This window comes from Amblyomma maculatum, unplaced genomic scaffold (assembly GCF_055883805.1).
Source record: "Amblyomma maculatum isolate TAMU_Amacu unplaced genomic scaffold, ASM5588380v1 scaffold_40, whole genome shotgun sequence".
NCBI classification, from domain to species: Eukaryota; Metazoa; Arthropoda; class Arachnida; order Ixodida; family Ixodidae; genus Amblyomma; species Amblyomma maculatum.
This window is the reverse complement of record NW_028146765.1, coordinates 258992-331080: the sequence shown is the minus strand read 5'-3', so window position 1 is coordinate 331080 and position 72089 is coordinate 258992. Positions and strand designations below refer to the sequence as shown.

Below are 72089 nucleotides of genomic sequence, written 5' to 3'. Positions count from 1 at the left end.
ATCTCCCGCTAGATGTGATCGCCGCCCAAGAATGTTTGCGCACCCATCTTCGATATATCCTTCATGAGAAGAAGCACTTCCTAAAACTTGTCCGCATAACTCAATGCAACTGTGGCATTGATCAAGCTGTACAGTTTCCGCCCCTCCCTACTATCATTGAGCCACAAAATCTACAAGCACTCACCTTTTGCCCACGGACATTAACGTCTCTAAAGGGGAATATGTATATTCCTGGCGTGAATGCGAACAGCCGCATGCCACAGGCAGCCCTTCTGCAAGCCGCTCTCGCCTTCTTAGCCAAGGAATACACACAGCACATCAACATATTTACCGATGGTTCAGCTAGTCAAGACACTTCTTCCCGTGGCATTTATGTACCCTGAGCAAGCCATGTCCTGTCTTACCGGCTGCAGCGGAAGACATCATCTACGACAACTAAGCTCCACGGCATTAAAGAAACTGTTCCTATATTCTGCGTCAGACCCCCGGCCGATGGGTTATCTTCCCAGATTCCAGACCATTTCTGCCAATCTTGTATAACCTGCGAAAGAAATCCAATCTTCCGCCTTTTTTTCCTTGACATCGGGTATCTGCATTATTTGGCTATTGCCGCAGGCCACTGCATAACATTTCAAAGCATACGAGCCCACTGTGGCATTAAAGCCAATGAAAAAGCCGATGAAGCGGTTAATAAAGGCCACCAAATCTGATGCATCTCAACTGGCTAAAATATTTGCTGCCAAAGCAAGGTATCGAGTTTGAAGATTGCCGACAAATCACGATCTATTTCTTTACTCGATTGACCCACATCTAAGATCAAGACTCCGTCCGAAATTTCCTCGATAGCTAAAACCTCTTTACCACCGATTTCGCTCGAACGGTGCATATAGAAATAGCTTGCGATACCGTTTTTGTCAAATATTGCAACAACTGGGGTTCGGTTGAAACTGTGCGACATATCCTGCTTCAGTGCCCTGCGTACGCTGACGAGCGTGTGAGATACAAACATAGAATAAAAAACCTCTCCCTAGTGTCTTTAACAATAGACATATTTTAGGTCCCTTAGCCTGCACTAGGCAACAGAGACTCGCAATGAACTTTTTATCTACGTATTTAAAAGAAATTGGACTTTTAGACAAACTTTAAGTTCACCTTGAATGTTACCCTCAGCATTTTTCATGCTATAAACTCTATGAGAGCACATTTCTCGGACTAATCATTTCATCATTTCATTTTATACCATTACTCCACGATGCACCTTACAACGAATTTAATGGCCACATTTTATCTTTCCCTTCAATTCTTTTAACTACCTCACGATTCTTTTTCAATTTTTTCCTCCGCAATACCCCTTCCTACACAGAGTAGCATGTCAGCGAAAATTACATGCCAGCTAAAATCTCTGTTCTTGATTAAATTGTTTCTCTCTCTGTCTCTCTCCCTCTCCAGCGCTCGAAATGATTTCGTAATAAGGTTGTTTTGTTCGTTTACGTGGAATGCTGTAGTTTGCAGTCCACAATGTAGGTTATTTCAGTGAACAGAAGGATATCAGGTTTGCAACGTGTCCGCTCGCCCTACTGCCATATGGAGTCTCAGGCACGGTTCTGCGGAGCCTTATTAGAGTGCAAGTACGTTATGCGTGAAAGAAAAAACGTATCACTTCAACTTGCTGATATATTTCGTGCTTCGGAAACAAAGCGCAATCAGGTGCAAACACCGCTCAGTACGCATGGGTACAGTTCACGTTACACGTAGCGTATTTGTGTGACTGCAGTAGCATATATTAATGTGTCCGCCTCCATTAGTACTACACACTTCCTTGGAAGGCGGTCTTGCCCTAAATTTAGCCTTGCATTAGAAAGAAGGCTGTCGTAGCCTTCCTAGACCCTCTACAAACTGGTGCACTTCTTTTCCGTTCCATTACAAACTTGATGACAGCAATGGAGATCGTTGCATGTGCGGTCTGACATTCGCAGACGGTAATATTTGCATGGCAGCGAACTTATATTTCATCCAACAGATTGAGATCAGGTTTCTCTCGGCGACGCAAAGGCCCTCATGGTTGCGATAAACGAGACTACATTTGCGCTTTCCTGCCCACTACATATTCAGACAATAATCAGTTTTATTCCACATTCTTTCCACTTGCGCGTGCGCGATGCATTGTAATATGCCAGTCTGATCAACGTTAAACATCACTGTAGTGGCAGAGGCCGCGTGCATAGGCAGACTGTGGTGGTTCTTCAATCTGACGGAGTTGTACGTTGTATGGTTGCATGCTCTGATCTGTAGAACAAAACCAGCGGCTTATAAATAATCAGGAAGACTTCGACTGGAGCACTCCTGAGCGTAACTGCATCCCTGCATCCTTTATCTACGACGTGGTTTTGCCCTGGATGTTGAAATCATTCGTTAAGGCATCTAATATAGGCATTGATACGGAACACTCGCCCGGCATCGCTATTCTTCCCAATTAAAGTGTATTGTTCATTGCTCAGTAAGCCAAAGAAGGAGAATTATAAAAAAAATGCAGTCGAACAAAGGTATAGCACCCGTTTATGCCGTGGTAAGAGCTCTCAAATGCAGCACAAGATTGGTAACGGATCTCCTGCAAAACGCGCGTGGCGCGTTTTTACAGTCGATTGCGATGTCGATTTCGTTTGAGATAGTCGGAAGAAGCCTGCAACTTGAAATAATGTATTTATTTCAAGCATATAATTGAATTTATCAATCTAAAAGCAGTGACACGCTTTGCCAAGAAACGGTAGCTGCATAGCTATTGTTAAAAAATAAAGCTCATAGCTGATTTTCTAGTACAGCAGTGAACGCGAATGATACAAGAAATTCGCTAAACATAAAGGTAATATAGCAGTAAATACTGAGGTGAACTCTACAATGTGTACCAGGCGCTTCACAAAACGTCTGCGAAGGGGTATGGGGGGTCGTTTACAAAAGATCGCGGTGTCGGTTTCGTTTGAGATATTGAGAAGTGTGGAGGTTGAAAAGACGTTTTTACATCATGCATATTTCATGGAAGTTGTATATCAGACATCAATACTACGTCTTCTTCCTAAACACCAGTTGCATCGCTTTGTTACACACATAAAGCGCATAGCTGATTTCCTAGGAGAGCAATGAACGTGAGCGAGCACGAAACGCGCTCGAATAGAGGTATTCCGTTCGTATGTGCCACGGAAAAATCTCCGAGGGGACCACGTTCCTCACAAAACGTCTCCACAATGCACACGGGTTGCCGTTTCATTGATCGCATTGTCGATTTTATATTCGACACTCGGAAGAAATTTGGAAGTTGGTGTAGCGCGCAATCAACAAATTACGCGCCTAATTTTTTTATTAGCATCAGCAAGCATTGGCCTTTAATTTCGAGCAATATGACACCTTCGAAGAACTCTTGTCTATTTTTTCGTTTCTTAGACTATTTGTAGTAATATACAATCAATTACACATTCTATATTTTCTCATTGGTACCATAGAGCGTTCGCTTTATATTCTGAGTATTTTCACACCATTGAGTTCGCTTTTACCCATTTTTTGATATCTCTAATTCGGAACTAATTATTACAGTGATTCACTCCGTCGTGATCGCCTATCACACACTGAGTTAAGTTCAGTCGTTCAGTCGTGTCCGACGCTTCGTCACATACTAACCAATAGCTAATCACTAGAACCACAACTTGCAAAACACGCAAACTGGGAGACCCTGCTGCACTCTGAGGACCCGGTTCGGCAGAGGATCGCCACAGACTGGGCTGCCGACGTCATGAACCATAGGAACATGAACGTTTAAGTGTAGTGGGGCCGTGCGGGGGCCCTGGGGCATGCATGCCCCAAACTCCTCGGTTTTTATAAAGTTATTACCACCCACCACACAGTACAGACAGCTACAACTACTACTGCTACTACGACGCCGACGGCCTCACAGCCGAACGAGCTATATAAGCTATAACTGAGAACAGTTGTGTGGAAGCGTGTTCCCTCATTTATTGTAGACGTCTTGCAGAGCACAGTGAGCGGCAGGCGCCTGCGGACACTGCAGCTCTCCCTTAAAATGCCTTGAACTTTTTATTGTACACTTGTAATGCACCTGTTATTTCTCCCATGCTCCAGCTCGTTCTATGCCGCTATATAGTCGCTCCCTCAATTAACATAAGTATTATTAATCAAGATGCTTCACGGGTTTCCTACCACTGAAATAATAATCCCTCTAGAGATTCCCTTTCTCCTTTTTATGATGTCATCCACCAGGTCTCAATCGTCCAGAGTGTTATGATGTTTCGAGGAACAACCCTACAGCCAGCAAGTTTTGAATTGAGCATGCTATAATATACTTCTGAATAGTTAGCGGTTGAGCCTTTGATTTAGGATGAAGGTCGTAATTAGGGCTCAGGAGGTCGGGCCTAAGGTCGGACGCTCTTTCACGAAGAAAAGTGTACCTGGCAGTGTTGCAGAAACAATAATTTTAGGCCCTTCTCACAAACACAGTTCTTGAGCTTCTGCTATGCTATAAATAGGGCAACTAAACTAAGGTTGCAATTGCAGCAATGATATTCATTCTGACCGTAACCTTAAACACACTTACTCCACAAGCATCGGCGGTGAATACCCGAATATACGTTGACATTTATGTATTGCGAATGTGCACTTATTCTTCGCGGATCACTCTCGAGGCTAAGGGCAATGCGCAAAAAGGTCAAATTAGCTGCGATTTCAAAACCGAAGGAACGCATTCTCTAAGAGGAAAACAAGCGGCAGCTACTACATCGTTCCTTTTTCGTTTCACACGAATTACCGTCGCGGGTTGTACAGCACAGTCGTATACATCAAGTACAGAATGCTGGTGCGGACGCTGGTGTGTTTTTTGTTCTTCTCTGGTAAGCTGTCTCATGCTGAGCTTTACATATAGGAATCTTTTAGTAGCGTTTGAGTGTTATGAGCCGTAATATTTAGCAGGACATCCTTCACACTTCTGTTCTGTTAATTTGACGTTATTGGCTATGGAAGCCAGTGGATACCATTGCTACTGGGCGAGTGATACCAATTTTATGCTTGACAATCAATTACATCTTGATTGAACATTGTGAGCACAGGTGCATTTATTTTAGACGCTCAACAACTCGGCTGCAAACGTTTTCGCTGAGACTCACGGCACCGCCGAAGCTCTCTTTCTGCCCAATGCTCCCGCTCAAGAATCCGCGGAACAAGGCAGTGATGTGAGACTATTCCTAAGCTTTATGCTCCTGACGGCGAGAGGCTTGCATTTCCTGACATAAATTTTGACAGCCCTTAAAATTGTCTACAGACTCTCTAAATGTTTTTGTAGAATATGTTGCAATCTTCTAGACCGATTGTCTTTGTCCTTAGACTGTCTATAGATTAAATATGTAAAATATTAATTGTAGACTCATCACAGAATAAAGTCTAAAACAAAGTAAATTCTTCGGCTCTATAGCGTGTTTATGAACAGTCTGATAGTCTATAGAGAATATAGTTTACATTGTGTATATACAGCGTACGTAACCTGTGTACAAATGTCAAATACTAGTTTACCTCCCCAAATCTAGAGATAGTATTAGACTTCATCGACCAAAGTGCATAGACAGTAAAGGAACTGTTTTAATATTCTGGCAATGGAATTGGCATAATTGTGATAAACACATTCTCTAATCTTGCTCTTGAACAACGTGTCCATGCCAACCCTGCCATCGCAACTGCGCAAATTGTAGGAAAACAGTCGACAATAAAAATAATGGTGAAAGTTCTATGCATGAGTAGAAAATTTCTTTAGATCAGTAAATTGTGTTACCTCCGAATATATCAACAAAATTGAAATGCCAGCACATTAGCAATTTTCTTTCTTCTTGAATATTATAACTCATTAAGTTATATATGCTCTGGAGAACAATAAAAAGGTGCTGAAATATAACAATCCGAATTGCAAGTCATATTTTCACGTCTCGATAGAACGCCAAGGAAGATCCAAAGATAGAACGGGTTTAATAATCAACCAGGACGAGTCTTGCGCTCAAACGTCCTTCTCTTCCAGTCTCGCGCTTGTGGGGCCAGTCATCATCTTTGCCGCTGTCTTCAAATGCGGCATATGCCCCCGTCCTCAGGAAGCATCGTCCCGATGAGCATTAAATGGAGTAGGAGGTCAAGGTTAGTCCGAGTTGTACGGCTTCACGCGTACAACGTGGATGACGTCGGCTTGCTGCTGGCGTCGCTTTGAGGTCGACACCTCGTCTGGTACCACCTCATAAGTGACGTCGGTTAAACGCCGCTGAACAACATAGGGCCCGAAATATCGCCGCAATAGTTTTTCATAGAGTCCACGGCGGCGAATAGGCGTCCAGACCCACACTTTGTCGCCAGGTTCGTACATGACATGGCGGCGTCTATGATTGTAGCGTCGTGCATCATGCTCTTGCTGATTTTTGATCCGCACGCGCGCTAGTTGGCGAGCTTCCTCTGCACGCTGAGAGATTTCCTCGGCGTCTTTATCGAGATCGTCGGTGTCGGCATTCGGGAGCAATATTGCATCCAGCATAGTTGCTACTGGTCGCCCGTGAAGGAGGCTGAATGGTGTCATACGAGTGGTGTCTTGGCGTGCCGTATTGTAGGCGAACGTGACGTAGGGAAGAATTTTGTCCCAATTCTTCTGGTTTACGTCAACGTACATGCAAAGCATGTCTGCGATGGTTTTATTGAGGCGTTCCGTCAACCCATTGGTTTGGGGGTGATAGGCTGTAGTTTTACGATGACTGGTACCACTGAGGCAGATAATGGTCTCCAAAAGTTCGGCCGTAAATGCAGTTCCTCGGTCAGTCTTAATGAGCGCCGGAGCGCCATGCCTCGGGACAATGCTCTCCACGAAGAACCGAACTGCTTCAGCGGCGGTACCCCTTGGCAGAGCCTTGGTCTCCGCGTAGCGGGTTAGATAATCGGTGACGACAATTGTCCATTTATTCCCGGCTGTGGACGTCGGAAATGGTCCTAGGAGGTCCATGCCGATTTGCTTAAAAGGTGTTGGCACTTGAAGAGGGTAGAATAGGCCAGCTGGTTTTACAGGGGGTGATTTATGGCGCTGGCAATCTATGCACGTACGTACATAGTGTTTCACTGTCGCCGGCAGTTTTGGCCAGTAGTATCTGCGCTGGACTCTAGCCAACGTGCGGGTGTAGCCTAGGTGACCGGCGGTTGGCTCGACGTGACACGCTTGCAAACCTTCACTGCGGAGAGCAGATGGGACGACGAGTAGATGACTGTTTCCCCCAGGGCGGAAGTTCTTCTTGTAAAGTACGTTGTTGCGAATAAAGAATCAAGGGATTACTCGGGTGAAAATCTTAGGCACAACGGTAGTTCGTTTTTCCAAGAAATCAATAAGAGGGAGCAATTCCTGGTCTTCTCGCTGCTGTTGGGAAAGCGTTGCGTCATCTATGACACCTAAAAACGCAGTGTCTTCATCGGTCATAGTGGAAGGTTCGACCGGCGCTCGCGAGAGGCAGACAGCATTCGTGTGCTTTTTTCCAGATTTGTAAATAACTGCCATGTCGAATTCTTTTAATCGAAGGCTCCAATGCGCGAGTCTCCTTGAAGGGTCCTTTAGATTTGTCAGCCAACAGAGCGAGTGATGGTCGCTAACGACATGAAAGGGACGAGCATACAAATAAGGGCGTGACCCACACCACTGCAAGGCATTCTTTTTCGGTTGCCGAGTAGTTCGCTTCTGCTTTAGACACGGTCCTGCTGGCGTAAGCAATTACTTTTTCCACACCACCCTGGCGCTGCACCAGCACAGCACCTAAGCCCACGTTGCTGGCATCCGTATGAAGTAGTGTAGGGGCGTCGTCATCAAACTGCGCCAGGACAGGTGGTTTCTGTAAACGCCTCCGCAGCTCATTAAAAGCTTGTTGCTGTTCTTCACCCCAGCGAAAGACAGCGTTGTCACGCGTCATCGAAGTTAATGGCTAGGCAATTCGTGAGAAACCAGCAATAAACCGGCGGTAATAGGCCCAAAGACCCAGGAAACGCCGCGATGTCTTTTTCTCCGTAGGTGTTGGGAACTTTGCGACTGCGGAGAGCTTTTCAGGATCAAGCCGGACACCTTCTTGGCTAACGACGTGGCCTAAGAACTGCAGGTCCTCGTAACCGAAGTGGCACTTCTCGGGTTTTAGTTTGAGGCCCGCAGATCGTATGGCCTGAAATACAGCGAGCAAACGGAGTAGATGCTCTTTAAATGTGGCCGAAAACACAATCACGTCGTCAAGATACACCAGGAATGTTTGCGTCTTAAGTCCCTAGAGCACAGTATCCATCAAATTCTGAAATGTTGCTGGTGCTGAGCAACGGAAGGACCTTAAACTCGTAGAATCCGTCGGGAGTGACGAATGCTGTCTTCTCCCGATCTTTTTCGTCTACTTCTATCTGCAAATATCCACTTTTAAAGTCCATTGATGAGAAGTAACGCGCATTTCGTAGGCGATCAAGGGAATCGTCGATGCGAGGAAGAGGGTACACGTCTTTTTTAGTCACTTGGTTGAGCTTGCGGTAATCTATGCAAAATCGTAAGCTGCCGTCTTTCTTTTTAACAAGTACCACGGGGGAAGCCCAAGGGTTCTGTGACGGCTGGATAACGTCGTCTCTAAGCATTTCGGCCACCTTGCGCTGAATGGTTTCACGTTCTTTCGGAACCACACGGTAAGGATTTTGTCGAATCGGGCGAATCGAGTCATCCGTGATGATTCGATGTTTTGTCAAAGGCGTTTGGCCGATCCGCGATTCGGAAGCAAAGCAGTCTCGAAATTGATCTATGAGATCCAAAAGACAGTCCCGTTGTGAAGAAGACAAATTTGGACTCACATCGACGATGGTTACGGGCGTCTTGCACATTGATCCTTCCTGTTGCAGTGAGAAGCAGTGCTGCGCATTTGGGAGGCTGTCGAAAAAGGCCACAGTAGTGCCTTTCGGAATTTTCTGACGCTCGTCGATAAACTTTGTCAGCAGCACTTCGGTCTGCCCATTAGTCAAGTTGACTAGCCCTCGAGCTATAGAAACACCTCGGCTTAGTACCAGGGCGACTGCCCTTTCGGCGATACTATCGCCGGTATGCACCATGTCGCGCTTCACTTCAACAAGAGAGCATGATCGCGGAGGTAATGTCACCGTCTCATTGGCGACGCATAAGGGCATCAGTGGTACTTCCGCATATTCAAGGTCTTCATGATTGTTGGTGAAGGCAACGACGCTATCACGAAGGCTGATTACAGCCCCATGAAGACCGCAGAAAGTGCATGCACAAGATGAGGTCTTGCAAAAGTCAGGGAGAGTAACGAAGCTGCCAACAAACACCACGTTTCCTATTCCCATCCGGGCAGTGCACATCCCTGTCGGTGCCAGTACCTGGCCCCCAGCACTTCTTATTACTGTTCCAGTCCATTCGGTTTTTACTTTGCGCAGCGTGTCAGCCAGTTTCTGGCTAATAATTGAAAAATCCGCCCCGGTATCCACCAGAGCATGTACCTCCAGCCCATCAATGGAAACTGCGAGGTCAGCGCTAACAACGTTATCTGGAAATAACGGCTTATCTGGGTTGCTGGTCTCTTTCGGTATTTGCGGCGGAAGTGCGGCAAGGTCGGCGGTGTCAGCTTCGTCGGCGGGGCTGCTCATCTGGTACGGCATTTTCGGCGGTAATGTAGGTGGCACTTTCGGCGGCAGTGCGGCAATGTCAATGCTAACGGTAGCGTCAGAAGCAGGGGTTGTCGGCAGTTGCGGCGGTGGTGAGGGTTTTGACACTTTTCAACTATGTGCAACCTCCCCTCGCGAGGTTGTGGCTGTTAGTTTCCCCGGTGGGGGCCAGGGGACCGCCGTCCGCCAACGTCAGCATCGCCACGACGCCTCGGCGCAGAATAACGCTGTGGCGATGGGGACGAGCGGCGGCGGAAGCCCGGGGATTCGGTTTCCCTGCTGACCGGAAGGCCGTCCTCGGTTTGGGCAGTGTCAGCGTCGAAGCGGCGGCGAGCAGAAGCAGACGAAAAGGCCTGCCCCTCTTCGCGGTAGCGGCAGTACCGATATACGTGGCAAGGTTGTCCGCAGTAGAAACAGAGTGGCCGGCTGTCATAACTCCGCCACCTGTCCATTCGGCGTGATTGAGAGCGCCTGGAATTCGCCCACTGAGGCCCTTGGAATAATCGCGTCTCCTGACGGCTTGGTGAGCTCGGTGGGGCGTGGTCTGGAGGCGGGCGACGTAGGACCGCGGCGTAGATCTCAGATCGTGGCTCGTGATGAGGTGTAGGAATGTTGGCCGTGTAGTTGACCGGTTGTGGAATGCGGTATGGTTCGGAAATGGCTGCCGCGTTGTCGACTGGATGAAACTCGTTGCACTGGGCAGACGGTGATATGGAGCACCCAAGTTCATTCCTTACAGCTTGCACGAGGGCCTCTGACAACTGAGCTTTCGTAACCGTAATTCGCTGCAGCTCCTCAAGGACAATTTCTCTAATTATGTCTCGAAGAGTGGTCTGATCTGTTGCAGTCAGCGCCGCCACAGTAGTCGGGGCACAGCTGACAGGTCGGTTGTACTGGCGGCACCTATCTTAAGAGCTCGCTCTATAGCCGTAGCGTCCTTAATGAACTCACTCACGGTTTTAGGTGGGTTGCTTACTAAGCCGGCAAACACCTGTTCTTTGACACCGTGCATGAGATGCCGTAACTTCTTTGGCTCACTCATATCAGGGTCGGCACTGCGAAAAAGGCGAGCCATGTCATCCGCAAACATAGCCACGCTCTCATCCGGCTTCTGGGCACGCACGTCAAGCAGGCGCAGCGCATTGTCTCGTCGATCAGTTCTCGCAAAGGTGTCTGCGAGCTGGCGGCGGAAGTAATTCCATGTGGATAAGCTGGCCTCGTGGTTTTCAAACCACGTTCTAGCATTATCCTGAAGGGCACAATAAACATTGCAAAGCCTGTGATCTGCGCTCCACTGAATAATCTTGGCCACTCGCTCAAACTGGTCAAGCCAGTTCTCAACATCTTCAAACGCTTCCCCGCGAAAGCACTCTGGCACCTTGGTGTTCTGAAGAGTCACCAGCGTAGGGTTGTGATGTGACATGGCTTGGGAGACCTGATGTATTTGAGCGTTTGAATAGTCGCTCGGCAGATAGTTGTATGATATTTTGCATGATATTTTGGGCATGATATTTTGTAGCTTTCTTGTCTCACTCATATCTAGGTCGGCACGACGAAAAAGGCGAGCCATGTCTTCCGAAATCATAACCACGCTCTCATTCGCCTTCTGGATGCGCACTTCAAGCAGGCGCAGTGCATTGTCTTGTCGATCAGTTCTCGCAAAAGTGTCTGCCAGCCGGCGGCGGATGCTATTCCACGTGGATAAGCTGGCCTCGTGGTTTTCAAACCACATTCTAGCATTATACTGAAGAGCAAAATAAATATTGGAAAGCTTCTGGTCTGCGCTTCATTGATTGATCTCTCCAACTCGCTGAAACTGGTCAAGCCAGTCCTCTACATCTTCAAACGCTTCCCCGCGAAACACTCTGGCACCTTGCTGTTCTGAAGAGTCACCGGCGTAAGGTTGGGATGTACCGTGGCTTGGGAGACCTGATGAACTCGGGTGTTTGAAGAGTCGTTCAGCAGATATGGCTGTACTCTGGGGCTATAGCCTAGAAGGCGGCGGCTAGCGCGATGGACAGGCCTGTCGATGTCTGGGATCCGCTGTGGACTGCCGGAAGGAGTCTTATGAACACCCAGCACCTCCACCAGTGTCACATCTCGAGAGAACGCCAAGGAAGATCCAAAGATAGGACGGGTTTAATAATCAGCCAGGACGAGTCTTGCGCACAAACGTCCTTCTCTTCCAGTCTCGCGCTTGTGGGGCCAGTCTTCTTTGGCGCCGTCTTCAAATGAGGCAATATCAAAAAAAGTGCAGTTTAAGAAAATTGCCTTGTGCCCTTAGTGGGTTGTTACATATGCAGTCAGGCGTTCAAAGCCTAAAACATGAAAACATTGAAACATCGTGTCATTTCACGGCATTATACCGTGAAGATCAATGCAAATACCAGGATATATGCAAGAGAACGATTCTGTGCTTTGAATAATAAAGCGTTACTCCGGCGATGCATCGTACCCACCTTTGATTGCAGTTCGGGCAGCCTCCATACATATAACCCTAAGTATAACTCGCGCTCCGCTGCTCAAATGTGATTTGCGATCAAATTGGAAGGAAAAGAGAAATTTGTTAAGGTATTTGTGACAAGTCGTGAACACCAGTGAAGCTGTTTCGTCAATCACTCAGCGGTGCAAATACTGTGGCATGATGAGTGGTGAGGGGCATGTATAAGTGCTGGGCATTAGAATTGCGAACGTAAGTCGATTGGCCTGAGGGAACGCTCGAAATGCGTACGTATCATCATGTTGGCGAATTCACAGGCGCTGGAAGTTCAAGCATATATGCAAGTTCCGCTCTAGTAGTATTTGAGACTGCTGTGCCAGCACTCATGCACACCAGTAAGCTATGGCAGCACGCAACTTATTGACTTCCCACCATGAAATGCTGCGTTCAGCAAGTGAAGTGGCAGCTGCAAGGATTGTCTTGATGCATGTCGCGAAGGTGCTCAGCTAGGACGGCGAGAAAAGTTCTATTCATTAGGGAATCAAATGCGTCTTTTCGAACTTATTTTGTGTTTTGTTCAATTTAGACAGATTTTGTACCGGATATACCGGAAGGGAATGCAAGGAACCAGTAGCACGCTATGGATGAGACGCCCAACGTTTTAGCGATGATGGCGCGCAGTATCTACTGCGGCTAGTGATATCCAGGGAGGTTTGGGACGACTTGCACGGAGTGAACTCTGGTGCGTCGCCGGGCAGAGACGAGATACCGATTCAGTTTTATCCAGCCAACTGGACTACTAAACCCAAAGCTCTCATCGCAAAGCTGAAAGCTGCACTTTCCAGAGAGTTTCTGCCGCGTACGTTAGACCACAGCGGCATGCTTTTAGTAAATAAATCAGATGGCGACGGGTGGAAACCGCCTGGCTGGCACCCAATTACCTTAGATAAAACTGATTATAACGTCTTCACGTCTCTTCTAGCGGAACGTATTTACCGGTTCCTTAGTCAGATTACTAGTCCAAACTAAGTTTCTTCGGTTCCTGGCCACAGCGTTTCACCCGGTTTATGCTCGCTTGTTACATAATCGCCTGCACAAATCACCAATACGCCAATGGTAGTGCGGTGAGCATGAGCCATTCAATGGGCTTGAATTCCTAGGGAACGTCAACCTAATCGAGGTCATTGGTATTTATGGCTTCTCCGCACCGCTCATTGCAAAGTTCGAGTGACGTTTTACTAACTTAAGAGGCGGAATTGTAATTCCCGACGCCGCCAAGCCACCTCTTTCATTCCCTAGGGATGTGAGACAAATATGCCAGCTCTCACCTTCACTCTTTGTAGTCGAAACTGAACCGTTGTTGCGTCATCTTGAAGGCTCGAGGTTGATGCGTTGAGTGTCAAACCCTGCGCTTCAAGTTTCGACGCGCCGTAGCGTGTGCTGACGATATCACGCTGCTGCTCCGTATCCCATCGCAGGTTAATCGCAAGATAACACCAAGTAAGCAGTCTTTTTCTTGTGGCAGCCTGAACGCCAGCAAATGGCAGGTACTTTCTATAGGTCGACACGTGCATGCGTTATCCGATGACATCGCACTTGCTGACTGTGCCATAAGCCTCAACATAACTTTCGTTGCGGGCAACGTCTCTCCACGTACGTGGCCGACGGCTGTCCGCAATTTACAAGAGAGAGTTGCAGCCGTCTGTGCGTCTTCTCCCTCTCAACTAAGCGCAAATGCTTATATGAATCAGAATATGTTATGCAGCAAACAGCGATTTCTGGAACATGGCATTCCCTGAACCATATTCGCCCAAGAAATGATTATCATCACTATGCGCTGGTTTGGGAAGTAAAAACAGATCATATGGCGCGTACTTACCTTGCATGCGAAAGTGGTGTTGGCAGGATAGAATGCATAATTCCATTCTGTCGGGCGCGCTGCGCGAAACGGATCGTCGAGTTAGTGAACAAATATGACCAATGTAGCAATGTGGCTGTAATCCTGTATTGGCTCGGACCTAGACGCTACAATATAGCTGTGATCCTGTAATGGCTTGGACCTAGGCGCCACATTTCGGAACTCTCACCTTTACCATTCACCGCCGCCGTGCTCCTGCTCCACACACTGTTGGGAGAGGTGTTAAAATAAATGACTATGTCGCTTTAAGCACGCATAAATGCTCTGAGTCGCTTTGTTTTGCCTCAGTGTGGATGTCTTTATATGCACCGAATGTATGCCGAGCGAAAATGGGTAGAGGCTCAGTTCTGTGATCTGACAGATGCAGTGAGGGTGTGCTGCCCTCTAAGACCCCCCCCCCCCCCCCCTCAACCGGAGCATCCTCCTCGCAGAGCTCTGCCCGAGTTCTGGCCAGAATGAGAGGCCAACTTATGTGCTGGAGCAGAATCCGTTCGAAACGTTCCCACTGATAACACGTCCCTGAGTGCTTTTGTAAAGTTTCCTAGGCCGTCGGCTCTCCACCATCGATGAACAGTATTTCCTCCGGAGGTGGTCGACTCCTCACATTCACATTTAAAAGGGTAGAAGTATACTACTGGCTCACCCTTGTGATTGGGCACTGCTTAGTTTTCGTGCCCTTTCTCCTGTTTCTCCCTCCAACCTTAATCTTCTACACGCGAGGTGGGGTGTTTCTGGCGTTTTTATGGACCTTTATCAACTATGTTCACACTAATTATTTCGCTATACGCCTACAAACGTTACCGTGTGACTCTAGCTGACACTCTCCTTGACCAAGGACCGACACTGCTATATGCTGAGCGGCCGGAGATCCCGATGAAGATTGTAAAGCGTGTACTAGCGCGTCTGCTGGAGGCAGATAACCTCCTCAGTTTAGCAGTTTTTCTCTGGTATGGAAATCAACAGTCTAGTGCTCTTTTAGCATTCAAATGCCATGAAAATGAAATATCATTGCATCACTTCGTACTACACTACTACTACTATAACACTGGTGTGTGCATTGCAGCCTTGCAGCCCACTCGGCACTTGTGTGTGCATTGCAGCCCACTCGGCACTTCGGTAGCTCAGCAATGGCTGGCATCACAGTTTTTATAAGACCTTTGACGACTGCAATCCAAGACCAATAGGTATCCAGGCACAGTGGGATTACGATCTTTATTAGCTCTCTAGGATATGTGGTGCCATTATCCGCTTTATACGTAGCTACCACAATCAAGTCTTGAGGTGTGTGCACTGATAAGACATCGGCCGTAGCTCATGGTCAACCATGCATTGCGATGTGACAGTCTGGGTTGTGCCTGAAGTAGTAGAACTTTCACTCCAACATCTGTTAATATCGCTGCTCCTTCAAACTCATTGGCATTCCTGTTCTTGAGTGAAGACGAAAGGCATGTGAGTGATCGTGTTGTAGTTTTTCCTCCTTCAGGTGACCCAAACATTAAGTCATAGCAATTTCGCCGCTGCTAAAGCCAAAACCGAAAAATGTGTTGAAAGCATTCATCTCAAAATAATTCCGTTGTATGCACAGAGCCCATGGCGATGCCTGTATACTTATCTCTGATGAAGTATAACATTCAATAAAGCATGAAACCAAAACCTAGTTGCCTCTACTCCATAAAAAAGGCACGAACATAATATTTTCCAGATAATATTTTGTACGGGGCAGCTGAAGAGTACACTGAATATAATTACATGATTTGCAGGTATCGACTCAAATCGCGATCCCGATGTGAATATTTACATACTTGTGGTTGTGGACAACGTCGACCATGATCGCGTCTTTATAGAAGAAAATGACAGTACAGATGAGTACTACAAGAAGTTTGTGTTTATGGTAAGTTGAAACCAACATTAATTACATTAGTAGCATACTCAATGGTGACAGGCAACAAATAACCAACAGTATACATCAATTTGAAATTAGCCGGCAGCTCTTTTTGCGCATGCGCCTGGTGCAGCCCATTCTTGTTAGAACGTGGCGGCAGCAGTTCTCATAACGCAACGTTCACGCTTTCACTGTTTCCCTATAAGAGTGAAACAGCCTATACATCAAGACTGATACACCGACAACATCAAAAGTATTCGCAATTTTCGCTTTGTTATGTCATTTACACTGCAGTGGCAGGAACTGCATCAGTGTTTTCGTAGGCATTTATTTTCAGTCAACCATGATCAGGTGTACAAAATTTTATGCCTGCATATCAGCCTGAGTCGTGATTATAGTACAAACGCTGCTTATTGGTAATGCTTTTTATAAGGTTCCATTTTCAAGAAAACCATTGCCAATCCCCTTTGAGATAAAAAACCACTAGCATGCTTAAATATTTTGTATATGACATAACTGTGCACTTTTTGGTAGGTTTGTGGCGAGATATCACGAGTCCTCATAGCATCAAAAGAGCTTCCAACACTGGTATACCCTAGCCACTTTGAAATGGTATCTGAACCTACTTGGTGCCCTCAGATTTCAGCTTAAACATGCTACATGGCCGCTCGCTGACCCGGCGGCAATGCGCAATGATTCTCTGTCCACACATTGGATGTGTGTGGCCTGGGGAACGAGGGATGCACCACGGCCTTGCCACCAGTGACGTGTGTAACGGCTGTGGCGCGGTAGAAACTCACGAACATCTTCTACTGCACTGCACCGCCCTAGGCGAACCACGACATGAGTTGCTGGCGGCTTACAGAGCTCAGGGGGTAATCCTGCACAGCATAGCTGCGCTCCTGTGACCGCCGGGCAGTGCGCGCATCCGCAAGCGAACAAACGTGAGCCTGCGTGAATATATCGAAGAGGCGGCCTTGATGACGCGCCTATTTCACCTCGCCAAATAGTGCACGCTTTTACCGAACGCTCCGCGTTTGCTACTTCGGATGATAACGGCCGATCGCCCCACGACGGCCGTCAGTGTTTTGTACAGTGTGCACGTGCGTGCGTCGTGAACAGTTTCATGGACGCAGAGCTATTGCGCAGGCCCGCCCGATGTGCCGAGTGCTCACTGACCTAAGACATTTGCGGGTGGGCCTTAATCAAACTTCTGTATACTGTACCATAGTGTATATATTGTTGCTGAGCGGTATTCGCTGGCCGTGCTGAAGAAAAAGAAGTGCGACAGACTCCCAGAAGAAGAAGACGCAGACGAGTGCTGTGCTGTGATCATCCTCAGTGGTGTGGACAACTGCCTTACTGTGAATATTTCCCGTAACATCTCTTGGTGGAGGTGAATCTTTCGATCCCCGTCACAAGCTGGATCTCCGCAGCGGCCGACGCATTATTACCACCACTATGACTCCTGACGCCGCTACATCGACTGCCGCCACACCTGCTGTCGTCATGGCCCATCTTCGTGACCCCGGAACCTTCTGTGGGACCGACGACGTTGATGTCGACGACTGGCTGGCTCTATACGAACGAGTCCGCAAGCACAACAGATGGGATCCCACACTTATGCTTTCTAATATCATCTTTTACTTGACTGGGACAGCACGGGTGTGGTTTGAGAACCATGAAGAGGACCTCACATCTTGGGACATCTGTGAGCAGAAGCTACACGACCTCTTCGGAAAGCCCATTGGCCGTCACCTTGCCGCGAAAAAGGCGCTCGCTTCTCGCGCGCAAACGTCTACAGAGTCTTACATCACTTACATACATACAGGACATCCTATCCCTGTGCCGCAAAGTCGACGACGCCATGCCTGAGGAGGATAAAGTCACATAGTAAAAGGCATTGCCGACGATGCTTTCAACCTCCTTTTATGCAGGGATTACTCCACCGTGGACTCTGTATTAGAAGTGTGCCGACGTTTCGAACAAACGAAACAGAGACGCATATCGCATCGTTTCGACCGTCTACTGAACACGGCTGCCAGCTCTTCCTGTGTCGATCTTCCGCCTCCTCGACCGCCAACTAATGACACTACTTTGACCCGCATCGTCCACCAAGAGCTAGAGGCAATGACTCCTGCAGCTTCACTCTCGCCAACCCCCGACAATACCTGGGCTACAATGTCACTCATTCAGGCTGTTGTTCGCCAAGAGGTTGCCAATATGGGTCTTCCTTCTACCTGCCGCACCGACACCGTGGATTCAGGACCTGCCCCTCCAGTAATTGCAGCTGCATAACCGACCGCCTGTTTCTCGCGCCGATATCGGTACCGCAATCCGAATGAGTGGCGTACCCACCACAATCGTCCCATCTGCTTTACTTGTTCCCGCGTTGGCCACATTTCCCGTCACTGCCGTAGCCGTTGGTACACGCCATCTCGTCAGTTCACCTAAGTCGACCGCCGCGGAGACTATGCCCCTCGCTATACCTCACCTCGCCCCGACCAGACCACTCAGACCGACCAGACCAGATTCTGCGTTGACTATCGTCATTTAAATAAGATAACCAGAAAAGATGTGTATTCTCTTCCGCGTATAGACGACGCGCTTGATATTTTGCACGGAGCCAGCTACTTTTCGTCCATCGACCTTCGTTCCGGCTACCGGCACATCTCTGTCGACGAGAGAGACCGTGAAAAAATAGCGTTCATCACCCCTGACGGCCTTTATCAATTCAAAGTCATGCCTTTAGGCCTTTTCAATGCCCCAGAAACCTTCGAACGTATGATGGACTCTTTGCTCCGAGGCTTCAAGTGGACCGCTTGTTTTTGTTATCTTGACGATGTAATGGTTTTCTCGTCGACATTTGAAAGCCATCTCCGTCGCCTTTCTACAATCCTAGCGCTTTTTCGCCGCGCGGGACTGCAACTAAGCTCCAAAAAGTGCAGCTTTGGTCACCGACGAATGAAAGTGCTTGGTCACTTGGTTAATGCTGCCGGCGTTCAGCCTGACCCCTACAACATTCGTGCCGTCAGAGATTTTCCCACTCCACGTTCGTCCAGGGATGTTCGAAGCTTTATTGGCCTATGTTCTTATTTCCGACTATTCGTCCCGAATTTCGCAGCGCTAGCTCGTCCTCTCACCAATGTCCTAAAGAAAGACGTTTCAATCGCCTGGGGGCCTGAACAAGTTGCAGCTTTCTCGGAACTTATTGCTGCTCTCACAACTCCACCCGTCTTGGCCCATTTCAACCCATCTGCCAATACTTAACTCCGCACCGACGCAAGTGGCCACGGCATTGGAGCTATACTTGCCCAGCGACAACACGGCCACACAAGTGTGATTGCGTATGCCATTTTACCATTTTATTCGCCCCCTCGAACTGAGAAAAAAAAACATAAAAAAATTGAGGGGGAGCCTGGACCAGCAAAAGCTTTGCCAGGCTTAAACCAATTAAAAATAAATAAAAACGAGCAGCAGCTCGAGATAAAAAAAAAAACACTTTTTAAAAGCGATAGAAGGTATTAAAAAAAAAAAAAAACGAAGTCCATGTCGAAATGTGGTCCACGCTGGTTTAAGAAGAATAAAAGGAAAACCCCAGAAGGTAGCATCCAGACCTGCAAGTGAAACAAAACACGAACCAGAACCAGAAAAGAAGAGAATAGCAGCAAAACCACCGTCACACAAAATGACAAATAACAATACGGAGAGAGAGGCAGACGTACGAAACTCAAAGCATAAAAAAAAGAGAGACTGGGGTAGAAAAGTAAACAGGACAGTCCCCAACAAAGACATAAAATCGGGTGAACAATAGAGAATTGCTGTCTCCTACGGCATTGTAATCGTTGGTCCACGAATTAAAGAGAGAAAATACTGATGTTAGGAATAGAAGAATCAAGCAAAAGAAAAAAAAATAACTTCCGTCACCACAGACAAGAGGTAGGGGATGAGAAAGAATGGCAAAACCTAGATAAAACATTAAGAGAGAGAAAAAAAATTATTAAATCTAGTCTGATGCGAAAAGACGTCCGTCACTATGCCAGATTATATTAACCGCAAAATGCACGGGTAAGAGAAACGATGGAGGAAGATTCATATAAAAAAAAAATAATAAAAAAAATAATAATAAAAAAAAAATTACAGCACCACTATACCGGACTCGTGTGACAACCGCAGCAGAAAAGGCAAAATAAGTAAAATTTCAGATATCACAGAGGAACAAGAGAACAAAAAATAACTCTACTCATTTCATAGCAGTATGCATGCTGCCCATACGGACCTGGCTCTGTAGGCAAGAGTGCCTGCAGTCACGAGCACATCCAGGAAAACTGAAAGGCATGCCTTAAGCACTCTGCTCAACACAGGAGCACGGAGCCCTCCCCTGTGCAGAGCGTGGCAGGGGGTCTTCAGGACCCTCCGACGAGACCCTCGCCCCCACCACCATCAGGCTCAAGCACAGGATCAGCAGGTCATCCGCTGGTGCTTGTAAAAACCAAGATGGAGAGTTGGCGGCATCGAAGGGCACGCCACGACGAAATACCAATGGACACGTAGAAACGTGATCCAGTAGGCATAAGTGACCTGCGCACTACAGCCATAGGCGCCTCCATGAAGGCACGTGGGCGTGTCCGTATCAGACAGGCTGAAAGGAAGAGCAATCTTCCTCCTCTGTACTGAGCGTGGTTGGGGGTCGGCAGGAAACTCCGAGGAGTCCCTCATCCCCAGTCTCAAGTACAGTACGGATCTAACGGAAATCCACTGGTGCTTGTAGAGCCAGGGATGGGCTGTTGGCAGCAGCAGCGTGCACGCCACAACAGGAAACAGGTCAAAATTGCACCCAAGGAATAAGGCAGCCAGAAAAAAAAAAAGAGAGAGAAATAAAGGGTACCTGAGAAGAAAAACAAAGAATTCAAGGAAAATATTAGAGAGAAGGAAATCAACTCTAAATGATTACGTACATAATTGGAACGCATGTTTCGAAAAGAATATATATATACATATATATATAAATTATTAGGACAGAAATAAAGAGAAAAAGAAAACGCATAGGTAACCTTTCAGAGGAGATACGTAGAAAAATAAACCCTGCGGCATATAATTTAAAGAATGCGAAATAACAAGCAAATAGTTTAACAGAATGATGTCAGCGACAATAGTCAGGTATAGTGCTGCTTATGTGTTTAACCATTTGAATTAAAATTGCACAAGCGACAGGATTTCGAAGCAACGTCGGGTATTGAGACGTTGTTATTTGTGATGAGCAAAAAGACTTCAGGCGAGAAACAAAAGGAGCAGTAAGGGAGCAGTCTTGGAAGTAGTGACGGAGGTCATTACACATCTTGCCACAGGAACAAAGTGAAGAGGAGGATAGACGTACTTTTTTAAAATAAAAAGGAAATCTGCCATGCCCTGTAATTAGAGTTGTAATCGCATTACGGGGCGGACAAATGCGTGGTATATTGAGGGTATCGGGTATCCAATTAAATAATTCTGTGCCGCCATTATTTTCGCGCCAATATGTGCTCCACAAAACAAGGGAAGAACGATGTAAGCGTGAACGGACATAACGTTTTGAAAGAGTAGAAGGATGTAAACAGCCGTACTGTCCTGCGGTACCAGCTGCTTGGTCGGCTAACTCATTGCCATAAATGCCGGAGTGGCCCCGGATATGGAATAACATGAATTGAGCGAGAGACGATAAGCGCGACAGGTTCTTTTTAATGATAAGAATTGTGGGGTTAAACGAATTTACTGAAGAGATGGCAGAGAGCAGAGACAGAGAATCTGTATAGAAATGAATAGGCGTAGTGGGAGGGTTGTTAAGAGCATATTCAACCGCAGAATTAAAGACTACAAGTTCCGCTTCATACGCACTGGAAGGTGGCTGCAAAGAAAGGCGATGAAAAAATAGTATGTTTTGGGTTGAGTTAAGTACTACAAAAGCTGCGCCCGCGGAGTGAAGTGTGAAGGACCCATCAGTATAGATATGCAGTGCGCGTTGGGAAGAACAAAACATGGCTTCCTGGTAGGTGAGTTTAATAAAATGAAATTTAAACTTCATTGAGGGATGATCAGCCCAGGGATTGAACAATGGCTGTATTTCAGCAGGGTTGTATGTAACGTTGCCATAAACTATAGGTTGCCGGAGTGTAAAAAGCTTGAACTCGGCACATAACTGGTCTAAATGAATAGGCAACGGAACAACATTTGCAAGCACGCAAAGTGCGGCTGTTCGCGTGGTAGCGTAGGCGCCAGTAAGAGCGAGGAGTGGTATTCGCTGTAGTGATAGGACGCGATCTCTTAGTCTAGAAAGAGGACAGTGATACCACCATGCAGGGGCAGCATACGTAATCGAGGGGAGAATGACTTGGTGATAAAGTTGACGCAAATGAGAAGGTGAAACGCGAAAGTGTAAATTAAACCAATTAAGGAGCTTAGTGGTAGAGGCCAAAGTTTTAGTTTGCAAGTGATTTACATGGGGAATAAAGGTAAGGTACGAATCAAAAACGACCCCTAATAATTTGATAGTTGGCTCGCACTTAAGGCTGTGAGTTCCAAGACGGATCGTGGGTTTACGCTTATGTAATGCTGGTACTCCATTATGAAACAAAACATAAGAGCATTTTTGTGCGTTTAACTGAACACGATTTTCGGTGCACCATTGCTGGACTAAAGTCAGAACGCTGGTTGCCCTTGTAGATAACTCGCGACTTGTCTTACCAGGTACAAGGATAATGGTGTCGTCGGCATATGCCTGAATGTGAATTGGGGAAGGGAGAGATATATTTAGGAGGTCATAAAGGACAATGTTCCAAAGTAATGGGGAAAGAGGTGAACCTTGCGGATTACCAAGAGTAGAAGGAGCCGAAATAGAACAAGAAGGAGATTGATATGTTAAATGCCGGTCATCTAAGAAGGAAGCTATAAGGGAATATATATTTTTTGGACATCGATGCTGCCTTAGAAAACGCAAGATTAAAGGGTGCCAAACACTATCAAATGCACCTTTAAAGTCCAGAGAAATTAAAACCACAGGGTGCTTCTGTTGTTTGTAGTCCTGTAATAATTCACGTAATTTATAAATGGCCTGGACAGAATTTCGGCCGTGAGTGAAACCATACTGATTCCTGTGAAGCAAGTTATTATTTGATAAAAAGTAGTACAGTCGACCATAAAGTAAGCGCTCGAGTACTTTACCAAACGAAGAATTAATACAAATCGGGCGGTATGAGCTCGGAAGGTCCGGTGGTCTGTTGGGTTTGGGAATAAAAATAACTCTGCCTATTTTCCATGGTTGAGGGAAGTGACCCAAAAACAGAGAAGAATTGAAAATTGAGGAAAAGAAGAAGGAATGAGCATTAAACAAGGAAACGACAAAACGAGGAGAGATAAGATCGGGGCCAGCAGAAGACGTTAAATCCATTGAAGTTATAACAGCCTCAATTTCTTCGAGAGTGAACGGTGGATCCTGGATCGAGTTATTATAAGGCTGCTTAATATCATCCCTAACGTGAGTATGTAAAGGTAGATCTAAAGAAGAATCGTCCGCAGCGATATGCGTATTCATCAGAAGCTTTATAGTGTCTTGAAACGTCTCTGTATAGGTACCGTCAGGGTATCTCAGCATAGGAATTATTGAAGGAGTACTGAGCTTTCCAAAAGCATACTTGTATGGTTTGCCAAAAAGGAATTTCCTTGTAGCATTTGAGCAAAGTTCCTTTAAATAATTGTCGTGTGTACGCCTGATGTTAGCTCTATAGACAGCAAGAGCTTTATAATAAATTGAGCGGTGGTAAATTCTCTGTGTAGGATCGGAAATACGTTGAAAACGACGTCGAAGAGCCCGAACACGTGAGCGCTCCATGCGCAAATCAACCGACCACCAAACAGATCCCTCAGGAAATGTAGATTTAACAGAACGTAGGTTTTCGTTGTAGAGTTTCATAAATATCTGATTAAATTTTGAAAGGACGCTATCTAGGGCAGGCGCTGAATAGATCTGATGATTGTAAAAATGCTGAAACCAATTCAGAGACGCTAACTGGGAAATTAAGCGACATGAGCTGGCTCTAGTAAGCCTCTTAAACTGTGATGAAGGTTGAGAAATGAAAGAAAAAGAAATAAATCTGTGCTCTGAAAGGGATGAATCTGGCAAAACGTCCCAAAAATAAGCCTCGCTTAGTAAGTTTGGGGAAGCCAATGTGATGTCAATCCAACTTGAAGCGTACGGAGTTTCATATGTTGGCAAGGAATTTGGATTATTAATAACAACCAAGTTATTGGATGCAGCAAATGCTTGAACGTGAGTTCCTCTCAGGTCCGTAACACTTCCGCCCCAAAGGATGTTTTTTGCGTTAAAGTCACCACAAATGATAATATTATCTGTAGGTGAAGTCTGTACACAAGTTGCCAGTAAAGCAAGAAAGCTTTCGATGTCTGCGCGAGGTGGTATATATACTGCTATGAAAAGAAATTGATAAGTCGATGTCGAACACAAAATGGCAACAAGCTCAGGTGAAATGAAAGTAGGAAAAACATCAAAATTAGGATTGTGGAGCAATACAACGCAGCGGGGATTTTCAGTACAGTAAATTTTATGAAATGAAGGAGGAATTCCTGCAAATTCTTTTTTAGGGGTAATGTATGGATCGCAGACAGCAGTTACTGTGATGTCATTATCTTGAATGCATTTAACCATGGGGGCAGTCGCGCAGCGTGTGTGATCCAAATTTACTTGTAAGAAATTAACATTAAGGTTGGGACGAGGGGTAGCCGTGGTCCTAAAAGCCATAGTTGGTTCTAGCCCGTATTCGAGCCTCTCGATCCTGCAAGATAGTGCAGGTGACGTCACCAGCAGGATGCGCACAAGGGCGGCCTGCCGTTGCGCATGGGGCGCATTTTACGTTTGGGTCCTTAATCGATCTGGGACACTGTGCAAGGGGGTGCGAACCGGAGCATCGAGTACAACACGCCTTATCCGGGGAAGTTTTTTGTGTACAAGCTCGAAGGGCATGACCGTACTGTGCACAAAAGGTACACAAAGGCACATGTAGATCCTCTTGGACTTCTACTGAAGTCCAACCGATCGTGACCCTACGTGCGGCGCGAAGTCGGGAGAAGGCGGGAGGGTCGACCTCAATGATGTGCACTCGCTGCCCATATCGCTGAGTAAAAGAAAGTCTGACCTTGCATGTTTCTGGATCGAGGCATAATCCGGGGTTCCTGCGGTTGACGACCGCCACCAAATCATCCGGGAGGACGTCCGGGTCAACACCTGATAGCCGAACGTGCGGGTTCCTCCTCGCAGGAACCCGGACTTTAATTGAGGCATTGGTGGCCTCAATGCGGGTGATGGCTGCCCTCAAACGCTCAAGATCTCCTGGGTCCTTGGAAGTTACTACCAAGGCACGACGCGTGGGCCGGAGGATGAGAGCGCCAATCCCCTCGGATTCTGGGTCTATTGATGCCTTGAGCAGAGTTGCAACTTCCTGCCCCACATGATTTGTAGCGGCCGCAGACGTTAAGACCATCTGGTGAGGTTCCACAGTATGATGCTCGTGAGGCCTTATAAAGTCCTGAATACCATCCGTGGATCTGCGAATTGCTTCGCGAGGTGCCAGATCGAGTATGCGTATGCCAGCCGCCTCTTATCTACGTCCGAACAAAATTACTCTATCACAGAGCGAGAGTGCCTGGCACTTGTTTGGGCTATTACAAAATTCCGCCCTTATTTGTTTGGCCGGCATTTTACTGTTATAACAGACCATCATGCCTTGTGTTGGATTTCCTCCCTCAAAGATCCTACAGGCCGTTTGGGGCGCTGGGCGCTTCGATTACAAGAGATACATTTTCCGTCGTGTACAAGTCCGGCCGACTTCACCAAGATGCAGACTGCTTGTCCCGTCATCCCGTCGACTCCCCTAGCCCTACCGACTCTGACAATGACGCATGTGTCTTGTCTGTGTCGGCCTTTTCTAATATTGCCGACGAACAACACTTAGATCCTTTTCTCCATTCCATTATCCTCCGTCTGACCTGCGACCGACCTGATCCATCTCTTGCTTTATATGTACTCCACGAGAACACCCTATACCGACGCAATATGCGACCAGACGGCGCAGACCTTTTTCTCGTCGTTCCTCAACATCTGCGTTCCACCATCCTTGACCAGTTTCATGATGCTCCAACAGCTGGCCACCTGGGTGTCTCTCGTACATACGACAGCCTGCGCTGACGCTTCTACTGGCCGGGGCTCTATCGCTCCGTCCAGCAATACATTGCCGCATGTGAATTGTGTCAGCGTCGAAAGAAACCCACAATTTTGCCTTCAGACCATTTGCAGCCGATCCCCATACCCACTGACCCGTTTGCCCGTGTAGGTGTTGACCTTCTTGGGCCCTTTCGAGTTTCCGCCTCAGGGAACAAATAGACCGCTGTCGCCACCGATTATGCTACGCGGTATGCTATTACCAGAGGCATCCCGGCCAGCTGCGCCACAGACGTCGCTGACTTCCTCCTAGAAAACGTGATTCTACATCATGGTGCCCCTCGTGAACTACTAACTGACCGTGGCCGCCGCTTTCTGTCGCGAGTGGTTGACGAAATTCTCCGTTCGCGCTCCGTCCGTCACAAATTCACTACAGCCTATCACCCCCAGACCAACGGCCTCACGGAACGCCTAACCGTACCCTCACAGACATGCTGTCCATGTATGTGTCTGACGACCACCGGGATTGGAACGTTCATTTACCCTCTGTGACATTCGCCTACAATTCATCAGTCCACTCTACCGCTGGATACTCCCCATTTTATCTGTTATTTGGCCGACACCCGTTACTGCCCTTCGACACCTCACTACCCGCGGCAGACGCCACCAGAATTACGCCAGTGATGCCGTAGCCCGCGCTCATGATGCCCGCCGGATAGCTCATGCAAGGCTCTCTGCATCCCAAGACTCTCAAAAGTTCCGGTACGACAGTCGCCACCGTGATGTCCACTACACTCCTGGGTCACTCGTCTTGCTGGTGATCCCGTGCCGTCGCGTGGGCTTGTGTGAAAAACGTTTGCCCCGTTACACAGGCCCTTACCGAGTTCTGCGCCCCGTGACAGACGTCAGATACAAAGTCGAATCTGTGCCCCCGAAATCCTCATCCATAGCGCCATCCTCTGAAATAGTGCATGTGTCCCGCTTAAAGCCCTACTATGCACGTTCTGTTTCACAAACGTAGAACGCACCGGGACTGTGCTTTTCCCGAGGGGGGGGGGGGGGCGTAGTGTTACTGAGCGGTATTCGCTGGCCGTGCTGACGAAAAAGAGGTGCGACAGACTCCCAGAAGAAGAAGACGCAGACGAGTGCTGTGCTGTGATCATCCTCAGTGGTGTGGACAACTGCCTTAGTGTAAATATTTCCCGTAACAATAATTTTTTATTTTTACCTACCCTTTTCTTTCTCCCTATCGCTCACCTCTTTGATTTCCTCTACGTCTTCCTCGCTATCCCTTTATTTTTACCTCCCCACATCAGGTGCTTCAGATATCAGATAGCAGATACCGGAGCTGGCAAACATATTTTCCTTGCTTTTGTATATACAATAAATAACCAGAATGCAAGCTTCACAAGACTGCTATCGCACTAATATCAAAATACCTGCTCAGTTCCTCAAGAGCACGCGGCACTGAGCCTTACAGCAAAGTAAAAATGGAGAGGGGCCATCGTGTGATTAACATGTAGTATATGAAATGGAAAGCCACAAAAGAAATTCCAGATTCAATTCTATGTAGCCAAGTGCTCACAAAATGGTTCGTATGAAGAACGCATTCCTAAAGAAATTGTTCGCTAGGCTTCTTGTGGAAGCTTTGTAACCATAGCTTCAAATCAATGTGAAGTTCTGACAAGGCCAGCTGCCAAGACAGCGGAGTTTCAATAAATCCGTGTTGTCGCATTTGTTGAAGCCCTTTCAGAGAGAACTGCGATATAGGTACCACTGAAAGGTCTAGAAAGTGTGGTAAAATTGTCCAGCCTCGCTAATAATATTACCGCCTTTATTACATTAGGATTTGAGAAATGTATCGAAGTATCGAAGATACATTATCGAGTGCAGCGGTGGCGTAGCGGTAGAACATCCGCCTCGCATGCAAGAGGACCGGGGTTCAAATCCCGGTGCCGCGCATTTCTCCACCGGATGAAAGAAAAAAAAATCCGCGTGTTGATGGAATTGCATAAACAGGTTTGGGGTGCTACCTGATGCCGGTGAACACCTCCGGCAACGCACTCCCTCACCAGAACAGGAGTTGGCCACCCTGGTGCAGTAATTGGCCGCAACCTCCTATGATAAGCTCCATAAAACCCCGGCCCTCAGTCACCAGCAGCTGCGGAACAACTGACCACGGCGGCGGTCAGACCTGTGACGCAGCAGGGGGTGCTAAGAAAGTCTGGCTCCGCTGGACAGGCCGCCATTGGAAACTGACCCTGGCAACGTTTAATGCTAGAACCCTAGCTAGTGAAGCTAGCTTAGCAGTGCTGTTAGAGGAACTAGAGGGCATGAAATGGGATGTCATAGGGCTTAGTGAGGTTAGGAGGCCGAATGAGGCATATACTGTACTGAAAGATGGTCATGTACTGTGTTATCGAGGCTTACCAGAGAGGCGACAACTAGGAGTAGGTTTCCTTGTCAATAAGTATATAGCGGGTAATATAGATGAATTCTATAGTATTAATGAGAGGGTTGCAGGCATCGTAATTCGGCTTATAAGCGGTATAAACTGAAGGTTGTACAGGCCTATGCACCTACAGGTAGTTATGATGACCAGGCAGTTGAAAGCTTCTACGAAGATGTAGAATCGGCATTGCGAAAAGTAAAGACGCAGTATACTGTACTAATGGGCGATTTCAATGCCAAGGTAGGGAAAAAACAGGCAGGAGACAAGGTAGTAGGTGACTATGGCATTTGCTCTAGGAATAGCAGGGGGGAGTTACTAGTTGAGTTTGCAGAGCGCAATAACTTACGAATAATGAATACCTTCTTCAGCAAACGGAAGAACCGGAAATGGACCTGGAAAAGTCCTAACGGAGAGACTAAAAATGAAATCGACTTCATAATGTGTTCTACCCCCGCCATTATGCAAGATGTAGAGGTAATCGGGAAAGTGCGATGCAGTGACCACAGGATGGTGAGGTCCCGAATTAGCCTAAATCTGAAGAAGGAACGCAACAGATTAGTAAGAAAGAAACCCATCAACGAATTAGCGGTGAGGGGGAGGGCAGAAGAGTTCAGGATCTCGCTACAGAATAGGTTTTCAGCTCTAACTGAGGATGGCGACATTACCCTAGAGGCAAGGAACAATAATTTCAGAGATATCATTACTGAGTGCGCGGTAGAAGTAGGCGGTAGGATAGTTAGAGAGGATACCGGTAAGCTGTCTAAGGAGACGAAAGATTTGATTAAGAAACGCCAGAGTATAAAAGCTTCCAAGCCAACAGACCAGATCATATTGGCCGAGATATCAAAGCTAATCAATAAGCGCAAGGTGGCCGATATTAGGAAGTATAACATGGAGAAAATTGAGCGTGCTGTAAAGAACGGGGGAAGCCTTAAAGCGGTAAAGAAGAAATTGGGCATAGGCAAAAACCAGATGTATGCGATAAGGGACAAGGCGGGCAACGTCATCACTAATATGGAAAAGATAGTCAAAGTAGCCGAGGAGTTCTATACAGATCTCTACAGTAGCCAAAGTAGTCAGGACCGTAATAAGATTGGCGGTAGGGAAAAACAGTCAGACGTTCCACCAGTGACGAAGGACGAGGTCAAGAAAGCACTAGAAACTATGAAAAGGGGGAAATCAGCTGGAGAGGATCAGATAACTACAGATTTGCTGAAGGACGGGGGGGATATCGTGCTAGAAAACCTGGCCACCCTGTATACGCAGTGCCTGGTGTCATCGACGGTACCGGAACCATGGAAGAATGCAAACATTATCCTCATTCACAAGAAAGGGGACTCTAAGGACCTTAAAAATGACAGACCAACCAGCTTACTGTCTGTTACGTATAAGGTATTTACTAAGGTAATCGCAAATAGAATCAGGACAACCTTACACTGCAATCAAGCAAAGGATCAAGCAGGGTTTCGGAAACGGTACTCTACTATCGATCATATCCGTACCATCAATCAGGTGATAGAAAAATGCTCGGAATATAACCAGCCCTTATACATAGCATTCATTGATTACGAAAAAGCATTTGACTCAGTTGAAACCTCGGCGGTGCTGCAGGCATTACGAAATCAGGGGTAGACGGACCATACGTGAAAGTGCTGGAAGATATATATAGCGGCTGCACAGCAACCATAGTTCTGCATAAAGAAAGTAACAAAATTCCCATAAAGAGAGGTGTTAGGCAAGGAGACACAATATCCCCAGTACTATTCACAGCTTGTTTAGAGGAAGTATTCAGAGACTTGGAATGGGAGCAGTTAGGGATAAGGGTAGATGGAGAATATCTCAGTAATCTGCGATTTGCTGATGACATTGCCTTGCTAAGCAACTCGGGGGATGAACTGCAAATAATGATTGATGACAAAGACAGGAAAAGTAGAAAGGTAGGCTTGAAAATCAATATGCAGAAGACTAAGGTAATGTTCAACAGCCTCGGGAAGGAACAGCAGTTTACATTAGGTACCGAAATACTGGAAGTAGTAGGCGAATATGTCTACTTAGGACAGGTAGTAACCGCAGACCCGGACCACGAAAAGGAAATAACAAGAAGAATACGATTGGGATGGAGCGCATTTGGCAAGCACTCGCAGATTATGACTAGCAGATTACCGGTATCGCTCAAGAGGAAAGTATACAACAGTTGCATCTTACCTGTACTCACCTATGGGGCTGGAACGTGGAGGCTAACCAAGAGAGTTATACTTAAGTTGAGGACAACCCAGAGGGCTATGGAACGAAAAATGGTAGGGGTAACATTAAGAGATAGAAAGCGTGCAGAGTGGGTCAGAGAAATAACTCAAGTTACCGACATTCTAGTAGAAATTAAGAAGAAGAAATGGACGTGGGCAGGACATGTAGTGCGAAGAGAGGATAACCGATGGTCGCTGAGGGTAACAAATGGATTCCAAGGGAAGGAAAGCGTAGCAGGGGGCGGGAGAAAGTTAGGTGGGCGGATGAGATTAAGTTCGCAGGGGTCAAGTGGATACAGCTAGCACAGAACCGGGTTAAGTGGAGAAATATGGGAGAGGCCTTCGCCCTGCAGTGGGTATAATCAGGCTGATGATGATGATGTATAGGAAATCAGTTTCCGTTCGGTATCTTGTATCGGTATCGGAAATACAATTTTTCAAGGTACCGGGTATCGGTATCGAAGATATTTTTTCAAGTATCTTGCCCAGCCCTGCTTCTTATACAGCAAAAGCTTTCCGGAACAGATAGCCCCCATGTGTAAACACTGCTCAACTCCGGCTACTCTCATACACATGGCGTGCACTTGTACACACTACAACAGAGACAACTCAAACAACCCAGAGACGTGGGAGTCTGCTGCGTGCTTCCGAGCCAGCAGTCCAACGCTCGCTTATCCAGCGCGCAGTGGAGGCCGCGGCATCCCATGTAATATCCGCCGACCACCTCTAAGCCAGCGCAATTGGTCATTTGACTGGTCCCCTGTTTTTGGGCGGAATAAAAGAATTCAACACCACCGCATGAACACACTATCACCAGAGCTTGCGCAAACGTAGTACAGCAAGTCTGCTGAAAGTCACGACAACCTGATATTCCCACAGTAATGCGCTATCCAACGCAAACCGCTGAACACCCATATCTACACACCACCAAACATCTCGCAAAGGAAGAAAGCAATACATTAGAAACAGGTCAAACTAGTGTTTTATAAACTTTTTATCCCCCTTCAGGTCAGGGGTTTCACACTTTTATCCAACAAACCTGTATTCTTTTTTTTTTCGAAAATTTTTCCACAAGGCATAAGTTGAGAAAGGGGGAATGGGATGCAGGAGATAGAAAGTTAAAAGAAGGAGTGAAGTCCAGTTGCGCTTATGCATTCGAAAAGGTTAGCAGTGTAGCGATTGTCCATTGTCCATTTATCATAATCACTATCGCGATTCCACCGCAGGCCCACCTTTATGATTATCTGTTGCCTAATGTGAGTCGTTGATGGACACGTCCACAACAAGTGACGCACATCACAGACGTCAGGTGGAGTGTGACAGTGAGGGCACCGGTCAGTCACTGGTAGACCTTTTCCCACCATCGATGTCGAACAGATGGGGTCAGAGCCGCCCCTGCCCGGATCCGGCGCACTGTTACCTCCTCCTGCCGAGTAAGACGACGGTGGAGAGGGTTCGAACACGGAGGAATGAGAGCGCGTGTTCGCTGGCGCAGAACTTGCGAATCGGAAACGTGGGACAGGAACGAATCTGGGGGAAGAGGGGAAGGTGGTGGATCGCCTGATGTGTTTATGTGCGTCATAGCATCCGCTTGAATATTATGTGGATCGCTAGCATGGCCGCGAATCCAGTGTATGCGCACAGGACATGGGTACTTTGAACAGAGCAAATGTATGGACTGTGTTATTTGGAATGTTGTCGAACGGCCTTAAGCTGTTTAAGGGCAGTGAGAGAGTCAGTGTAAATATGAACTGCATTGAATGTAGGAACTGGTGGAAGGGAATGTATTGCATTGTAAATGGCTTGAAGTTCCAGTGCCGGAGGGGGCACGTATCCGCGGTATATGTCACGTGAGTGTTGAGATGCGGATGAGAGGGACTATACACAGAAGTAACTCCTCGCTCTGCAGTATGTGATGCATCGTTATATAATATGCACCCTTCAGGCAGATGTGCTGATAATACCGACGGGGAAGTAGTGGGGCGATTGTCCGTGAGCTGACAGTACGACCATGGAGGTAGTGTCTTTAAATGATGTAGTTGTAAAGACTGTTTGCGAGCTCTGTTTGCCATTAGCTGATCAACGAGTTCAGTGTATTCAACACGCCGCACAGACATCCCGAAATAAAATACTGTTACGGAGCACAGTATATCGAGACGACGACGTCATCCAAGTAGCATAAACATGTCCATTTAAAGCCACGGAGGAGTGAGTCCATCATACGCTCGAATGTCGCAGGAGCGTTACAGAGTCCAAATGGCATCACCTGGAATTGATAGAGTCCGTCGGGGGTGACAAATGCAGTTTTCTCGCGATCCCGTTCGTCGACAGCAATTTGCCAGTAGCCTGAATGCATGTCGACGGAAGAAAAATAGCAGGCACCATGCAAGCAGTCAAGCGCGTCATCAATTCGTGGAAGAGAGTAAACATCCTTATTTGTTGTTTGATTTAGGTGGCAATAGTCGACACAAAATCTCCAACTTTGGTCTTTCTTTTTGACCAATACGACAGGAGACGCCCAGGGACTGCAGGAAGGCTCAATAATTTTTGCGCCAGCATCTTGTCCACTTCTTTCTGTATAACATGCCGCTCAGTAAGGGAAATACGATCAGGCCGTCTGTGGATGGGACTGGCGTCACCCGTATTGATTCGATGGGTCACAACGGATGTTTGGCCCAATGGTCGGTCCCCGAAACTAAATATATCACTGTACGACAGCAAAAGGTCGGAGAGAGCTCTGGCTTGGTTATCTTGCAGATCCGCGGCTGAGAAGCGAACGCAACGGGTGTCATAGTTTCTATCTCTCGGCGAACAATCCTGGTCAAGTTGGAGGGATGAGATGGCTGCTGTAAGGTTGGACTATCTTCGAACGAGGACGTAGCAGCTGTGTTTGGCAAGCGTTCGAATCGGTGAGTAATACGGCGGTGTTTTTCTTGTTCAAACTGGCGGCAAACTTGGATAACTGTGTCGACCGTCGGACAATCTTTGCAAAGCAGCAGATTATAAACATCGTCTGCAATTCCCTTTAATATGTGGCCCACCTTGTCTAAATCGGACATGGCGCTGTCCACCTTTCGGCATAGGGCTAGAATGTCTTGCATTTAAGACAAGTACGATACCGTCGAAGACTGGGCATGGGATGCGAGGTCTTTTTATGCGCCAAGCTTGCGTCCGATCGGCTTGCTAAATAGATCTCGCAGCTTCTCTTTGCACATTTCCCATGATGTAATATCGTCTTCATGCGTCTCGAATCAGACGTGCGCCGTACCTGCCAGATAGAAGATTACGTTGGCGAGCATGAGGGTCGCGTTCAAACGGTTGGGCTTGCTGACCCGCTCGTACATGGCAAGCCAGTCTTCTACGTCGATGTGGTCGGTGCCGCAAAAGGTGCCTGGATCGCGAGGCTGTGTCATGACGACGGTGGGAGCTGAAGGTGTCGCGTAGGATGGCATAGTGATAGTACTAATCGGGAGGCCACTACTGAGGTCCAGGTTTGGCGACTTACGTACTTGCAGCAATCCTGCACCAAATGTTAAAGAAAGAACACAGTGGTAAACGCTAGTTCACTGTTAGACGCACACGACACACCGCACACCACAGAACGAAGTCAGCTAGGCCTGAGCGTCGTCTTCTTTCCTACTTCACATCAGCACGTCATCGTCGTCTCGATATACTGTGCTCCGTACTATGCTCCCAAATTCCTCCCTCCAACCTTGAGGAACGGCAGGTAGCTACAGTCCCTAAGTCCAGCCGCAGCTGGTGAACCATGCTAATCCTAGAGGAAAAGAAACAACCTACCTGCAAAAAGGACGCCCATTTCAGCTAACTAGCTCTCCACCACTGCCATTATGCGTGGCTATTTCATACTCGGTGAAAACTCCAGTCCTGGACCTAAGTCTGTTTAGGTCCAGTACAGTGAAATCGTTGCCTCTTCAGTCAGCCCGGTGGATTCGCGCGACACGACGCTCGCGGAATTAACCGCAATCGGCCAGGTGGCGTATGTGTATGGCGCATTTATTTTGGTTAAATGAAGGACCGATGTAGATGCAAGATCAAGAAGATGACTATATCCACTTCACCGCACGAGAGGGTTTTGCCCTTGGAATTCAATAAAGAGGTCAGTATTTACTGCGCGCAGCATGCTAGCGTTGCAATTTTAGATGAGGCGGGATCGATGCAGCGAAATGCAGTGCTCTCGTGTTTGGGCCAAGGAAGCTGATCGTTTCCGATGCCAGTTCAATTCCAGGCGGTGACACGATCTTTATTAGGTGTCAGTTCGTGCGGACAGGCTCTGATGAGAGGCTGTCTACGCCACCCTTGAGTGAGTGAATGAGTCAGTGTGTGATTGATTAGTACATTTATTTAGTGTCCATCATAGTTCTAATGCGACCAGGCCTGAATCTACTACTTGGGAACTTATAGAGCTTATCTCTTCGCTGTCTTGCGAGCCTGCTGCACAGCGCAGGGTTCGTCGTTGATGCTGGAGCCGAGGCAAAAATAGTATTGCCTTAATAAAACAACCGTTCGAGCGTGCGCCTTCTTCGCCACGCAGACTTACGCCTGTCTGATTCCCTGTCGACAGCCAGTCGAATATTAGAGCTGTTCTTATATGTGAACATACAACCAGTGGCTAGCAAGACATCCCTATGTTAGGCGCACTGAATACAGACACCAAAGCCACAAAAACGAAGCATGAATGCTGCCGCGGGGAGCATCCATTCCAACTGTCCTGATGCATATGAGAGGACAGTTGACAAATAATACGTTTCAGACAGTGGCTTTATTGCAGGACTTCGTATCTCGGGCCAGTACTGAAGCGAAAATTGAATAAAGTCCCTATGTTGTTTTCGCTCTGACAGATATTTTGGTAGTTGTGAACGAAGGATGATTGTTTTTCAGGTGAAAAGGTTTTGATTCCCTACAAATACCTACAATGTCTAATCCCATTCGTACTGATTTTAGGTGCAAAACAGAATAAATATGTTGGAGTTAGGGATACGGCTCGTGCTGATGGACGTGATTACAGTAAGTATACCTAAGTACCTACCTAACCATGCAACCTCTCATAAAGCAGAAAGAGCATTCTAACGCAGGGAATAATAGTCTTTCGAGCACTATTACCTTTCCATTCAGTATTACGTGTTTTAACCAAGTATAAAAATCACACCCAAGAAATATTTTTTTTGAATCAACGTTCGATCAATAAACATTTCAATGCAGAGGAACACCACTCCACGCATTCAAAATACCAATAATTCTCTAAATCTCTAAAATCATTTCAGATTCACATTACTTAAGACACTGACATGAAAGCACGTAGCGCGTGTAACTAACGCAATCACGCGACAAATAATATGCATGCGCAAGATATGGTAATTGATAACATTTTACCTAGTTATTTTTATTTATTTATAGATACTGCGATCCAGTACATATCACAGCAAGGTGGGGACAAAACAAAATACAAGCATATAAACACAACTCAAATTCTCAAAAATCATAACATTTGCAGGCACTTTTCAAATATTACTATACTATTCTGAGTAACAGTCTCGCTGTTAAGTTCGTTACATTGAGTAATTATTCTAGGAAAATAAGAATATGTAAAGCAGTTATTTCGCGCATTCAAGGAAGTTATTGTCAGATCGTGCCTTTGTCTCATGTTGTAACCTGAGGAGTAAACAAAATAATTTGAAGTAATAATATTTAGTGACCTTTTATGAGCTGAAATAAAAACTTAATTCGGCAGACCCGATTGTGCTCCTTAACTGGGGGTGATCCGTTGCGTTTCACGAGCTCACTGACAGATGCACGGCCGTATGAACATTGGAGCGGGCAGACTTAAGTGAGTGCCTAAAAAAAAGTTTGCGTATTGAATGTGCTACAACAGTATGTGCTTTGTCCAGAAAAGGTTGTTAGTAATCCATAGGCCCAAATATTTATACTCTATTACCTCCATCAACGACATGTTGCTAGTACGGTACACAAAGTGAAGAGACCTTTTCTTATGTGTAATTTTCATAACTTTTTTTGCAAAATTTAACACACATATGGCATTCATTGCACCACACAATCACTTTCGCAAAATCATTATTTAGACACATTTGGTCATGAACTGAAGACACCGCTTTATTGTACAAAATACAATCATACGCGCACAGCTTCACACTGACTGAAAGACCCGTAACAATGTCATTAATAAATATTACAAATAAAAGTGCACCCAATACAGATCCCTGGGGGACGCCAGATACAGCATCGATACTGTTAGATGAAATGTTATTTACAGTGACAAATTGACACCTTTTCGAGAGGTCTGCCCTTATCCATGTAAGTATCTAGTCGTTTTTGAAATAAAAACTGAGTTTATGCTCTAGCTTGCTTTGTGAAACCTTGTCAATGCTTTGCGAAAGTCTATAAATACGGCATCTGTTTGCTTTCGCTTGTTAATCAGCTGAGCGAAGTCATGCCCAGTCTCAACTAATTCTGTACCTGTGGAAAATACAGACCTGAAACCGTGCTGAAAATCTGTAAGAACTTTGTTCTCTTCCAAGAAAGCTAATATATGTTTATGAATTGTGTTCTAAAACTTTAAATGAAGTCGACGTTAGTGAAATTTGTCGGTAGTTCTCGAAGTGCGTTTTTTTCCCAGTTTTTTATAAAGGTTTTATCGCTGCTGTCCTCGAGTCATCAGGTAAAGAACCTTCACGTACTTACCTGGTGAATACAACCGATAAGTATTTCGCGCACCATTCTGCATAGCGCTTCAAAAAAGCGTTTGGTATATTATCGGGGCCTGGCCATTTTTTAACGTCAAGGTTCAAGAGCAAATCAAGAATACCAGTCTCCAAAATAACCAAATCAGATATGGCAGGAAACGCTACCGAAAAGTTGGAGAGACAACCATTGCCCTTTGTAAATACCGATTTAAAGAATATGTTGAACGCAACACCCTCATCACATACACATTTCCCGTTTACTATGAATTCATTCGTGGAAAAAGACTTTGGTAGTATTTGACGCCAGAATCTCTCGGGAGAATTTCTAATGAACGAAGGCAGCAAAGGTCCGTAATACTTTTCTTTGTCGCAAGTTATTTTCCGCTTTAATTGTTCGGAAATTTTTTCCACGACTGGTTTTAAGGATACGTTTTTTGCTGAACTTCTTTAATCTTTATTTACTTAGCTATAGGTCGTTAAAAAATAACGAATGTATATGTCTCATAATATCTGGTTCCATATACTTTTACTGACATTCCCGGCACAAGATGTTTTAATTTTGCGTCAATCGAAAAGCGCCGAATGAGCCATGAATCTGATTCTGCAAACCTGATCGAAGCCAAGCGCCCAATACACTGATGCGCCACAGTGAATATTTGTAATTGACGTTTTGTAATACAAATGGTGGAAATGAAAGTACGATGATAATCCTTACTTTTACTCCTCAGCTCAGTGAGCAGGAAAACAGCAGAGTCTTCGTCAAGCACAGAGGAGTCTGGGATCCAAATGCCTTTATAATACGATTGCGATTAATACTGAGTAATACATATAAAAAAAAATGGGAAGACTGTAGCATTGCCATTTTATTTACAAGGTAAGTATTTTTGTCAACATTCCAAAAACGCATTAGCACCTATGTAGACCGTATCACAGTGCCCTATTCGGCAAAAGTGCAATTGTAATGCGCAAAACTACTACAGTTGTGACTAAAAATTACCATCTTATGTGCGCGGCGGGGTACTAGAAAATTAGCTCATCACAGTAATTTTCATTTCTTTGGTAGTGGGTGAGAAACTGACGTGGAGTACCGATGAAGACATGAGCAGTTTTCCACAGCATCACTGGGCTAGCTGCGGCGCATTTCGCGTACGACACAGTTTGCCTTCAGCCGATCTGCAGCAGCGTGCCTTGCGGTGCGCGACATGATTGCCTCCCGCTTCTTTTTGCACGGTGTGGTGCACGGTGCGGGCGGCGCTCCATTCTTCTTTTTATTGCTCAAGCGATATTCATCATCATCATCATCAGCCTGATTATACCCACTGCAGGGCGAAGGCCTCTCCCATATTTCTCCACTTAACCCGGTTCTATGCTAGCTGCATCCACTTGACCCCTGCGAACTTCTTAATCTCATCCGCCCACCTAACTTTCTGCCGCCCCCTGCTACGCTTTCCTCCCCTTGGAATCCAGTTTGTTACCCTCAGCGACCATCGGTTATCCTCTCTTCGCACTACATGTCCTGCCCACGTCCATTTCTTCTTCTTAATTTCTACTAGAATGTCGGTAACTTGAGTTATTTCTCTGACCCACTCTGCACGCTTTCTATCTCTTTATGTTACCTCTACCATTTTTCGTTCCATAGCCCTCTGGGTTGCCCTCAACTTAAGCAGAACTCTCTTGGTTAGCCTCCACATTTCAGCCCCATAGATGAGTACAGGCAAGATGCAACTGTTATATACTTTCCTCTTGCGCGATAGCAATAAGCTGCTAGTCATAATCTGCGAGTGCTTGCCAAATGCACTCCATCCCAGTCTTATTCTTCTTGTTATTTCCTTTTCATGGTCCGGATCTGCGGTTACTACCTGTCCTAAGTAGACATATTCGCCTACTACTTCCAGTATTTCGCTACCTAATGTAAACTGCTGTTCCTTCCCGAGGCTGTTGAACAAGCGATATTACGCCAGGTGTAACCGCTCGTCGCAGTGTGCTGTGTCCGTGGAAGAAGAGCAACGCTCGCTCATATGCAGCTTATGCTTTCGCTCCATATTCGGTTCAGCAGCGTTGAACCCTTCTAATCGTTTTTTCTTCACATGCGTGGAAAACGTCATTCGTACCGATACATAACAACTTTTAATGTCCACCGAGCGCCACGTTTGACGTCGTCACTATGCGCATGCGCGGTCAGAAGATAACATAAGCCGTAGAGCAGCCGCTCATTTACCAAGGCATTTATATACGCGGAGAATTTTGGCGTCTTTAGTGCTGTGCAACAACGCTTAGTGCGAGCGCTCACTACTCTATCCTAAAAGCCGAATCTATTCATCCTGCGGACATAGTTCGCGTAGAAAAAGCCGCACGCAGAGAAATGGAAGCTGAAAGAGCTAAACGAACGATAGAAACTTCCTAAAAGCGAGAAGAGAGATTTTCAAAGCGAGGACCCAAGGCGGCGAGAAGAAGGTGCGGCAAGAACAACAAATAAACAATTCGGTCTCATTAACGACTACTAATGCTTTCGCTTTGTACATCCAGGCTTAGCTAAGTTAAGCCACTGAGAATATGTTTCTCGAAATGCGGCAGTGTGCCCCTACAAGCGTCCTAATGAACTATGAATTCAAGCAGAAAAACAAGGCAAAAAGAGAGATGAAGAGATAGTATTGTGCTTGGACAGAAAGATTGGGAGAAACAAGTCGAGAGCAGGCGCGAAAGGCAGAACATTCTCCGAGTATATTACGCGTTGCTCCAGATTACAAAAGAATCTCTCAAAATTAAGATCACGCTGAGGTTTGGATTTGTCAGAGTTCGCGAATTTAGGGTTATAGAGGTCCGGCAGACCGAAAGTCATATAAAGTTTTCCGCTTCAAATGGAGACTCTCGAACACTGCGAGCGTCAAAGCGCCTCCTCAACAAAGAAAATTAGTGCATTAGACAAGCAGCGAACTTCATTCTTCACGTTCATATCTGTGAGCTGACTGAATTGCTGACATCTTAGGCATCCTTTCTCATCGCACTTTATGCGCAGTATGAATGTGAAAATAAAGATTTCAGTGACACGTCCGCAGGTGTATCCACGAATGTGACGAACGCCTAACAGCTAATGTTGCAAATACAGAAACTGCTTCACTAATGCACTCACCCACTCCTGTAAGAGCCTACCAAGGCTTACAGTATGCTTAAATAAAATAAAAATAAATAAAGTCGGTAATGCAATAGCCTCACGTTCCCTCGCCGAAACGGAGTAGTGGTGTTCCACCAAATATAACGCAATGATTTGCCAGTGACATCTATTTAACCTTGGATGGGATGGAAAAGTAGTCATGGTAAGAGTCAAGAATAGCTTCTCGAGGTGGGGCTGGAGGGGTGGTTGATCGGCAATATGGTGTAGTAAGCGAAGGAATCACTGACATCATCAAAAGAAGCGATGGTGGTACCTACCGGAAAATGGCGGTATTTGACGCTAACGCCAGTTAAGAGTTGGTCAGTTCGCTTGTTGCGGAAGGAAAAGATCCACCGAGCGCGCAACATTTCTTTAAAAACAATCATTTTACGTTCGTTTCGGCAATGCCTTGAATAGCGGGAGGGTTGTCAAACTGTACCGCAACAAACAAGCTGTTGCTTGGAGGTTCAGTCACATGGGCATCGTAAACTTGGAAAAGTGGCCTGCTTGGGGTGCAGTCGTCGGAAATTGAGCATAGGGTGGAATCTCACCATGAGGTAACGGAGGTAGATGATTGCGCCATTTTCCTAAAGAAAACCAAGACCGACGATCAGGTCATTGAAGCCCTCTGCGAGTACAGCAAAGCAATATGAAAAAGTTACGCGACCAATCTTGACTGGAGTGGCGCAGACTTCAAGCGGTGTCACCACATGTACTTGGGCTGTCCGTATCGCGGTCCGTGCAAAAACTTCAGGACTTTGCGTAGGATGGCAACAAGGCCGCGACGCATAGCGCAAAAATCAGCACCAGTTCTGCAAGGGCAGCCACATGGGGGCTGTCAATGATGACCGGTATCTCAGCAGAAAGGAGCTGTATCATGGGTAGTCAGACTGGCGGGTCGTTCGGTGCGTCGAATTGCGGCATCGCAGTTAAGCTTCTGTTATCACCGGGAGGTCATCGGGCTCGTGGATCGTCCGATTCGTCGATTACGGGCGTCGGAAGAAACATTCTGTGATCGATGGAAGGTGGTCGGACAGCTGGGTGGAGCGGACGGTCACAGGTTGGACTGTTTGATCGGATCGGCAAGTGGAGGATATTGGTAGTAGTGCTAATAGACGGCAGCCCTACCCCCAAGGTTCGCCACCCTCAGTTTTCCCGGCATAGACTTGAGGACTGCCTGAAGGAAGATCAGCGACTGGAGGAACATTGTCGTTGGGATGGTGACCTTTACTGGAGTCGCGGTAGGGACGCTAGTGGGACGTTGTCGCTGAGATAGTGGTCGATGTCACGAGGCCGTTCACCATAGCCCGGCCCTGGGGCAACCGATGAAAATCCGCGCAAGTCTGATTAACTGTGCTTTCAGTGGCGCACTAGGGGACCGGCTTCGTCGCAGTGGAATCACGGGAGCGGATGATTTGGCGTGCGCCAAGCGTGTACTTTTCTAACTGGCGGTACGCTCAGGCACAGCAGTGTCACCCGTTAATAATTATACGTTATTTAACGATGCGCCCTTAACGGTGCGCACACTCCCAGACACCCTTAGAATGAGTGGGGGTAGCTGTTCCGGTCGCAAATGAGATCTCCTCGACTTGCGTGAAAAGCTCATCCAGAATTCAACTACCTTGTAGTCACAGAAGGGAATGGCCGTTTGGTGTCCAGCTTTCGCCGTTTCACACTAGAGTAAGGGTCGGAGTCAGAAGTAACAAACAAGAAACACTTCACACACAGCAAGAGACGATACAGAGGAATACACATGATCACCTAAAATGTACAGACGAGAGGTTCACAGAAAACAACGCTATAAGCATGCAACAAACAAGGTATTAAATAACACAGAGGCTTACAATACGGAACAATACACGAGAGATCACCTAAAATGTACAGACGAGAGGTTCACAGAAAACAACGCTAAGCATGCAACAAACAAGGTATTAAATAACACAGAGGCTTACAATACAGAACAATACACGAGAGAGTCAATAAACTAACACCAAATTTTTCACCGGGCACTGTCTTAGTCCAACGCCTCGAGAGTCATGATGTGGCTGCCATGCAAGACGAGCGCTCTCCCTCGCAGGTCCGTGGGCTTACCGGCCGCGGGTGACCCCCGGGAGTCCAGCTGTATCACTTGCGAACACGCCGCAATATACCTATCCCTGTTTGCAAACAATGTGACGTCACGGAGACACGTGACCACCCGGTTTGGTGGGCAACAGCGCTCCTGTCAACCGGGTCTCCCTGCTGCAAGGAGCGGCGGGAAGCTGCCCGCTGCTTTGCAATTTTTGCTTCAAATCTTGCGATAGCCATATTCGCATCCGGTACTATACGCGGCGCTCCTTAGTACACGCACCTATTAACAATTTTTGCTTGAAAAAGATGACAGTCTCAGCAAGCATGCAAGAAATCCTTTGTGCTCAATGAACTGGCACGGCCGCTTGCGGATGACTTGAAGTCCTACCAAACGCTTCTAACTCATAGAACTTAAGCATGCTGGAAAATGGGTCAATGCAGGCGTATTACAGACATCATTTTCTATTCTTTTTTTTTAATATTCCCAAAATCGACTGTGAGCCCCACGAAGCGTAGGCAGTTATGAGCGAAAACAGCAGCGCACGTGCGAGCTTCGTGCTTGGCTGGATTATTTCTAACCGAAGTACAGACGTTTTTAGTTTTTGTTATGTTTGGCCAGACAAAAAAAATTATTTCCCCCTAGTCGTGCAGTACTGTCACCTAAACTGTGTTACAAAGAAGCTAGCAATAACACGCGAATGCGCCCTGTGGTATAAAAAGTAAAAAAGCGCGATTTGTACCACAAAATACTATTCATGCAAGGCGCACAAATATTCATAAGGGCGCTTGAATGATTTCAGTAAAAACACTTTTCGCTAGGGACACGATAGTTTTGAACAAGCTATATAACAATTCCGTCAAGGGATGCTGCTGTACTTCTGCAATCATGCCGCTGGCATGACCTTGGCAGCCGTTTGGACAGAGCTAACTCCTTCATCATGGCCTACTGGACTGGAATAAATTCAATGGCGAGCAAGAATCTCTAAACGTGCTGCAATAGATCGCATGTCGGCCGGGCCTTTTAGAGTGAGATTGGCCAGCATTCAGCACGATTCGTTCGGAAGGACAACAAAGCAAACTAATAAGTGCTTCTTCTTTTCCCCAGAATTACGCGAGCGCACTTGTATACCAGAGCTTACGATCGAGAACAATGTCGAGGGCTGCCGGTGCACGACGTTTCTCGCTTGGTTCTTTGCCCAGCTGAAAAACACATCTATACTACGTGTAGAATGGAAGAACGATGTAGTTGGTCATCTGAGATCAAATATCGCATCACACCAGGCGAGATCTTGGCGGCGTTGCGAAAAACACAGCAAGTTGTCACTACACGAAACCAAATCCTCCGCACCATGCCACGAGCAGCGGAATGTTTTGCCCACCAAGGGGCGGCCGCCCCTTCGCCCCCTCCTCTGAAACGTCATTCGTGATGTAGGCCGGGAGAGGCCTATCACTGCCTGACTACACAAGCATGGAGGAAGAAAAAAAACTTGGAGGGAGCGCCGCGGCGGAAAAGTGAAGCCTAGTCATAAAAAATATAATGGCAAGAATCATGGGAAATTAGCCGTCACGTGATACGGCAAAGGCTATCCGATAGCTTTTTTTGGTTGCGGTTTCGCAAGCTTCGCTCTGAAGGAATGCCTTCGCGTGGCCTTCGCTACACGACGCCTGCACTAAAAACCTGAGGCGCGCGCTGCGAGCAGGCGGTAGATGGAACTTTGGACTTTTAGACGGGCTGATCCCGTGGGGGCTGCCGCCACCGCGCAGTACACCCGTGTACTTCGCGAAGTATGGCTGGGTTCTCTCAGCTGCGGCATATGAAATGCTTGCGGGGCTCAGCGATCAGACGAAGCACGCGAGAACAAGAAGGACGAGCGGACGAAGCGCTGATCATCGCTTCGTCCTGTCGTCCGCTGTGTTCTTGTGCTCTGCCTTTGTGCGCTGAGTCCCGCAAGCTCGGAATCAAACCAACTAGCCGAACAAGAAGTACTGCCATATGAAATGCTGGGTGCCGGGATGCAAGAGCTACACGGATATACCTCTCGGGGCTGTCGCTCCAACGGTGAGTATCCTGTTATGCGCACTCCTCGAGAAACGAAACGCTTGTCTGTCAGGGCAGGTGCATGTATTGTTCGAGACGAAAATCGTTTGACTCATTTAGGAAATGCAGACCTCAAATACACATTGTTACGCTGAAGGCTGTTCCCCAGGCATGCAACGTTATGTCGAATTCATAGTCTCCCTAACGAAACCAAACATGAAAAGGTCACCTGAAGTTCTCACTAGTGTGTTTATAAACACGGAGTAAAATGCAACAATTGCAAATAAAGAAACGTATGTGTTACGACGAGATGCGCAACTTTCGGCAGACCACTTCGGTAGGCTTTCCGTGGGGACATCCAAAGTCACTAAAAAATACCATGTACCCTGCTGCTTTTGAGTCTGGCAACTATGTTGGCGAAATTTCCAAGACTCGTTGCGCATAAGAGAGAGAAGGGAGTGGCGTCAGAGGAGGTTGGCTTGCGGAGGCTGCGCGCGCTCCTTCCTAGTTTTTTCTTCCTCCATATACACAAGGGACGCCGTCTCCATGAACAGGGCGCGCCGTGTCTGTCTGTTAAGACACGCCAAGGCTAGCGCGCACACACACTTAGCTTCGCTTGTTGAAGCGTTCCCTTTTCCTCCCGTCGAGTCGCGCGTCGTCATTGGTCAGATGCCATCGAATGTTCTGGAGACGGCTGGCATTTTCCGGACTGATGAATCACCGTCATCGCCGGGTGACGAGAAAGAGGTTGCCGCCGACGCGTACAAAGCTACGCGCTCTCTCGCGCGGGGAAGGAGACTTTCGAGAAAGACGTAAATCCTTCGGTGCGATGGTGCCAGCCTATTAAAAACGTGCGCCGATTTATTTTCAGCCAGTCGAAACAGGATATAGGTACAAGGATGTTTTGGTGCGAGGGTGTTGGAAGAGGGGATGTGCATGGCTGCAGGATGCCGGTTGTGCTGTCGTCGGATCGCGCAACGCGTCGCTGTAGGTCACTATATGCGGCGCAGGTGGCTGGGGAATGCACTGTTGGCACTTCTTGGAGGAGTTCTCACGCATAAGATCCTAGATGCCTCCAACATGCGGGTGTTTCTCAAGAGAGGGCAGCTTGTGCAGCTCTTCGCGCATTGTACTTCTGATAAGTCTACAAAGGTCTTCACTCTCATTCCCAGACAACGTCACGTGGGAGTTCATGGCAGTGATGTTCGCTGGACGATCAAAGTGCACAAATCGCTGCTGTAGGACAACCTCCATTCTTGCTGCTTTCCGATCAGCTGCTCCTTGACATCTGGCACAAGGTGTCGGACTATATGTGCCTCTGTCAAGAACGGACATGCCCGGTTGGACAGTCAAATCATCCCTTCCACGAACATGGCGCCGCTCTCATTAAGCCGCTGCGCTAAGCACTGTAGAGTCAGTTAGCCATGTCTTTCCTTGAATTGGTATCGAAAGGTCTTAGCTGCTGTCGCCTGAAATCTTGCCGGTTGGTGATAGTAGTCTTGTGCTTTTCGAAGCACATCGTGGAGGCGTCTTCAAGTGCAAAATTAACATTTCGAAGCTTGGACTCCTCGTTCCACGCTTTAAACGCCGCGACCAGCTCGTAGCTGGTCGTCGAGTCCTCAACGTCGTCAAAATTGTGGCCATGAAATGGCGTGGGCATACGCTGAGTATAGAATAGCATAGGGCGGACACTCACAGGAAGCTGCACGGTCTGACTTGGCGCCGCGGTCATCATGATTCGTGGCGGGGAGGTTAGGGGACTGCACTCCGAAGCTAAGCCTTTCAATTGGTGGCTCACCTTGCACACAGGTGTCGTGACCACGGTGTGTATATCTGGGCGTTGGAGGCACTCAGAAGTGTTTCGTTCATAAAATGTACTCAGCAATTCCCACCAAAATATATCAGGAGCCGGTACAGCTAAGCAGGAACACACGGAATCACAGCGCCGGCGAAAGAAGGCAAAATTGACTAACACACCCGCGAGCCAGCTCCCCGAGCCAAGAAGACGATCGAGTGCCAATCTTCCGAGCTCGACCACATGGCGGTGCCAGTAAGTAATTAACATTGCTGCAATATGCAAGCACACCTAACCTTTAATACTCTCTTCCGTCGGCTGAGATCTTTTTTGAAGCGCATCCTGAATATAAATTCTTAGAGTATCTCATCGAGACAGATTCTTATACCCATCCTCGGCGGACAGCCAATGTGGCTCTGAAATACCAGCGTCAATTCTTGTGATATCGTGCGCGCTACTGCCACGTCGAATAATGGGCGATAGCGTTCATGGCTCATTCGAAGGCGTCACTGCCGCATTTTCTCAGCATTCACAAAAACGTGTAAGAGAAATCTTGACGTAGGAGCATTTAGCGGCCAACGGAACTCGATCGAGATCTTACACGTCGTTGCCGAGAAAGAGAGAGCATCTGTTACCAGCTCCCTCTTTCCCTCCACCGCAATTTATTGCTGGAAAACCTGAAATATGGCACAGCTGATCCCTTCGCAGCCACCTAAATCCCGATTTGTCATTTCCATGCGATAATTTGAGAGTAGCCTAGCAGCTTTCTGTTTTATAGAGTGCGGGTGCAATAGTATGCAGCTCAGAAAAGATGTTCTATCTAAAAAAAAATGCAGTTGCTTTTGATATTTATGGCCTCTTACACTAGGCCACAATTTGAAATTCGTGCCTTGTTATCGTTTATGTGACACAGAAATAAGCCCACGAAACTAAGTTGATTACAAAAAGATGAAGTTGCTTGAATAAATATTTGGTATGCTTATTGTGAAGCTCTGGAATAAATATAACTAAATACATTACATAGAATCCTCTCATTACATGGTATGCTAAATATTGTGAGAAAACGCATTCGCTTAACTAATTAGCTTTACAGCAGTACACAATAACATTACTAACTACTTGACATGATGCGGTCTTGCAAAGCCTTTAAACTCTCATGCTAAATTTCTTCAGTGTCATAAGTAAGCAGTGGTCAGATTCATACTTCTAGCATTTTGATTTTCAACGCAACTGCTTTTCCTCCTTGAAATTTCATCCACTCCTTCACTGGAATGAAATCTCTGTCATGTGCTTGTTTAATTAATTGTCTATAGCATCATCAGTGATGACATTTTTGTTTAATCGGGCAGTTTGAATTACCAGCACAAGGTTTATGTTGTAACGACTGCACATCGTCCTTGGCCATTGAGGTACTTTTTTTAGCGCGGGAGGTATCCTTCGGAAATCTACGCTCTATTAGGCGCGCGTTAAAATTGCACAAGGAAACCCAGCTCATAAGCATGACGTTGTAAGCATCACCTTGGAAAATAATGGTCATTATGAAAAAAAAAAATTAAGGTGAAATTTTTGCAACATAAGACATTAGCCAGATAAAGCTGAAGAGTGCAGCGGTGAGCGCCATTCACGTCTTGCACTGCAGCCCCGTGCCACGCTATGCTATGTCATAAGAACCAATTCACCCAAAGCCCCTGAGGCCATAGGGCTAACTGGTTCTTTTGACATCTCGGTTAATCACGCAGCGCGTAGATGAAAGTCCATTTATCCGCGAGAAGAAACTAATTTTGAGGAATGGTCAGTTGCGAAATGAGATTAAGTCACGACGATCAGCCGACATGATTGGCTGGAAGGCTCCTTCGAGGGCAATTAACCGTTAAGCTTTCACTTGACCTCTATCCTTATTAAATGTATTATTCAGCTCACGAACGCAGCTCCGCCTTCAGCGCGGGGTTTTGAGAAATGTTAGGGAAGCTCCTCTTATAATATTCTCTTTCAGTTGTGGATGAATACGCTGGTAAGGCCAACTTTCACTCTAAAACACTTCAAACGCATTCACACAAATGTTTTAGCAAAGCAAGCGCCTACCTTAACTTCAGGAGTATAAAACGAGATAGGTTTAGATAAACCTTCAGTGCCGCTAAGAGAAAATCTAGTCTACCACTTCGCAAAGCAATACATTATTTTCGCTGGTACACGGCAGCAGTGTACTCAAAGACGTGGCTTTTTTGGCTTTAGTATCCCATGCTGCTTATGGCAACGAAAGGGAGACTTAAAATAACACAGATGCAGTGACCTCTCCTGAAAAACTCGTGTTATACGAAAGCGATCAGCTCATATACGAGACCACGACACTGATACAAAATGTCACCATTTACTACAGCATACTGAAGTTCTTTTAAATATGTAAGGGCAGCTTGTCTACCAGTTAACCAAGGGTAAAAGCTACGATTTCCGCTTGCAGCTGTCGTTAATTGAGAAGTCACCGGCACGATGGACACCAGAGCGTTTTCGCCAGATTGGCAGTTGTATCGCTTTCATGGTGAAAATTTCCAAAGATCACCAAGCTTACTAGCCTCTGCACGCGATTTGATGCAATGTCTCCACAGTCTTTGTTTTCCTTCGCTAGAGAGTATCCAGTGCCACCCTAGAGAGGTAGACTGTCGTAATGAAAAGGACTCGGGAAGCCTAGAGCTCCTCATGTATATGACGTGACATCAATGCTAGGTACTGGCTGCGGTTCTTCTTGCGAATTCACGTGCGCATACAATCGCTTCTTTTTTCCCCTAATCACGTACCCCTTAATAATGCCTATACTATTTCATACATACTCATTAGCATAGCCATAAGCTGTAGCGTAAGCTGTATTATGACTATGCATAATAAGCTATTGGTTCTGCAGCTTCCGACTATCCACCACCTTAACGAAGCAGAACGAAAATGCATGTTTGGCTTTGGACAGCGTGCCTAACAACGGGACCTAAACATCCCATTTCCGATTCCCATGTCCTCTCTCACAAGCTACACGAGATGGCGGCTCTTGCCAACTTGGACATGCCATGTAGCCTCGTGACGACCGAAAACAACCAATTAACCACTGCCTGGCCATTTCCCGTGCCATCTGCCGCCTTGAAAAGGGGCGGGTGTGAGCAAATTCTGAAGTGACATTTCTACCTGACCGGTATTCTCATCTCTTGTTTCAGTATAATACCGTGACGTTTTTCTCATATTCAATTAACTATAACGAGTTTACATATCAGATTTCACGGAATTTTGTCACGATATTACTCAGTCCAGTATGGTAGCTAAGTTTTGACACTCCAGTGTGGATGACGGTGGGACCAATTTAGCTGGAAAAAAGCATGAAGGATAGCTGCATTATGGATTTTATATCACGCATTGAATGTAGCCTTGAGGGACGAGTCATGGGTCAGTTTTTTGGGTCATGGTGAAAATCTAGCAGCCGCAACATCTTTTCACGAGATCTGTCCGGGAGATTCCGCGTGACGTATTGTCCTCGGCTAACGCCACTGCTGTCTTCATGGCAACGTAAGGAGCGCGACGAAGCCAGGCGACAGGAGCCACAGTATGCCATTCAATGCCACACTAGCAGGACCACTGCAACCTTTGCATCCAAAGAAAATAAAATTTCCATTATGCGGAACGAGCCATACCCTTGCTAGCAAAATCTAAGAATGAGCGATGTACCCAATGCAGCAGCAACGGTTAGGCTTTCGCATTTTTCCTGTGCAGATTCTGCAGTGCTCTTAGAAGTTTTTTAGTTGTGGAGAAAGATTTCTCGACTATATACCCAAAATATATATTTTTTTCATTCTGTACTGTTTCAGAAAAAAGCTACAGCTCCCGGCAATGAAAAACAAACAGACCGCAGGTAGGTTTTATTGAACATCGCAGGGTATTTGTGACATCCTGTCGTATGTCTGAGGTTCGCTCTTTACGAAATAAAGGCAAGGATCTAACACAAATAATTTCGTTTTAAATAAAAAATACCTTTCCTTTCGGGTAAAACATTTGTTCTTACAGAAATTAAAGCGTAAATAAATGACTTGGGCAGAGTTACACATGCCACAGAAACGCGCAATTTCGGAACGCATACTTAGTATACATTTACAAGAATTAAGTGAAATAAGAGATGCAGAGATAAAGAGTGGACTATATGTACCAAGAGCGCCTACTAAATATTATTTGTTAGATTTCAGCCATCCGTAGGCATGAACACCTTGCCTGATGCAGTGCCGCTAGGCAACGCTCTGCCTTTTATGACGTAGAGTCAGAGGCTCCGCCTTAATTGTGAGATAATCGCGATTCTAATGCTGCATCACTTAAATCTCTATAAGAAAAAGCCCCGCTTGAGGAACTGAATAACCAGAGCAAAGATGAAAGTCGACAAGGCACTTCCTTAGCACAACAGCATTGGGTCACCTTAAAGGGAACTGCACCGGTTTTAGATTTCGTTGAATGTCGAGCGGGTGAATGAATATAGCTTCCACCTAAAGCATGCGAAATATCTTGGCGCTAGCATTTGAAACAATGGCACAATTAACGATTGAAACCCCGACGGCTGTCAGGCTTAACCTCACTGCACAGCGATGGGTGGGGGACGCATGATAACGTCATAGACGGTGCCGGTACGTGTTCCGCACAATCACACTTTGTTTGAAGAAATAAAAACAAGGCTACTGAAAGCAAAGCCCTAGAAATGTTGATTAACACTGCCAGAAAAGACACAGCAGGGCGTGGACGAAGGCAACGAATATCACAAATAGTACCGTCCGTGACTTCATCACCGAGCTTCTCCGCATTACTCCATCAGTTTGAATGCTAGCGCAAAAACATTTTGCACGCATTACCTATAACCAATGTAGGTATGAATCCTTGAAGATCGCGAAATTCTCAAAAAGTGGTGCAGCTGCTCTTTAAAGTGAATTTTAGCCGGAGGAAAGCTGCAAGTTACAGGCTTCATGTTGGCTCGTTGCTACACAACTGTGTTAACATGACAAAGACACAAGAAGTAGAGAATATGCACAGACAAGCATGTACCATTACTGGGAAATTTGTTAACAATATATGCATACTCGCCAAAAGAAAAAAAACAAACCCAAAGCAGAAACACAAAAAAGAGTGTTCATAGCACCATATTAATTCAAGTGGTCCCCAAATAGTAAACTTCACAGAGAGCAAGTGGTACACAAAGCTTATATAGAGTTTTCTGATTTGAAAATAAAATATGCTTCCATTATTCTTCAATGTCTGCGTTTGTTGCGTAATATTTTCTTTTTTTTTTTCATTTCTTTCTCGGTAACATGAATGGTCAACATGAAAACGCTCTTCTTGAAATAACAAACTAGAAAGGTCTTTAAATCCTTTATAATTTCGAGACTGTTCATCCGCTAGGTTCTTTGCGGCTAAAGGATAGCAGCTCAAACAGAACCGCACGAAGGCAGCTTAGATACCGCCAATTCCAATTACTTGGAGAGATATTAGAGCTAGGAGCGAATTCGATTTTCATGTGGATTCAAGGACACAGTCTGCCCAGCTTTAAAAGGGGCGATAAAAACCGTTTCAATCATATACAGCTTCTCAACATTGTTTTTAAATTGTGAGAATAATTATGGTCATATAATACCGCGTAAACATTCATATCAATAATAAAATGTTCACTAGAACGCCCTTTAACATAGAATTTACACCTCCTATTAATTTTCTGGACAAGCTGCAGTCGACAAGGGATTGTCCTTCTAGTCAAACTATCCGACCAATCCTAACGCCAGATGCTGATTTCCGAGACCTAGCTTGGTGGACTTTATAGCTATTATTGCACAAGTTTTAACTATCTCTAACATCACTCCAAATATTTGCCGCTCTTTGTTAGTTTGCTGCTCTGGTTGACATCATTCCTCTCTGAAAAAAAAACGCACAATGCACAAAACGTTGTCGTAGCCTAGGAATATGAGTGTTCTTGTAGGTATATGATAACGTTAGGATTATTATGCGGTGATAGAGAATTATTGTCTTTCATCAGTTGCCTAGAAAAACAATGGCACTGCCACGATCTTTTGTCCCCCACTCCTAAGTGTAAGGGAATTGTAATGTAAACAATATAAGAAGATAGTTTATTTCTAATGAAAATTTATGTTTGTAACAAGTTTAATTTCTCTGTCATTTAGTCTGCCTTTCATATCCGTGTATGAATTATGTACAGAGTTAAAAATTTTCTTTTTGCTCTCGATGCGAGCAATAAGCATGGATATAAATCAAGTGTACAAAAACGTACAGTCAGGACCCTCACATCATGCATCACTTTTAACTATCAAAATGCCCTTGTGACATTGTCGTTAAAAAGTTACCTTGGTTCGAGCCTAGCGAAATGAAAGTAATTGAACTGCGTAACCTAAATTTAGCAAGGTATTTACTTCTCCGCCATAGTACCCAGAAATGTGGCGCAACAAACACAATCACATGCGAAGAAGCACCAACTTGCCCCTCGAGCTATTATTTCTCCTCCTGATTGCGGCACAGTGGCCAACTGTGCTCAGTACTAATATTTGCCTGCATTATCATGGGTATAGCTGCTCCCTATTTATTACACTTGATTTCAAATTTTTTCAATAGACAATATTTTACCGGCACAAAATATCCGAGGTATCTTTTATCTACTCCGTATTTCCATAATGCCTGAAAGTATCGAAGAGCAACGGCAGTGGAAGTATAAAATTAGATAGAATATGGCAGTATGATGCTCTGTGCAACGTTAGGTTGAATGTTTGAGCAACCAACACGAAACACTTACAGAACAATGATCTTTCTCCTGTGCCATGACATCGCAGCCTAGAAGCAAAGCATGCGATTACAATGCATATGCAAATATATTTAAACTGATAAACAAACCTGGTACTTAATGACCTGTCAATTTATCACTTCGACAATGCAAAACTGAACATCATGCGTATTGTTTTGCTAGACATGTGTTTTATAGCATGGAAAGAATTCGGATTTATTATTATGTAATGAAATGGTAGCTACAAATGCAATTAGTGCATGCTAGACTGTGTTGAGCAGCAGTATTAACGCATCGGAACGTTCTACCAAGAGAAGTAGGTAGAGAAAAGGCCGAAACGCAAATTAAGGAATTTATTTGATCATTATTCTTTCATACTGAAGGTACGACAAGCATCGGAAGCATGTGTGGAACACTGAAGATCGCCGTTCTACAAGACGATGGAGCTTATATTGAAGTCAACACAATGGTTGTTCTTATTTTGCAGTCGTATGTAATGCTGTTTGCTTCAATTTTTGATCGGATTGATTTCATGTTTACCCCATTTTTATGACTTCGCCAAGCTTACTTACATTGTTATCACCTCTGCCTTATTAATCAAGAACCATGTTCAGCTCTAAGCAACGAAGAGTTCTTCCTAAAAAAATTATGTATCGCTTCATACCGGGCTCCGCCAGACACGTATGATCCAGCATAAATCTGATGCTACTATGACTCGTCTGTGTAAAGTATGAGCAGTTTTTTACCGGACCGGTATAAGCCACGAACACAACAGAGCAGACCGTATGGAGTGCATATCGGCCAGTTACTTCGGCAAATTACTATAGTCGCGAAAAAGATACAAAATGCGAAACAGCAAAGTTACGCTAAATAAAGATAAACACAGTTAGGCTTATCAAAAGCTGTCCTATATTCTTTTTTTTTGCTTTTGGTTTGGTTTGGTTTGTGGGGTTTAACGTCCCAAAGCAACTCAGGCTATGAGAGACGCCGTAGTGGAGGACTCCGGAAATTTCGACCACCTGGGGTTCTTTAACGTGCACTGACATCGCACAGCACATGGGTGCCTTGCCTTTCGCCTCCATCGAAAAGCGGCCGCCGAGGCCGGGATTCGATCCCGCGTCCTTGGGAACAGTAGTCAAGCGCCGTAACCACTGCGCCACCCTGGCGGTTTTTTTTTTTTTATTTCACACTTAACATGCATGGTAGTGGTCCGGATAAATGGTAGTTCGCATACAGCGTGTGCACGTTTTTTAGTTTCCCTTTCTTTTTTATACTAAGTCGTTTGATTTCATTGCACATTTTTCCACCCCTGGGCTGCCCACTCACACAGAAAATTACAGTATCACAGCACCGCCGAGTTTTATACCGGAACAACCTGTACAATCAACCGACTTACCGAATGCAGTATACCCGGCACCCGGTGGGCCAGGTCGTCGCCAGCCTCATCTGCGCCGGTTTTAAACTGAACGTCAAAAAGTGCCGCTTCTGTGCCCACCAGCTCGTTACACGGACACGCCGTGTGTAAAGATAGAGTTCAGCATGATCCTGACAATCTACGCGCCGTTGCTGACTTGCCGAAACCGTCCTCGTTAAAATAACTGCGAAGGTTGGTGCGCATCCGCTCGTACTTTCGTCACATTGTTCGAAATTTCACAGTATTCATTATAATCATCTTACCAGCTCCTGAAAGGCACTCCTAACCCCTCCTCTTGGACGCCAACTTGCGATGGTGCATTCGCGACGCTTTACCATGCTCTAACGTCACCGCCTATCCTTCGTCATTACGACCCTACTGCCCTTCAGAACTCAACACAGATGCCAGTGGTGTCTGCCTTAGTGCAGTCCTCGTCCAACGCACGCCTGGCTACTCCGAACACGTTCTCGCCTACACAAGCTGTGCTTTTACCGAAGCGGAGTCCAATTACTTCGTTATCGGAAAGGAGTGCTTAGCTATCGTGTGGGCTATCACGAAGTTCCAACTTTAGTTATACGGCCACGTTTTCGAGATAGTTACAGATCATCACGCTCTCTGCTGGCTCGCATCTCTCAAGGATCCGTCTGGCCGTCTCTACCTCTGGGCTGCCAGGCTTCAGTGTTACGTGTAGTGTTACGCTCAGGCCGCAAGCACTCTGACGCCGACGCTCTTTCTCGCTCATCAGTGTGCTCTCCTGCATCGCGGTCCCCGCCTCACCATTGAGGATATGCCTTCTGAGCAACGATGGGATCCTTGGGTTTCCACTCTGCTAGATATCCTTAGCACATCCACTTCCGCAGCTGAGCATTTTCGGGCACTCCGTCGGGCACTCTGTCGACAAGCCTCCCGTTTCACCACTAGGGACGGCCTCCTCTGCCTAAGAAGCTACTACTCAGAGGGTAAAGAAAGACTCCTTGCCCTTTCGCGCCACATCCGCTCCGATGTTTGTGCCCATCATCATAATGACCAGCTGAGCACTCATGCCGGCGTCCTAAAAACCTATGATCGGATTCGTCATAGATATTCCTAGCGTGGAATGTACAATTTCGTACGGCGCTACATTTGCTCTTTTGTCGCCTGCCAAGAACGGCAGATTCCTCGCCTCTCCGCTGGTTCTCTGCAGCCTTTGCAATATCCAGCTCCCCTGTTTTATCCTGTGGGAATCGATCTTTATGATAAGCTACCGTACAGGCCGCTAGTAATCGATGTGTCATCGTCGCCGTTGATCACCTGACCCGTTACGTGAAGACTGCCCCAGTTCCAGCGGTCACAGCACGAGACGTAGCCCATTTTCGTCTCCATAACTTCGCTCTTCCACACGGGGCCCCAAAAGAGGTACTTACTGACATAGGTCGTGCCTTTCTGTCCGATGTAGTCCAAGAGCTCCTCTCCTCTTGCAAATCTATCCTTCATGCTACAACCACATAGAACCCGCAAACGAACGGTCTCACGAATGGTACAACCTTACGCTTCGGGACATGCTCGCAATTTATGTCACACCTGCCTCTGGAAGCTCTAATTGGGAACAGGCACTTCCATTTGTAACATTCGCGTACAACACAGCCACCCAAACAACAACTGACGTTTGGCCCTTCTTCCTCTTATACCGCCGTGAACATCTTGTGCCATCGACAGGGTTTTGCTATACCAACCAGATGTCTCTGCGTACATTGTATTTTCAGATACCGTACAGAAAAGCCGAGATATTCCATCCGATAGCTCGCACGTTTACTCCCAGCACTCGAGGCTATCGAAAAGATTGGCAAGAAAGAGGCACGCTTGCTCCGAAGTTCCTCGCCTACAGCTTCGTTTGGCTATGCGTTCCCGCCGCTATCAAATTTGAAACCAAGTAGCATTCTCCTTATCGCGCATTGAAACGTACATCCCCTGTCAACTACGTGATCGAGCCAGTATACCAATCTTCCGGCCAACGTCCTCAAGGCCGCGAGGTTGTTCTTGTTAGCCGCTTTAAGTCGTATTCTAATACTCTTTTTGTCCCTTCACCATGAGTCGCCAGGGTGGCGACTTCTTGAGGGGCATTGTAAAGAAGACAATGAACACATAACGCCGCGGCATCGCGATCGCCATCGCTTACCTACGGCGTCCATCTCTCGCGCTGAAGCTGTGTCCTGCGGCTGGTAATTCCACCCTGCAGTGTACGAAGTACTGGCAGGGGTAGCCGTCGGACCAACTCATTAAATCCACTCTTTACAGGTATCTTTTGCGCATTATCAGTGTAGTAACTTTAGAAGCCTGTTTATAATGTTTTATATTTACTCCTTTGTTTCTGTGATTTTTACTGCACCCCACTCCTGCAATAGCCTGGCCGAGGCTGCAGTATATAAAATTATTACAAAAAATGCGACTTGGCGGTAGTAACGAAGGAGGAATATACAAAGCCTTCAAGGAAATAAAAATGGGAAGTAGCTGGGGTGGATTAGGTGACTGCAGATTTTATGAAGGACGCAGAATAGGTATCGGAATAAAAAAACTGGCCACACTTCATGCGCAATTATTGACCTCCTGTGTAATCAAATTTGGAAGAATGTTAACAAGTAAGTTCATAAGGGGACGTCAGGGACTAGCAAACATTAGAGTGGTCAGCTTCTGAAATGATATCTGCTGGGACATATTTACAAAGGAAATAGCTTATAGAGTTTGTACCCCTTCATGGATCACTGCCTTGTCGTGGCGGAGGGGCTTGCGAAACTCGATGAAGTCGTGAGCTCTGCTGTGTAGGGTACCCAAGAAAGACAGGTCTGGAGAAGGTAATGGCAACCCACTCCAGTATTTCCTGCCTAGAAAACCCTATGATCAGTCACAATAGCATTCTTGATATGGCACCGGAAGATGAGCCCCCCAGGTTGGAAGGTGTCCCACATGTTACTGGGGATGAAAAAAAGGTGATTCCTAGTAGCTACAAGACGAATCAAGCGGCTGGGCTAAAGCCAAAAGGATGCTCAATTGTGGATGTGTCGGGAAGCGACCGGAAAATCCGATGTTGCAAGGGGATATATCACATAGCAACTTTATTTAAGAAGAGCCTAAGCATTTAAATCTTTTCCAGAATGGGTGTGCATTTAGATGGAATGGAAGAAAATGCACGTTGTAGAGCCAGTGGAAATTACATCATGGGCAACAAGCCAAAAGGCTATCCTACAGATTTCGAATTTTCACAGTGCACAAAGAGCAGCGCCATTCAAAAAGTCAGGTATTGTGTGGAATTTATATTTTCAAACGAAAGAGCTCAGTACGCTTCATTGCGTTGAACACTTTGAATCAGACAAGGATTATCTTTTTAGTGCATTTAGACTTCATGTGGCGTTGTAGTTTCTGAGCCCCTTCAGCAAAATTACGTCTGGTGCATGGTTAGCCATAAGCCTTCGCGGACATAAAACAACACTACCGGCAATAATATATTTAGAGACATTCTCACGTTATCCGTACGTGTATGATGATATCTGAAAGGAAAATTAGTCGAAAGGGTTATCGCAACAGGGAGTTAGACATAGGCGAAGGGAAAAGGGGTGATGTGTTTAGACGTGGACATAAAAGGCGCTCCCAGCATAATAATTTACCGCAAAACGAACGTGTGTACACGCATGATCTAATGAATGTGCCACAAAGAGTGCAATATTGACAGATTTTGTTCTTGAGTTCCAAGGTAAACAAAATGACATTTTTTTACTACGCATTGGGGAAAGCAAGGTTCCTCGTTAGAACAAGAACGATATGAATGTATGAGCTCTCGTTAAGGAATGAGTAAGAAATTACTCTAGCAAGGTAAGCTCCTAGCAAGCCTGCCAATGTTTATCATGCGCTCTTATCTAGAAAATGTGTTCCATGAAAGTGTGCATTATACTCAAGTATATCCTAATATGTTATATAGGTGTCCTTATTTGTTTCATTAGTACCACTACTCCTAACAATTACGTAACATACTTTAGAATATAGTAGTGATATTTTACACATATTGAAGTGATCCTGTTTTTTGACTCAATGAGCTCCCGCTTTCTAAAAAAAAATAATTTCTGAGAGAACAAGGTCTTATTGTAAGGGTTGCGGAGGCGTCAAGATGAGCAAGGAGAATAGACGGTAGAAGACGTTAACGCTAGGAGAATTCGCACACTTCCAGGATTCACTCTGCCGACCGCAATGACAAATAGTCTTGGAATGATGTCTTAATACGCAAATCTACTGATGTTTCGTTACACGCCGATGGTGCTGAGCAAAATGCGCGCACAAAATAAATTCGTTGTTTTAACATTGGATGGCTGCTACAAAGTTTCAGAAAGTTCATGTAAAACGTTTATGTCATGTTGTATAATTAATAACGAAAAATAAAGACCGAATCCACTTGACAAAGGGCTACCCTACTGCTACTCTTCTGCTATAAATTACCATGCATAAAATGAAGCCATGGGTAGAACAAGGCATAGCAAAGAACACCGCTCAAAACAGGCTCCACATTATTGAAGAAGGCGTTCGTACTCAAGGTCCTATTACTACCCTCCCCACTCCTCTTCTCCACAGCAGCTGGCACGCGGCGAGGTACGCGCATAGCAACACCGGCTGTTCAAGGTCACATTGCAGCCTAAAATGACTTTAACGAATACATCTGATATAATTTTCCCATCAACATTCTTTTTCGAGCCTCTAAGCTCTGGGTAATATAGAAAAGCCGTTGTCCTCTGTCACTCCCATTTGCGCATTGCACTATTATTTTCTTTGAAGTTGCGAATGTGGAAATATTGCCTGCATTATTATTGCTTCCCGCTAAGAAAAGCATACTAAGCCGCTAGCACAGGTAAGAAATACAGCTTATGATTCAAAGGTATTGATATGCACACAGCTCGACTAAGGAGGAGGAAACAACATTATTCAACGTACTATTAAGCGTCGAGACTGTCCTGGGCCAGAGTCAACAAGGCCAACTGGTCCTTCAGCTGGTCAGAGGCTAACCAAGCCCGCCAGGTTGGGGGAGGAGGGTGTGGAAAGTGAGGTGACTATATTGCAGCAGGGCAGGAAAACATGCAGTATTCTAAGTTTGCATAATGTTCAGAACAATTCGGGCATGGGGGGAATATCTAATTTGGTATATAAATGATCGCGCAGGAGTAAGGATTGTATTTAGTTGTATGCGTCCAAGTATGCGTATTTGCGTGGTAGTGAGGGATTTATCAAGAAGAGGCAGTGTACGAAGAGTTTCCCTAATGTTGTCTTAGTGAGTGTTGATTTCTTTTTTGTAGTGAAGAGTAGCGTCCCACGTGGGTGAATAAAGCCACGATCCCAGACGCCCGGTGCTGAAGTTCGCGGGCGAGGCGATGGACTACCTCACTGCCTGGGATTCCAGCGTGACCAGGAATCCATCTCAGGGTGACAGTGTTGGGGCGTAGTTTGGTGACAGCTCTGTGTAGATCATCTTGCAGTTCATCAGGAATGCGACCCGTGTGAATGTGACCCGTGTGAATAGCCTGTATTGAATCAGTGTGTATTGTATATCCCGAAGGGTTAGGGGGTGCTTGTGCGAGGTCTGGGTGGCACATTTCACCCAGCCTTCTTTTCAGGGTTTGGGAACAATTGTTAGTTCTGCCTTCTCCATCAGGCATATCCTAGATGCACAGCCCACATCGCCGGAGAAACGTTGAAGGCGTTCACCAGCGGGTTACATTGTCGTCTACGGTAGTGTCACCCCCACGTGACAGTAAATGAATAGGAAGTTGCCAGACAGCTCTTTATTGGGCCGACTGTGCCCGCAAAATAACTAAGCGAATAGATGACGGCGATAGCAGCAAGCGTGCTCGGATGCCGTCGAATATTCAATTCCCGCTGCATTCGGCAGTGCTCATTTTGAAGTCGGTGCAAAAACATCTGGATAAACCACCCAAGGGATACTGGAAAACTGGTTGGTTGGTTGGTTTGTGGGGTTTAACGTCCCAAAGCAACTCAGGCTATGAGAGACGCCGTAGTGGAGGACTCCGGAAATTTCGACCACCTGGGGTTCTTTAACGTGCACTGACATCGCACAGCACACGGGCGCCTTGCTTTTCGCCTCCATCGAAAAGCTGCCGCCTGTGCAATAATATGAAAACAGTTGTGCTTGCCAGCGGTTATTCCAGATTATTCTCGGCTCATCTGGCGCTGGAACGAAAGTCATAAATGTGCGTTTCGCAATAACTGGCATGATCAAAAAGCACAAGCTGGGTCCGTGCGCCTAATAAAACTGACAAGGTCGCATGCAGGCTGCTGTTGAATAACAATTAAAGATTTAATTGGGCCGCGGAAACATTTCTAGTCCTCCTGACTCACATGTAGATACCAGAAATTCCCTGGGACAATAAATCCCTGTCTTTAGTGTTATTTGACAGAAAGAGCTAAATATCCCATCTGCGGCTCCCATCATGCATCTCCGTTCTTGTTCATGCAATTGTCTACTTAATATTTATTTCATCATTTTTGTGCTGCTATTATTTTACACATACTCATTAGCATACAGTAGCAAATCTAGATATTTACGGTCATTACATACGGACAGAAATCCTAGCTTTAACTAAGTCACATTAGGAAATGAACGTGCTGCATCTGCTAGAAAGGTCGGGCTCAAGATTCTATAGGTCTTAAGATTTGATTCTAATTTCTGCTTTCCATAGCGCCAGGTGTCCAAGGTGCGGACTTTGCCCCAGATGAGATGTCATGTGATTTTGTGGGGTGACACAACCTGCTGACGAATCGGCGCCTGCCAACGACCTCCTCCGAGAGGCCTAGAGAACTGCTTTTTGCTCATAGCGCCGGCAACTTGCTTGAAAAGAAGATCAGGATCATTACCCCACTAGCATATGCTGAAATAAAATAGCGTAGTGTTTACCGATATACCATCCGGCATTAGAAGTAGTAAAAACAATACTTCGCCATCTAGCCGTCAAGCAGCAGGAATGCAAGAACAGGCAGCATTCCTGTAAATGCAACAAAATTGTTAAGCTGGTATATACATGTGCACTAAAACAGATATTCATGTTTCGGCCAGATGCATAGGACCAAAGACCAAATGCGCCTTTATAATAAAATTTTTGTGGATTGTTTTGAGAGCTGTGATGGCCATTCTTTTAAAGCTATAGAGTTTATAAACAATGAAGCGCCAAACTCTACGCATAAAAAAATGTTTAAAAAATTACTGTTGATATCAATTGCACGGTGATGACATTCGATTTGTCAATTTACTTTAAAGCTTTATTTTTGAGTGAATGTCAGCATGAAATCAAAGGTGAATAAACATTAAATTAACAGCTGTACTTCGTTTTGTTGAGCAAATCACTGAATAAAGTTTCACACACAATTTCGCACTACAAAAAAGGAGCTGCGGCGCTGTGGAGTGGAATGCAGGCCAATGTACTTGTTTAAAAAAAAACAAAAACAATTTCTAAACTGGAAGTTCTTTTCTACGATATTTAATGTCTGTTGCAGCTGGTCGAATGGGTAGACTATTGCAAACATATGAAAAGGGTGCATGAGGAGCAAATCAGCCAAGCTGTGCTTTCGTAACCACGCCAAAGTATGCAGTGATTGCATAATTTTTGTTATCTCTATGTCTTGCAGATGGCTGAAGGAGGAGCACTATGATTGCATAAGGTTTAAAGAAGAACAAGGATATTACGAAGATCAAAAGCCCTACTATGGCTTTAATGGCAAGCTCAGCAGGAATCAATTCTGCGACTTTGTGTCCAACGAAGCACGCTGCTACGTAAGAATTCTTTTGGGCACAGTTGTGTGATGCGTATTATTGAGTTTCTCGTCTTAAACACGGGACCACAGGTTGTTAACGCGTTGCCTACAATGCGACGTATCACAAAGGAGCCCCGTTTCTCAATTAAAAACAAATTCAGAACAGACTTCACTGAGCCACCTGCTAGCAAGGCAGGTCATCTCTGCGGCAGGTTTATTCAAACTGTGCAGTATAAACATGCGTGCGACAATATATCCGACTACGCTCGCATGGCGAATAACCTGTTTGCTTTAACTGGCTAGTTACGATTTGCAAAGCGACAATTTTGAGTGGGCCACCATATCTGCAGTTCCTTTTTTATACTCTGGTCGTACTGGGTCTGCAGGTCAGCCTACAATCGCCGGCGTAGTCCAGCATTTCAAATAAACGTTTTTGGTGACTAACAGAAAAACTTCTGTGAAGTATAAAAAGAATTGTCGTGCTGTAATGCACCTGCCAGTCGCTGCATTATATGATCGTATGTTTCTTCGACCTTGTGTGCTATCAAGTTACGCTTGCAATAAATTGCCCATCCCGTACCATACCTTGCTATAACTAACAATACCATTCCAAACCCTAGTATACCATACAGTTCGTTATGATACAATACCATACAATGCCATGCTAGCATAACACCCATTTCATACCATGCCTATCATGGCAAATATCATAGTTACCTTTCTCTTTGATTCATTTCGCTTTATAATAATCAGGTAACTTTGAAAAAGTGCCCACAATTTTCCTACTGCTATGTACTGTTAAGAACAGTTCGCAAACATGTGGAAGCATAATTTATAAATGCCATTGCTTCGCTAGCAAGGCCTGAAGAGATGTGTGGAGAAACTATAGCATTTATCCATGATACAACATTTCAGTCATGCTCAGGTGCGAGTCACTGAAGTTCTCCGAGCTGTTGTTTGGGCCATTGTTCTCTGCCTTCCGACATCTTTTAGTAAAGGGACAAATTGTACTTGCAATCATAGTTCGCATAAATTCAGTGAGGGAAATAATTGGTGAATTTCAAATTTTATTGTTTTATTGGCTTTACCTCTGTTATCAGAAGCAGGAAAAACGTGTGTGCTGCATGCCACATAAAAACTTTCGATTAATTCGCCCATCCCGCATGGCGAGGGGTAATCTCACCGTGAGGAAAGGCCTGTTGGCCATCTCCAGCGGTTTCGTCTCTTTGACCATTGTTAGACGGTTAGATTTCTTTGACTTGAAGTTAGCCGCTATGGAACTTTAATAAAGCCGTGCATGACATTGAACTTTTGGATTGAACTTAAAATTTATTATCGTGACATTCAAATCAGTTTGTGCAATATTCATTATAAACCATAGCGAACACGTTTGAAGGCGCATTTGCCCCGCAGAAACCTGAAAACAGTTTGGTTGACGTATTCAACCAGCCTGTCTCCGGCATTATTCCACGAAGTGACATTCCGTATTCATGAAGATCTCCTGCGTTCGATATTTCCTGCTCTACTTCTTCATAATTCAGTTCATGTCACCCGGCCGATTGCAATGAGTCGCTGTATGAAAGCTTGAGTTTCGTGCCGGCCTCTATGAAATTCGCTGTTTGTGTAGCGACAGTATTTTGAAAATAACAGAAATGGTTAGGGAACAATCGCATTCAAGAAAGAGAGGGAAGACGAGAGGAAGCCGTGTACAGAGGTGGTCGGCAGGCTCTTGCTAGCAGCACACTTTTCGCGATAGCTTTTTACCGCGGCAGGAATAGAATTCGGCGGCATAAGATCGGAAACCATAAATTTCTTGTTCTATTTGTTTAGCACTGCTTTGTGGAATGAATGGCATTTTTATTTGGCCTGGGGTAGCCCACCACTTGTTTCGCGCTATATACGTAGGCATGTTTGTCTAAAATAAGAACCTTCCTGATGTAACGATTAACTATTAATGACACGGGCTGACTCGCGTTCTTCAGACACTGCACCTGGATCAAACGAGATTGGTAACCGGCGCTATTGGCCCTGCACGACTGAGGAACAGCTACTACAGCCACCATCTTCAAGTCGAATATGCACACGGCTCTCGTTTTTCTTTTTTGCTGCGGCTTCCGTCCCGTCGCATCAGCCTAAGGGAAAAGCTCTTGCCGCGGTACAAAATGACCTTATCGCGTTGTTCGCCGAGTGACAGATGTTACTTCCGAGATCGAACTTTTGGTACCTAATTCCTTGCCACCCGCACCACTGTCGGAGATTGTCCAGTTTCAAGTTTTACCAGCCGCCTTCTGTATTGCCACCGTAGCAAGCACCGGGACTGTGCTTCCAAGGAGCGGGGCCATGTGACGAAGAAGAATTGAGGAATTGTGCATAGAGACGATGACCCTGAAGTGTGTGCTGTTAACTGCGCTGTAGTATACTTCCCACTATTCAAGGAGGGGGGCCATGTGACGAAGACGAATCGAGGAATTGTGCATAGAGACAATGACCCTGAAGTGTGTGCGGTTAACTTCCCACTTTACCAGATAAATAAGCTGGGGTAACTGGCCGTATCAAGGCCCCGCTCAACAATATAAAAGCCTCTGTGTACGCCCCACTGAGATTGAGCACTAAATGAAATAGAAAAAAAATTGACCAGTGCTTGCTGCGGGACGTGTGGAACTCTGCACTACATATGATAACTGTACTCTGACTTTTTGTTTCACTTCAGTAACCTGTGGCTGTGTATCCCAGAATCATCTGGGACTTTCCTAGTTGTTTTCATACACTTCGCGTCTGCCTAATCTAAATCTGGAGGAGATTGGTACATCATAACTGGCTATTTGCTATTTCATATAGTTATGCTATACATAAATGCATGAAGTAGCCGTTTAATGTATAAAAATAGTTGACTGAAGATAGGGTCATACCTGTATCGGTACAGTGTACTAAAACTTTTATTGACCATAAAAAAGTGTGTGGGCATTGCATGTCAGCAGGCGAAAATACATATTACCAATAAATCATGGAGAGCAGATTTCATATGCATTTGGCGCATTGTGCAGCATACGTATTGCATTCCTCAGCTATTGTAGCAACCTATTGAACATTTGCATACTCCCGTGTTGTATAAACTTGCCCATCAGGTTTTTGTTTATCATGTAAATAACTTCTTATTCATTATTGCCTATAGAGGCGACCCCTTCGTCCCTTTTTAAATGCAGGCGTTCTTTATTTGTATACGACTAACTTTCAAATTTATGCATGTCAGAGCAATGAAATCTCTGAGCTATTCAGTATATGTCAGTGTGATACCTTCCTTCTAATAGAAGAAGTAAACTGCCATCTTTTTCAGACCGAAACAGCAAGTGACTGCGCAGTCGCCTGTTGCAGAAATTTTATCATATTTCACAAATTATTTGGGAAGTACTTGCCTCTTCCTGATGGCACGCCTTGTGGCGGTAACCACGTGAGTAAGAAAACAACATTTTAGCTAATGCTTTTATTACACTGCGCCATCCACGGCAATAGTTGCCGCATTTTTCTCAATCCACGAGAGGTAATTACTCCCAGTTCAACGGCCTTATCTTCCAGAGATACAGAGGCGTATGTCACAGCACGCCGCGCTATAACAAGTTACCTATCATATACAGGCGAACTAGATCCTGCAGTGGTTACTGGCAGCCGACCCTCGCCCGTCCTCTTCATCAACGCCGCTGTGACATCAGTTTCGAAAAAGTCAGGAGAAACATTTTAAAGGAGTGCATATCGCCTGGAGATAACAGTTTAACGACCAAAAGCCAAACCTTGATACATGGATTATCTAAACATTTTGTAGATGCAGTTGTATGATAAGGATCATATGACCCACACTGAAAGAATTACATTCCTAAACGTTTGAAAAGCGGCATGCGTTTTAGTTTCTTTAAATAGTTTATAAGACTGCTTTTGATAAATTCCGTTATATATAGCTAGCAGAGTATGCAGTGAAATTAAACAATACCTGTAATGAATATGATGTACCAATATACTGCTAAAACAGAATGGGTTCACTAGCTGCAGGCACCATGATATTAGTCGATTCTAACATGTCTAATGTATAAAAATAGTTGACTGAAGATAGGGTCATACCTGTATCGGTACAGCGTACTCAAACTTTTATTGGCTCTAAAAAAGTGTGTGGGCATCCGGACGCGCTATTAGAAAAAAAAATCCACAAACCTAGCTGAGCGGGAAAAATACTAAAGTATAGACACAGTGGGATGGAAATGGTGTGGGTTTATTACCCTATAGACTCACAGTTTCCCACATTTTAAAGAGAGTGGCAAAAAAGACGTTAAGTTCCGCTTTGAAAAAAGAAATTATAAAAATCGTATTTTATGTGATTTAGGATCAGCAAAATTATCTTGGCTTGGCAGGATTGTTGTTCGTAACAGCTAGAAACAGTGTGAAATCAAAGCATAATCTCACTGTTTTGTGGAAGTTTGAATTTTGGGCCTTTCTTCCGTTGTTTTGGTTTCACGCAGATATTTGCAGAAGGAAAGAAAGCCATTAATAATACTCAAATGACATAGTATAGGAAATGTGAACTGTGATTCAGGTATTCGTTACAATCGTCATTTGCTATGCCGAAACGCTAATAGGCCAGTCTTTAGGCGTCCCATGAAAACGTTAAGCCAGTATTGCCATAACCTGTATCGGTATTCCGACATTTATGGCTTTGAGAATTGTCATTTTGAGCATGACCCGGTTGTCGGAAGCAGATGTGCTTCTCGGCCGCAGCAAGAACTTTCGAGAAAAGCGGACGGTTGAAGCATCGCCATATCGCACACTCTCACAGCAAATGTAAGATGCTGCAGGACTCTGAGGGAAAGCAGCAAGCATGATGGCGCGCTCTGGAGGGAGGTATATTATTTAGGACTTAAGTTATCATTGTTACTGCATGTCTGCGCAGTGAACACACAATTAAAAACGTAAAGAGCTTTCGCATCGTCTACTCATGTTGATAACAAATAGAAAGAATAAAATACAGCATCTTGTGTATATTTTGTTGAACGAGCAGGTAGCTCCTCGTCTTAAGGGCAAACACATGCTTATTTCCAAATATTTAAGTGCATGAATGCCAGAAGGTGACACCGTTACGAAAATTACCGAGTTCTGACAAACCGTATAGGGTACCGTAAAATAACCATGTTACAGTATGCGCACATGAATTACCAAATTAGAATTCTGTACTTTCTGAAGAAGCACTCCGAATGACAATCGCAGGCAGCGTCTGGCAGTACGACTGTAATGTGGATGGTCAATCGCTATCGAAGCGTAACTGAACCTACGCTTCGGACGAGGTGGATCTGGTTTTTGGCGGCCCTTAAGATTCTAAATGTGTGCGGTGTGCTTGCCGTGAGCTGAACTAGTGAGTGATCTTGTAAGTTAGTTTTCAGGCGTGCATGGCGCTGCGCGCTGTGGCAATCCTCCGAAAACTTTGTCTTCGTAGTCAACCAGCGCTTATGTGATGAGCGCAGGATCTGGCTGTTCTTGCAGCACCTGCATATAAACAGTAGAAAGCAGCACGTTGCCTCTAACGATGTTACAGGCGGCATTTACCACTGAGACTTGCTGCTGCTACGCAGCAGAAAAAATGGTTTTGTGTATCGCGAGTCACCCGCGCAAGATGTATATTTATCTGCATTTCAACCTTTTGGTACATATAAAACGGCGGGTTGTGCGTTCATCAGCGACTGTGATCTGTCAGTATATATCCATGCGTAGTTACTTTCTCTGTTTCAATATTTAGCAGTGCCCTATGTTATACGGGGAAGAAAAATATCATTTAAATATTTTGCTCATATTTAAGTTAAATGTTTGGAAAGCGTATTGTTTTATTCACTCTTTAATGTGGCACATAATGCAAAATCTAAAACAATGCTGTTATCATCTCGTGTTGCATTTAGTGGCCAAGAGCAATAGACGTAATAGCGTTTCTAGGCGTTTCGCTGCAGCGTCTAGAATGATGTAAGATTCAACCTCCACTCACATTCGCAATCGAACTGACGTCCGCTTCCAGCTGTTCCCGAGGTCAGGTGAGTAAGGAAGGGCACTTCTTAAAGTAATGCAACTCAGAATACGGCGACCTGAATCAATCACTGAACATGGCTCATTGCTTCCATTACAACTGCGCGCGTTGCTTGGGGAAAAATACGATTATGGCCGCTGGGAACGACCCAAAGAGGAAAGTAGAAAAAAAAAGAGTATTTTAGAGTTTTCCATGCCAGCTTGCTAGTGGGCGTAGGCCTAATCGCTTTGTATATATAACAGAAACAAAAAAAAAATTGTGGCTCTCTTCCTGCCACTTTTTGTTATGTATGTTATTCAGCCACAAATGGACTACACCATTATTTGCCATTTCTCAACACCAAAAGTAAAGAAAGCCTTCCCGATGCTTGACTTTTTAAAAAGATTGAATTCAAGCTTTTCTTTACACATGTGCCAATCGAGTCCTCTCATTTTTCAGTATATCTTTTCAGCTAGCTTAAAAAAGTATGGGAATCTCGTATATTGATACTACCATACGTAGTATGAGAGCATAGTTGTTCAACTAGGATACGGCCAATACGGTTTCCTCCCTTGCGATTCGACGACGTTGCCAGTGACATCAGGCGTAGTGAAAGACGTATCACATTTGGCCTTGTAAACTAGAGCAGCTCTGATGACTGCTGTCGTATTTACTTTACAAGCAAATTAAAACTTTAAAATTAAATTGTTGAATATTTACTGCAGCAGTTAGCTCGGTCGAGAATCATACGCGAAATTTCGAGGTCTTGGTTTCGCATCTCAAACGAGCCAATCGGTTGATTTTTCTTCTGCATAGTATTGAAATATAAAATATTTTCAGCGTAAAATTACTGCCCCTATATTTTCAATTGATCAAGACTGCAATTATTAGAGCAGTATAGACACTAAATTGCAGGGTCATATTTCTTGTTTTGATGCTTAACGCATTGCTCCATGCCGAAACATACGTGGACTACGCCTACGACCGCTGAATAATTTTAGTCCTATTCTTTTTCTTCTGTTTCGGATTCGGTTTCAGTAGCTGAGTGATAGCTGTGTCGTCACAATCAAATCTAGATCACACGTAGCATGCGAAAGCAGCGATATAATCGCTGACTCTTGACTTTTTGTGATTGCTGCAGAGGCAAGCGGGTTTTAGCGCTTTTATGCATTCGAATTAGAAGAAAAATTTTATTACAGTTTTTTTTTTCATCTAAAACGTTACCTAAATGTTATTGTGACGTCCCAGCCATCACTCAGTTGTTGAAACCGAAACCAAAAAGATGAAAAAGTAAATTTATTATGAATTATTCCGCGTTCATTGGCAAATGTCACGTTGTGACCTATGTACACTAATGACACATCATCACAAAATATAAAATACGAACATCAATTTTTGGTGTCTATACTACTTTTAAATATTTTCTTATGCTTTCCATAGTTTAAGCGGTGACTTCATTTTTTTGTAGCAGTATCATAACATGACTTTCATTTCGCTCTCCTCTATGCCTATCAGTTGTAATAATAATCGTTATGGTGCATTGAAACGGATGAATACAAGAACCGTTAAATATGCCCTCTTTTTATTTGTCTGCATTAAACGCACTCGTCAGTACGACCTTCCCTCTTTACCTCAGTATTTTTCTTGGGGAGTTGGTAGTAGCAGAAGTGTATTAGCAATCTTAGTATATAAAACCAACAATCCGAAATTGTCGCCTTGCCTTTGAGTTTATTTCTGCAAATATCAGCTTCCTCCTGGTCATGCTCGTACGCTCCTCGTATACTTTGAAATTTTGGTTTAATTTCAGAAATGAATATAATCGATCGAAAAGGGAAACTTATTTAGGTAAACTGCACCCCCAAAGTGGTGATGAAAGCTGAGTGTTTACTACATAGCTTAAAAAATACGTCCATTCACGTATACGCTAACGCAAAAAAATAAGGTTTACAAATAACTGTAAGCCGCATGAACGACCACAGCTCTTGCCGCAAAAAAAGAGAGAAAGATCCAAAGGGAACGTTTGTGCATTATGAACCGATGTATCGTTTGAAAGGTTGAGTTACTTGTGCTTCGCACACGCATATGTACAGTCTCATAGAGTTTGTTGATTCACAAGTTTTTGTGGTGATTACTTTTTGTATATGCATATCCCTCTGCGCCTTTCTGGTATAAATTCCAACTGAGCTTCTAGTGAAGCCGTCAGCCTACTTTGCAATGACAGCGCCGTAGAATAATAAAACAATGCTCTATTTCAGGTATGCGTAAATGGAAGATGTACACCGAACCGATATCCCAAGTGAGGTTGTTTCTTTTCACTCTCTTATTCGTGAAATTGATGCCGTCAGTAAATATCAGATTCATCATCATCATTAGCCGGGCTATACCCACTGCAGGGCGAAGGCCTCTCCCATTTTCCTCCAATTTACATGGCCCTGTGCTTGCTGCATCCACTTGACCAGTGCGAATTTCTTAAACTCATCCACCCACAAGTTTTCTGCTGCCCCCTGCTACGCTTACCGCCCCGCGGAATCAAACTTGTCACTCCCTGAGACTATTGGTAGCCCTCTAACCGTGCAACATGTCCTGCCCATGCGAAGTTCTGAATTTCAACTAGAATATCGGTGACTTGAGTTATTTCACTTATCCACTATGCACACTTCCTATCTTTTAACGATATATACCTGCTATTTCTTGTTCCATAGCCCTCTGCGTTGTCCTCAACTTAGGTATAACCATTTTCGTTAACCTCCATGTTTCAGTCCTATAGGCCAGTAGCAGCGGGATGCAACTGTTATACACATTTATATTGAGGGATGCCAGTAGGCTGCCAATCATAATGTTTAAGTACTTTCGAAATGCGCTCCGTACCTACCATTTTTTCCTAGTTATTTCCCTTTAGTGGTCCGGATCAGCGGTTGCTACCAATTCATCCAACCACTTACAGCTCTTCACTACATATTTTAAATAGCTGTTCAATTCTCAGGCTGTTCAACGTTGCCTTATTCTTCTAGATAATAATTTTAGGCCTACCTTACTACTTCTTCTGTCTAGATCATTACCAATGGGCTACTTAACAAGGCAATGCCGACAGGGAATCGAAGATTACTGAGGTATCCTCTATCGACCCTAAGGCCTACCTGCTCCCATTCCATTTCGTCAATTATACCCTATAAGCAAGCTGTAAATAACAGGGGGCAAATTGTGTCTCCTCGCCAGCACCCTTCTTATTTTCAATTTTGTCACTTTATGCGGAACTAAGGTTGCTGTGCAGCCACTACAGGTACCTTCGACTACTTTCACATATGGCTCACCTACACTCTGAGCTCGCAATATCTGTAAAACTGCTAATGTTTCGACCGAGTCGAATGTTTCCTCGTAGTCAATTATTGATATGTATAGGAGCTGGCTATATTCCGAGCACCTTTCTGTTGCCTGGTTGATAGCGTGGATGTAAT

The 72089-nt window shown here is 45.4% G+C and overlaps 1 protein-coding gene across 1 annotated transcript; it reads left to right on the top strand.

The window, feature by feature from the left end:
- The first annotated feature begins 35811 nt into the window (after positions 1–35811).
- On the top strand, positions 35812–62652 carry LOC146170813 (uncharacterized). The gene is made up of 5 exons (XM_084586755.1): positions 35812–35869; positions 38292–38437; positions 50460–50503; positions 53794–53899; positions 62478–62652. Exons 1-5 carry the CDS (start codon positions 35825–35827, stop codon positions 62650–62652), a joined length of 516 nt encoding a protein of 171 aa, XP_084442881.1. The 5' UTR covers positions 35812–35824.
- Positions 62653–72089: the final 9437 nt, after the last annotated feature.

Coding starts and splice junctions, on each gene's coding strand:
- LOC146170813 (XM_084586755.1), top strand. CDS start 35,825: ATGTTGGAGTTAGGGATACGGCTCGTGCTGATGGACGTGATTACA. Junction 35,870..38,291: donor TGCTGATGGACGTGATTACA/GTAAGTATACCT, acceptor TTTACTCCTCAG/CTCAGTGAGCAGGAAAACAG. Junction 38,438..50,459: donor ATTGCCATTTTATTTACAAG/GTAAGTATTTTT, acceptor GTACTGTTTCAG/AAAAAAGCTACAGCTCCCGG.